Here is a 72,089-nt window from a genome sequence, read left to right as displayed (position 1 = left end):
GTGTGTCTCAGCGTCTTTCTCCTTGGGTTTGTCCTGTATGGGACTCTCTGTTCTTCCTGGACTTGGGTAGCTATTTCTTTTCCCATGTTAGGCAAGTTTTTGACTATAATCTCTTCAAATATTTTCTCTGGTCCTTTCTCTCTCTCTTCACCTTCTGGGACCCCTATAATGCGAATGTTGTTGCATTTAATGTTGTCCCAGAGGTCTCTTAGGCTGTCTTCATTTCTCTTCATTCTTTTTTCTTTATTCTGTTCCTCAGCAGTGAATTCCACCATTCTGTCTTCCAGGTCACTTGTCCGTTCTTTCTGCCTGAGTTATTCTGCTATTGATTCCTTCTAGTGTAGTTTTCATTTCAGTTATTGTATTGTTCATCTCTGTTTGTTTGTTCTTTAATTCTTCCAGGTCTTTGTTAAACGTTTCTTGCATCTTCTCGATATTTGCCTCCATTCTTTTTCCGAGGTCCTGGATCATCTTCACTATCATTATTCTGAATTCTTTTTCTGGTAGGTTGCCTATCTCCACTTCATTTAGTTGTTTTTCTGGCGTTTTATCTTGTTCCTTCATCTGGTTCATAGCCCTCTGCCTTTTCATCTTGTCTATGTTTCTGTGAATGTGGTTTTTGTTCCACAGGCTGCAGGATTGTAGTTCTTCTTGCTTTTGCTGTCTGTTCTCTGGTGGATGATGCTATCTAAGAGGCTTTTGCAGGTTTCCTATTGGGAGGGACTGGTGGTGGGTAGAGCTGGGTGTTCCTCTGGTGGGCAGAGCTCAGTAAAACTTTAATCCGCTTGACTGCTGATGGGTGGGGCTTTGTTCCCTCCCTGTTGGTTGTTTTGCCTGAGGCAACCCAACACTGGAGCCTACCTGGGCTTTTTGGTGGCGCTAATGGTGGACTCTGGGAGGGCTCACGCCAAGGAGTACTTCCCAGAACTTTTGCTGCCAGTGTCCTTGTCCCCATGGTGAGCCACAGCCACCCCCCACCTCTGCAGGAGACCCTCTAACGCTAGCAGGTAGGTCTGGTTCAGTCTCCCCTGGGTTCACTGCTCCTTCCCCTGGGTCCCAATGCGCACACTACTTTGTGTGTGCCCTCCAAGAGTGGAGTCTCTGTTTCCTCCAGTCCTGTCAAAGTCCTGCAATCAAATCCCACTAGCCTTCAAAGTCTGATTCTCTAGGAATTCCTCCTCCTGTCACCGGACCCCCAGGTTGGGAAGCCTGCCGTGGGGCTCAGAACCTTCACTCCAGTGGGTGGACTTCTGTGGTATGTGTTCTCCAGTCTGTGAGTCACCAACCCAGCAGTTATGGGATTTGATTTTACTCTGATTGCACCCCTCCTACCATCTCATTGTGGCTTCTCCTTTGTCTTTGGATGTGGGGTATCTTTTTTGGTGAGTTCCAGTGTTGTCCTATCGATGATTGTCCAGCAGCTATTTGTGATTCTGGTGTTCTCACAAGAGAGAGTGAGAGCACGTCCTTCTACTCTACCATCTTGGTTCAGGGCCCAAGCCATCCTTTTTCAATTTTAATTTCATTTTAGTAGTTAGAAAGGACTTGGAACAGGCATATTCACAGGAGATCACATAATTGTTTCATGTCTGCTTGCCACTAAAAGTGATAACTTTAGCAACTCAGAGTGTGACCCTGGAGGTAATATTGACCCACAGTTTCATATTTTAAAAGCCTATTTAAAAGGTAGTAAAAAATAATGGTTCATTAAACCAGTAGGAGTCTCAGAGATAACCTACTGTATTCCTCTGTTTTTACTGGTGAGGAAAATTAAGCTCAGAGAAGTTAAATGAAGTAGAATAAAGTAGTGGCCAAAGCAAAGGCTCTGAGATCATTACACACCTGGGTCTGTTTCTTGATTCCACAATCGACTACTTGTGAGTCCTAGTCAACTTATTTAACCTCTCAAGTCTTTAGCTTCCTCATTTGGGTTAGATGACAGCTAAATGGAGTAAGGCATGAAACGCATCTAATGCAGTCTTGAAATAGCTTAGACACCTATAACAACAAAATTCTTATTTAAAATGTATTTCACAGACTGAGTGTGCTGTGTCAGGCATGTGCTACATTGTAGAGATATAATTTTTGTGGGAGGCAGAATAATGGCCCCCCAAAGTTATGCACAGAAACCTGTGAATGTGTTACCTTGCATGGCAAAAGAGACTTTGCAGCTGTGATTGAGTTCTGGTTCTTGACATGGGGAATGTCTCCTGGATTATCCAGGTGGGCCTAGTGTAAGCACTGGTGTCCTTTAAAAGTGAAAGAAGGAGGAGGGAGAGCCAGAGTCAGAGAGGGACATGTGATGATGGAAGCAGAGGTTGGAGTGATGTGGCTGTGAGCAATGGAATGCAGACATTCTCTAGAAGCTGGAAAAGGCAAGGAACAAGTTCTCCCCTAGAACTTCCAGAGGGAAAACAGCTTTACTGACACTGTAGTTTTAGCCCTGTAAGACCCATTCCTGACTTCTGATTTCTACAACTGTAAGACACTAGATTTGTGTTGCTTTAAGCCACTAAGTCTGTGGTTATTTGGTACAGCAGCAATAGCAAACGAATATAATTTTAAAGAAGACACAGTCCCTAACTTCAAGGACACAATTATTACAGCTTAACCATTCTCATTTGGCCTATATTACCTGTTCTCAATTCAGTGCTCTTTGTGCTACAATAATATATCCCAGTTACCAGGCATTGACACATCACCATCATGACTTTTTACTATAACTTCATATCACCTGACACCATACTTGTAATTTTGGGGGTTAGCATCAGGTGAACCATGTTGCTACTGGCTTTAACCACTCCCTATGCAAATATGTTTATAAAAGTCACAAGTTTGATATATACTAACTATATTCTTTTTGAATATGCGTTAAGATATGCCCATACCCACTAAAATTATTGTTTCACATGGCCCCTCCCCTTAAATTACTTTACGACCCATCAGTGATGCCCATCAGTATTTTGGGACACCTAGCTGTACTCTTTGAGCATTTAGCAGGATTTTCCTATCTCGGAGCTTTATGTTGGGGAATGTAGTTTGCTTTGATGAAGCATGGTTTAACCAGCATGACTACTAACCAGCATAACAGCAGTGGTGGAAAGATGCCAGGAACTCGGTTCCTTGCTGATCTGTGTATGATGTTATTAGGCATCCGTCTCTAATCAGCTCTTCTGAGAGCTTGTAGATCTGTGTAACTTGGAAAAGGAGCGCAGTGCCTCATCGTGTTTTGCACGCTCCCTCACAGAGGCAGCCCCTCTCTTTCACTGCTTGCTATCACTTTTCTTCAGTGCAAAACAACTCTCCAAAACTTTTTTTTTTTTTTAAAGAGATTTTATGTCAACATTCAAACTCCCAGATTTTGGTGTTGATTTAGGTAAACTAGCCAAATTCTTGCATGTCCCAAATAAAATGGCGAGCTAGCAACTGGGGAAGACACGACACAACTGAACACATGATACAAATCCTCTCCAATTCTTCTGCAGTTACAGGAGTGAGTTGGAACAGCATACAGGAGGCTATAGATGGCAGCTTTGGCAATGACACAGCTGATCAGACCAGGCCTAACTGAATTTGGTGTGGCTTTGAGGACTGAGGTTTTCTTATTTCTTTCCCTTCCATCGGGGGTAAAACATTCTCGAATCATCTCTCCACTGCATATGCCATGCTTAATTTTTCATCTCAGGGACACAGGCCTCTCTTTCCCCTCAGCCCTAATGTCTTCCATCGAGACCACAGTGAGGAAGGCGTCATGTGTCCCCATCCTGTCCCTCTTGGTCTAGTTTAGCAGAAAGAAGACAAGAGTCATAAGACCTGGATTGCCTACCTCGCTTGGTCACATAGCCACTGTGCCACCTTCAGCCGGATTCCAAACTTTCGTGAGTCTCTTTTCCCTTATTTATAAAATGGCAATAATCATACCTTGAAATGTTGGTAGTTCAAATAAAATTATACTGTGAACAAAGGACAAATTCCCGTAAAAGCTTTTTCCCAAATGTAAAGTGACTCTCTTTGCCCCATCTTTGCCTTGACCCATGTTGTTGCCTAGCATCTCTTTAGACAAATATCCTGATTAGTCATTCGTTTACTCTCACAAATATAGAGAGACGTCACCAGATCCTGTGGGTCTTATCTTAAAACACTTACAGAGTTTAAGTAGTTTCACATTTTCACTTTGATGCAGTGTCATCTGGCCACTGCTTACCTCTGTAAATTTATGTCTCTTTGGCTTATACCTCTTTAGCCACACTGGCTTCTGATATGTCCCTAAACATACCAAGGTCATTTCCATCCCACAGGCTTTACAGTATACACTTGCTTTGACTAGAACTCTCTTCCTCCTGCACAACTGGATCCTTGCGCCTTCACAGGACTAAGCTTACATGTCACCTTCTCAGAGACCCTTTCCTCAACTGCTTTATCAAAAGGAATCTTTTTGTTTCATAATTCCTTATCACAGTAGCCTCTATATTTCCTTCATACAGCTGATCATAAACTATAATTAATCTTCTTGTCAATTGATAGCCAGTTTATTGTCTGCTGCCAGTAAAAAGTGAGCTCCATGAGGGTGGGGGCCATTTCCTCTCTAGATTTAAGAATAAAGCTCAGTAAAGTAGGCATTCATTCTGGCAAAACCATGTTGGTGCTTGGGCCCTAAGGCCGAGATGGGGGTCAGTTGAGCAAGAGATTTAAATCCTCTTGTGGGCTTCTATTTAGGAGGATACTGTCCTCTAGGAAATATTGTTAATATTTATTCTTCTTCAACACCCTCAGCATCTATCATAGAGCCTGACACACAGCTAGGCCTTGCTATGTTTTGGTTTGGATAGAATGAAATCTGCCTCTGTTTTCTGAAATGGACTGACAGATGGACACATAGCTGCTCCCTTGATCCCAGAGAGCTGGCATCTCATGACCTCTCCACCCACCTCAGCATCTCAACCTTTGATGATGTGACACTCCTGGAAAGGCCTTCCTCTCCCCCTCACCCACTGCCTTGCACTGAATCCCCCTGAGTCTGTTGAAACACCGTAAGGGCTTTCTAACTTGTATACTACTTGTCGAAGGGAGTACTTATGAGAACTTCTTAAAAATAAAAATAATTGATGGTAATACTCATAATGTGTTAAAACATATAGTATAACATGTGCCAGCCACTATTCCAAGAGTTTTGCACATTAGTTTTTGAATATTAACTCATTTCATCCTATCAATAACTCCATGAGGTAGGTTATAATTATTTCCTCCATTTTATAGCTAAGGAAACTGAGGCACTGAGGGGCTGAAGAACTTGTCAGTGACAAGGCTGGGACATGAGCCTGGTCAGCCTGGCTCGAGGGACCCTGTGCTTAGCAATTCAGCTGTAAATATTGCAGTTCCTAAATACAGATCTTTTGGACCTATCATTAGCCTTCCCTAAGCCAGATGGCATATTTATCCTCTAATTAAATGTTTAATTTTTTTACATAAGTAATGCATGACATAAATTCTTCTGTAAAGCAATTAACACCTTCAAATAAAGTAAAAGTCCCCCTTTGACCTCCTTTTATAGCCCTGAACTACTTCTTCCTCCTCCATGGGTAGCCATTATACCCAGTTTTTTGTCTGTCCTTCCTAGCCTTTCCCTATGCATTTGCATGCACCTGTGTGTTAATAGAAAATACAAACTATTGCTGTGGGGTTTTTTTTCCCAATTATACACAGAGAGCAACATGTATAAATAATTAAATCATTTAATTGTATGTATTAAGCCCTTTCTCTGACAATACACATTTAGGTGGTCTTTTGCTAGCTGCAGGGCTGTTGCTCAGCTGGGACACAGCAGTAGGGCTATACCTGTGGCTGACATTCTGAAATACTTCTGGATCATTTCGTAAAGAGTCTCTGCTGTTCTCCCAGGACTAGGACCAAAAGTACATTCATGGGTCCACAAAAAAGTTTTAATTTTAATTTCTTTGAAAATCAGAAGAAAGAAATGAATATAATAATAATGACTTAATTCTGGGTACTGAGATTGTCGGTGGTTTTTTTTTTTTTTTTAATTTTTATTTATTTATTTATTTATTTTGGGCTGTGTTGGGTCTTCGTTTCTGTGCGAGGGTTTTCTCTAGTTGCGGCAAGTGGGGACCACTCTTCATCGCGGTGCGCGGGCCTCTCACTGTCGTGACCTCTCTTGTTGCGGAGCACAGGCTCCAGACGCGCAGGCTCAGTAATTGTGGCTCACGGGCCCAGTTGCTCCGCGGCATATGGGATCTTCCCAGACCGGGGCACGAACCCGTGTCCCCTGCATCGGCAGGCAGATTCTCAACCACTGCGCCACCAGGGAAGCCCCTGTTGGTGGTTTTTATATTCTTCTTAGTGCTTACCTATTTTTTCCAAACATCTACAATAAACATATGTGTGTAACAAGGGAGATGTTTTCAATTATGTTTACAACAACATATTGATGAGAATGGAAAATGCACATCCTATAATGTTAAAGAGCAAAAAGCAGAAATTAAACAATATATAAACACAATTTGATCCACTTAGGTATAGATGCATTATATACAAGAAAAACAATGGAAGAAAATATACTATGCAAAGCCTTGAGTAGACATCTCTTAGTTGTGGGATTATAGGTGATTTTTATTTTCTTCTTTTATTTTTTCTGAATTTTCCGAGTTATTTTATAATGAAAACATATTATTGTTATAATCATAAAAAATAAGAGTTGAAAAAAAAAATAATGACTTAAAAAATGAATCTAGCCAATATTGATTTTTTTTCTCTTTATACCAACATAGCCATAAAAAATAATTTTGGTGTTTTATGTAGGACAGGGCCAACAAAGGCAAAAGTATCTTGAATAAATACCTAGGGCCCTGCCTCGTTCCTCCCCAGGATGCAGTAAGTACAGGGTCAATGCCTGGCAAAGCAGGGCCTTCCCAGGACCCATCCCATGTTTGGACTGGTGTCAGTTAGGACTGGTCAAGGCCATTCTCTATCTATGGGTGAACGTTTTTGAATATGACTAACATCCATATTATTCTGAAGTGAAAAATGTGCTGCCTCATGCAAAGATATTTCTGATGCAAGCAGCAGAAATCGACACAAATGAGCCTAAGCAAAACCAAGCACGTCAGGGGGGATCTAAAGCAGAGAGTGGTTAGGACACAAGGAGGCCTGGAGGAGTTTCAGAAAACTTGCCAGAGAGCCAAGTGGCCATCCTTCTCTTCTCCAAGCCACGAGCCTCTCTGCTGCTTCCCTCAGCTTATCTGCTTCCACCCTCTGTCTCTTTGAACCATTTTCTCACTTCTCCTTTAGAGCTCTGCTATTAATGAGACTCACCTCCCACCCAACAGTTTTGTTTCTCATTTCAAATTCCTATGTGAGACAGAATCGATTTCGCCTTGCTTAGGTCAGGTGCTTATCACTCATCCAGTAAGCTAGGGCCAGAGGCCAAGGAAATGGCAGCAGAGGGGGTGTGGGTGGTATTTGCACACACACTCCAAGATGTCAATGTCATCTCATCTCTTGATTATCCAGTCAACACACCCTTCTGCCCCCACATACAAAGCAATTGATGCCCCTGCTTAATGAGCCAACAGCCTTCTCGTACACAACTATAAATATAAACTCCCATTCCCAGGGGGAGCAATACATAATTCCTTCCAGCTAATGAATGCAGAGATCTTGTCACAGAGCCAAGGCTCTTGGAATCCACTATCTCCTGATGATATTTGTTTCTGGGTCCAAAATAACTATGCGACAAATGATTAGCTAAATGATAAATTTAACCACCATATATAAAATGAATGTGGTAGAAATATTAAGTGTCATCAATCTTTGTATACTTTAGCAGCAAACGTAGAAGTACAGGCAGAGGTTATACACTAAAAGAACACTTTTACACTGAATCATACAGAGGCAGTCTTTAGAAACGTTTCAGGTTTGTCTCAAAAATATTAAAGAATCAATTGCTCTCTCATAAAAGTTGACTTTTTTTTCAAAGTAACTTTCATACCTTCCTTGAAATGAACTTGCTTTAGCTTAGCCTCTTGGGAAATACTGTAATTTAGATTCTAAAGCCATCATTTTGTCTGTGATAATAGCTTGAAAAGTCACTGATTTCTTCACTATCTTATGACCAAATCAACAAAACCTCAATGATTGCTGTAGGCAATCTGTGCTTTATTCTAGACATCCACTCAGGAAAGAGGACTGACCTGACATTGGAGGCTTTACTTCCCCTGATGGGTGGGTGGATTAAGAACTTGAGCTTCATGTTTACAGGGCTAACAAAACAAAGGCAGGAATGGGATGAGCATTTAATAATGACAAAACGTATAAATTTGGAGAATTTTGTTTTTCACATCTTTATTGGAGTATAATTGCTTTACAATGTTGTGTTAGTTTCTGCTGTAAAACAAAGTGAATCAGCTATATGCATACATATATCCCTATATACCCTCCCTCTTGCGTCTCCCTCCCACCCTCCCTATCCCACCCCTCTAGGTGGTCACAAAGAGAACTTCGTTTTTGACTATAAATTAAAACCTAGGAGAATGACTCAAGTTGGCTGTAATATTCAGCAGAGTGGAATTGTTTTGTTAATTATCCATAGATATTTGAATATGATGCCCAATATTTCATAAGGAAGCAGTGTTTGATTTAAAACCTTGTACTTAAAAATGTTTATATCCCAATAGTATATGGAATCTGCAACCTTACCAAAAAGATGAAGGTAGTACTTGAATATAATTTTTAAATATTTACTCAGATCATTTTCCATCCTGATCACAAACTGTTTATATACACAAAATGTAACAATGACCAAAAAAAAAAAAAAATTCCAGAGTGTCCTCACAACAGAGATGGTGCCACATAACTTTGTAATGAAGGGTAATGTTGTAAGGTTAAGTCTTGGGGGAAGTATTCCTGTGTGCTTTCCCAGGAGGCTGGAATAAATATGGGGATGTATATAACATTACTGTTAGACCACATGCGCTACAGTGACTTGGCACAAGGCAGCTGGCTTACAGGTGCTCTGGCAAGTTGTGCCGGGAAGGCTTTTCTTTTTGTATTTCTAATATCGTGTGCATGCAATGATTGTAATGTGTTTTTTTTTTTGTGCTGGGGTACACACTGCAGGCATTCCCTTTGGGCTGTGCAGTTTGACTTTGAATGTGGTTTCTGGAAACAGGTGACAGTCCTATTGTTGTGGGTCGTGCCAGGGATTGTTAGCTGGAGCATCTCTCTTTACCTTTCCATCAAAATTGAGGAGAGGAAACTTAAAAATAAAATGGACCAAAAAATTACCTTAGCAAAGCTTCAGCAGTGCCACTCTGGTAAGATCATCCAGGCCAAGGCAAGTGGGTCACAAAGGATTAGCAAAACTTTTATAAACAAAGAGACAATTATGCATATTCTTAATAGCCTTTAATCCAGAAGTGTGCCAGTGTTTATTTCTGAATCTGATGCACACTGTTTTTGCTGGTGGAATGCAATAAGCCTGCAGTGGAAGGGACAGTCCTGTAACGATATAGCCCAACGTGAACCGCTGGGAATGTAGGAGAAGGCGTTTGCCTCACCTAGATGCCTGACTGCTCTGTTGGGAATGAATCTGCTTGGAACTTGGCCATCTAAGGGCTGCTCTTCTAACACATGAAATGAAGAGAGGAGGGAGAAAAAAATAGCCACCGGTGCAACTGTGCTGAAATAACACTGTTGTTCGTTAGATTCTGACCATTCCCCGTAGTGCATTCTCGTTCGATGATGTAAAGTCGATCGGGTGTGGGAAGTCATACCATGAAGCACAGGAAATAGTTTAAATCTTTGGAAATGTTTTTAAGGTTAAATAAATGGGGAAATAACTCTAGTTAAAGTTGCCAACCACTTCAGAGTAATTTTTACTGGCAGATATTTGTTAATTGTTAGTGTTCCTCTGAAAACAGACACAACCAAGGTATACTGGGGATAGCCTGCTCTCTGCGTGCAGAGTATGCTTTTTTAAAGAGGCTGTGGTCACTTCATTGATTTCTTTCAGACTCAGTTCAGACTTAGGCAGCCTTCTGTGAATGAATCAGTGAATTAGGTATGTCTGACAGATCAGATAGTGTTACTGGGATTTCTAGTTGGATGATGATAAGCAGGTGAGATTTTAGGGGTTTTTGCTAAACATCAACTGTTGCCTTCAATAAAACCAATAGACACGTGTCCAAACTGCTTTGATGGAAATGTTGCACCTATTTTGTCAATTGTTCTCATAAGATGAATGCAAGGAAATCATGGGATGTTGGTTTTGATGACAAAATAGGAATTCAAATCAAGATAGAAAGTGAAGCTTATTGGCTAAAAATGCTTGAAAAGCTGTACTATTCTGTAAGGCAGAAGTAGCCAACATGCTTATTTTACATAAAAACCGCAGTTTGTATGTGATCCTCATGATCAACTATTGATGGTATAGATCTAGGAAAACCAGGCTTCTTGGCTTCTTTTTTCTCTTCTGTCTCTTCAGTTTCTGGACGTTTGTCTCCTTGATCTCAAGAGTGTAAAGCAGGAAAGGCAAAGGAATTAATTTCAAGATACCCTTTTGATATAGGTCAGAATCTGAGCCGGTACTCTGTACATATCATTACTATGGTTTATGGCACATATCATATCTACTATAACTATATGTTAATGTTTCTATTAGCCCTACTAGTCTATTAGTTCCTTAATGGCACCAGATTATGTTCAACACTCTATTCCTTGTAGCTAGGAGATGGTCTATTAATAGCACACTCTTAATTAGTGATTATTGAATAATTAAATGAATAATGAAGGGTCAGTATAATGTTTAAAATATGGCTGAGTCAACCCATTACCCATTACTATGTCTAAGTATGCTTAAAAAACAGTTTTATTGAGATATAATTCACGTATCATAAAATTTACTTTTTCAAAATGTACAATTCAGTGGTTTTTAGTATATTCATAATGTTGTCCAACTATCACCACTCTTTAACTCTTTAATTTTAGAACATTTTCATCATCTCAAAAAGAAACCTGGTGCCCATTAGCATTTGTTTTCCATACCTTCCTCTTCCCAGGCCCTAGCAACCAATAGTTTACTTTCTGTCCCTATGGATGTGCCTATTCTGGATATTTCATACAATTAGAATCCTAAGATATGTGGTCTTTTGTGACTGGTTCTTTTCAGTTAGTATAATGTTTTCAAGGTTTATCCATTTTGTACCATGAATCAATACTTCATTTCTTTTTATGGCTGAATAATATACCATTGCATGTATTGATATATACCATGGTGTGTATCCATTCATCAGTTTATGGACATATCAGTGACCACTAAAAATAATGCTGCTATAAGCATTCATGTACAAGTGTTTGTGTGGTCATATGGTTTTCAGTTCTCTTGGGTATATACCAAGGAGTAAAATTACTGGGTCAAATTATAACTCTATTTTTAACTTTTTGAGGAACTGACAAACTGCTCTCCAAAGCAGCTGCATCATTTTACAGCCCACAGTGCATGAAGGTTCACATTTTTCCACATCTTCACCAATACTTGTTATTGTCTGTCGTTTTGATTTTAGCCACCCTAGTGTATGTGAAGTGGTATCTCATTGTGGTTTTGACTTGCATTGGTTTTAACTTCCTGTGACTAATAATGTTGTGCATCTTTCCATGTACTTATTGGCCATTTGATTATCTTCTTTGGAGAAATGTCTATTTGTATCTTTTGCCCATTTAAAAAATTGAGTTATTTGTTCTTTTATTGTTTAGTTGTAAGAGTTCTTTATATCTTCTGGATACAAGTTCCTTATCAGATATATGACTTTAAAATATTTTCTCCCAATCTGTGGGTTACCTTTTCACTTTCTTGATGGCATCCTTTGAAGCACAGAAGTTTTTCATTGATGAAGTCCAAATGCATCTAGTTTTTCCTTTGGTTTCTTATGCTTTAGTTGTCATATCTAAGAAACTATTCACTAAATCAACATCATAAAAGTTTACACCTAAGTTTTCTTGTAACACTTGTGTAGTTTTATCTCTTAGATTTAGGTCTTTAATTCGTTTTGAGTTAATTTTTGTATTTGGTGTGAGGTAGGGGTCTAAGTTCATTCTTTTTCATGCAGTTATCCAGTTGTCCAAGTATGCTTTTAACATATAGTGAATGTGTCAGCAGAAGTTGAGTGGTGTTTGAGAACATAATAAAACCTCAATACTTCATACTATACCACACTCAAAACTAATGATAATTTGGTAATTGGCTTTTTGTGTTAGTTATAAAGAAAGGCTTTACCTAGAAAATTATCAATAAACAGTATATCACAGAGGAATGCTAGTATACTTAGGAAATTCTTCTGAAAATCATTAATTGCATCCATTCACTCTCAAATGTTATTTATAATATTTATATTCTTTTATTTTAAAAATTGTTGAACGTTTTTAGATTAGTTGGGCTTTTTGAATTGTAAAGAACAAAGTTGTTCATCATTAACTTTAATAAAAAAGGAGTTTACTGAAATGAATCTGCAAAACTATCAGAATCCGAGTCTGGTGCCCACATCCTTAAGAGGGCTCTTTGTTTCTCAGTTCAGGTTTGAGAAGGAAGGAAGCCTTTTTGGTGCAATAAGATATAAAGCTATGTAGGAAGGAGATTAGCTCCCCATGGAGGAATGTCCTATTTTTCTTTAGATATCTCATCCTGAGACCAGAGTACGTTAATGGCTGTCCTCTTCTCCTGGATCCATCCTCAGGGATAAAAGCATTCCCATTCTAGCAATGGAAATGGAGCTCAGAGGGTAAGCAGGACTCATAACTTAGAAGGTGTGCTTCATGGGAAGGACAAGTCATGAAAAAGACCAAGAGCTGTGGAGAGACTACAAGGGGGGTGTTCTCTACCCTTAGGGAGTGGCCATGTGTGACACCCTGAAAGGCTGCAACTAGCGTCCCAGGATGTAGAAAGAATGGGAGCACTAGACCTGACTTATTCCCACTTTCCCAACTCTGTATGGGTTCAGTATTATTATTTGATGCTAGAGTAAGAAATCACTGGTCAGATTTGGGGGGTTTGTATGTGTCTGCCTGACTTGTTTTTTATGTATACAGAGACATGGGAGGGACCAATAGTGTGATAGGTGATGTACCTTCCCTTTCTGATCATCCTGGATGCTTAACCTCCATCAGTGAGCTGTGCAAAGAGAGTCATTAGCCCACCAATTAGTCAGGCTTCTCCCCTCCGCCACTGACTGTCCTTCCTGGCTTCCATACCCCTTGTCTCTGAGTTAAGGGGCACTATGCCCAGGTTACATCAAGACATCTGGGAAATTGACTACTTTCTTTGTGACTTGCATGTCTATTTCTTACTAAACTGCTTCATTTTCTTCTTCCTTCTGACTTTGCCTCCTCACCCTCTCCTTGATGTAACTTCTCAAATTCAGATTCTGCGTGCTTTGGTTTCCTCAAACTAGCTTGGCATACCACCTGTCACCCTTGACTCTGCTTCATAGTCCCTAGACCCTTTCTTTCAACTTCAGTTCTCATGGCTCATTTCCAATTCCTGCAAGAGAGAATCAGGTTGGTCTAGCTCAGCCTTTCCCCAGACAACCTCATGTATGTCTCATCAGCTGTTAGACTGTTGGTCTTTGGCTCTCTACCTTACACTGTTATGGCTGGGTCTTAGTCTCACGTGCCTTACAGTTGGCCATCTAAAGGCCAAAGAGGAGGATTAACCATCTAGAAGAACCTGTGAATATGGAAAGCGCTATGATTTTCAAATTTAGAAGTTGCCTACTATGGGATAGAAAACGAATATGTTTAACTTCTGAGGGAGTATATATAAACGAATGTAGACACATTCCGTTCTTTCATAAAAATAACACTCAGTAACTTGCTCATTCAAATTCACTAATTGAAACATTTCACACATTCTCCAGTGAGTACCAATTAGTGATATTTTTGTATCTTTAGGAGCTTAGCTGTTTTAACCACTCATATTCTTTAATATTATAGAATTGGGACTCTGTGTTTTTTGCTGTTTTTCTCTAATGTTCCTATGCAAAGGCTCACTTTTTTCTTTTCTTTCCTATGTTAAGAAGTTCTTTTAGTGGTCAAAGAATGTTATGGGCTGAATTGTGTACCCCCCACCAGACTCATTTGTTGATGCCCTAACCCCCAAAATGCCTGTATTTGGAGATGGGGCCTTTAGGGAGGTAATTAGATTAAATGAGGTCATAAATATGGAGCCCTAATGTGATAGATCGGTGTCCTTATTAGAATAGGAAGAAACACCAGTGCCCTCTTTCTTTCCTCGTGCACACACAGAGGAGAGACCAAGTGAGGACAGAGCAAGAAGATAGTCATCTACAAGCAAGAAAGAGAGGTCTCACCAGAAACTGACCCTGATGGCACCTTGATCATGGACTTCTAGTCTCCAGAACTGTGAGAAAACAAATATATATTGTTTAAGCCACCCCGTATGTGGTATTTTGTTGGGACAGCCCTAGCCGACTAATACACAGAGTGAAGCAAATGTTGATGAGTTCAATTCTACTTACCTCTAACGCTGAACTCAGTTTTATTTTTGTCCTAGCGCTATGAACTGAGCTTATTTAAGCATTTATTTACATGCTTATTGGCAACCCTCTTTCCCCCTTTACCATGTAAACTCCACGAGGAGAGGACTTACCTATCTTGGTCACTGCTCTACTCCTAGGCACACAGTAAACAAATATGCATTTACTAAGTGAATGCATTAATGATGAAATCGTTTTGGTACACCTTTATGAATGAGAACGTGGGAGATTTTTTTCCCCAAATATTAATATTTGGCCCAACTGATCTTTCTCTTTTTCTCATGATGCTGTCTACATTTGGCTTTTAGGAAGCCATGTGTTCCTAATTTTCTCTTTTGCCTGAAGGCCTGCTCCATCTCCTTTTCCTTTACTAGCTCCTCTTATTTCTGGATGTAAAGATTGGAGTTTCATGTCTCAGTCCTGTTCCCCATCTCTTCTGATGGAAGATGCCATATTGAATAGTGATTAAAGCACAGATTCTTGAACTGGATTGCCTGGGTTCAAATTCTGGCTCCACTCCTGAAACAGCATGAGTTTAGGCAAGTGAAGTCATTTCTCTGTGCCTCACCATCCTTGTTCGTGAAATGGGGATTGTAGGTATCTCAAAGTATTGTTGCGAGAGTTAAATGCGTAAAACACATGGTGCCTGGCATATAGAATGCATTTAACAAATATTAGATATAATTATTTTTTATATTAATATCATCTTTTGTCATCTACAGTCTCTAGATGATTTTATCTAATCCCATGGCTTTAATAGCCCTGAACTGTCTCTGAGCTCCAGGCTCATATAACCATCATATATCCAACTGTGGTAGGCGGAATTCTAAGGTAGCCCCAGGATTCCTGTCCCCTGGTGTACACACCCTGTATAATCTCCTCCTCTTGAGTGTGGGTGGATCTTGTGAATAAGATGTGGTATCACTCCTGTTATTAGGGTACTAATCAGTTGACCTTGAGATAATCAAAAGGGAGATTATTTTAAGTGGGCCTGACCTAATCAGGGGAGCCTTTAAAAGAAGGTGAAACATTAGTGGTGCACTCCTCCTGGCCTGGAAGAAAGCAGACAGCGATGGTGTGGACCGCCCATGGGAGCCACGTGGCGAGGACTGAGAGCAGCCGCAGGGAGCTAGGAGCCAGCAAGAAAACGGGGGCCTCGGTCCTACAGCTGCAAGGAAATGGATTCTGCCAACAACCAGTGAGCTTGGAAGAGGCTCCCAAGCCTCAGATGAGAATCACAGCCCTGGCCGCCACCTTGATTTCATCCTGGTGAGCCCCTGATCAAGTGACCCAGCTAACCCGGCTCTGGAATTCTGATGTACAGAAACTGAGAGATAATAAATGGGTGTCGTTCTAAGCTGCTAAATATGTGGTACTCTGTTACACAGCAACAGGAAATGCATATACCAATTGCCAAGTTTACTTCTCTACGTCAATGTGGAAGAAGAATCTCACACTTTACACATCCAAAAGGAACTCTGGATTTCTTTCCACCCTCCTACATTTTCCTCTTTGCAGTAAGTTGCTCAGGCCTAAAAACTAGGATGATCCTTGATGCTTCTCCTTCCCTCAGAACCCACCTACAATTCATTAGCAAATCCTATAGGATCTCTCATCAAAATGTATCCTGTATCCAACGGCTTCTCATCACCTCCCCTATAGCCATCTCGGCCCAAGCCACCTCCACCTTTTGCCTGGACCCCTGCAATAGCATCTGACTGTTTTCCCCGTTCATGCAGTAAGTCTATCAATCACTGCAGTCACAGCAAGTGTTTGAATGTACCTCAGGCCATGTCACTCTGTGCAGGATACACCAATGACTTTTCATGGCACTCAGAATAAAATCCAGACTCCTTACCATGACCTCAAGGCTGTGCATGATTTGGTCCCTGGCTACTTCTCTGATCTCACTTCCTACCACTATTTCCCTCGTTGTGCTTCAGCTACATTGGCCTTTCTGCTTTTCCTTTATGATGCCAAGTAAGGTTGTATTCCAGGACCTTTATAATTGTTTTTCCCTTTCCCTGGAACATTCTGCCCCATGTCTTGCATGACTCCTTCCCTTGCTTCATGAGGTTTCTGCCCAAATGGTACCTCCTCCAGTAGCCTTCCCTGATTGCCTTATCTAAAATAGCCGGCCCCTCCCACCTCCCATCACTGCCTATTTGTCTTTATCTCACTTCACACTCCTGGCATGGTTACATGTGCCGTATTCTCTATTTGTTAGCTTACTTGTTTATTGCCTGTCTCTACTCTTAGAGTATAAGTTCCACCAGGGCAAGGACTTTGACTTATCACTCAATCCTTAGGACTTACAACAGTGCCTGGCACTTAAATAACCTTTATTGAATTAAGAATATAGAAAAATATTTGATAAGTTTACATTAAAAGCAGAATTGAAACTTCTGTCTTTTCCAAGAAAATGCTGATCGTGACACCTGTTAAAAACAGGAATTGAGAAAACATACATTTTTGAACTAAGAAATATTTGTGCTATCAAATTTCATGGTATTTTAGAGAAGTTTAATGCTGTTAAAAAATGCTAATGATATTGCTGGTGCCATTTTTGCTGATGTAAGGTTATGGGGCTTGAACTTCAAGACAAAACGTTATTCTCATGATGTTCTCTTTGCCTTTTCTTTTCGTTCTTTCTCCCTCCCTCTCTGTTTTTTGGCAGGGAATAGGTGATTTCGGTAATCCAAATGCTGAAATCTAAATTCTAGCCCTGATCCAGACAGACATGAAAATGGGGCTGTGATGAGACCATGTCCTAGGTCAAATACAAACTGCCTTCGTAATCAATGGCAAACAGAGTTAGAAAATATCCAAAATATATGTGACATGGAAAATAGGGTTGTTTAGAGCTCATCTCATATTTTAGATATCTAGAGGGATCACAAGTTCAAAGTTTCAGCACAACAAATAGATGCCATTACAATGAAGTTTGAGATGTTGGAAAGTTTTTCCCAGTATAAAAAGAGCTTAAGTGATCCAAGATGTATCAGTGTTTAAGGCCAAATTTCCAGGTTTACAATTATCAGTTCACATGTAGGGGCTTATTCATCCCCTTTCTTCCTTCTCAAAATGAAGCTTATTTTAAAGACATTGGTAAATAATCTCCACCAGGCTAAGAATGAGTTAGCTTCCCTGCAGTGTAGAAAATGGCATATTGATTATGAAGAAAGCCAAGGCAATATGGGTGCTCTTTTCCATCTGACATCTTAGGTTTCTACTGTTTCAAAACACTCATATCTGCTCAAATAAGGCACTCGTTTCTTTTTCCCTAGCAGGTCATCTCCTCGTCAACTTGAGGCTTTTTAAACAACATAAATATCTTTTAATTTATAAAAGAAATGTTTACTGTAATTTAGCATGGTTTAATCAAGCAAGTCAAATTCAAATGCCTTCTAAATTATCTTCCAAAGAGAATAAAATACAATGTAAAATTTTTTTAAGCTTTAAGGTAGGTATGAAAATATATACTGTTTACTAAAAAGGGTCTTTTTGGAACTCTAGTCAAGTATGGAAGTATGCTGTGAATTAAAAATCTGATCTGATAAAATGACACATAAATATTTTAGCAGGAATTTTGGTCCTAATGCCCAGGAGATGGTTGTAAATCTGCCTGTAATACAAAGCTCTCTCTCTCTTTTGACAAGTTCAGAGAGCCAACTATTTGGGTATTAAAAACTCCTGCCCAGATTACTGTTAATGCTAATCCTGTTGGAATTACTGAATAAGTATGATTTTATCCCTTTTATAATATCATAGCTGTATGACTGTTATATTGCATGTCTTCACCCTGACTAGATTCTGGCTTCTTCCATTGTACACATGGATAGAAATTATGGTCTGTTTCTCATGAAGTTGGGTTTAGTTCAGTTGAATGAACATTATAAAAGAATTATTTCTTTTTAGTGAATGTCAGTGTCAAGCCCATGGCCTAAAACAAAACAAAACAAAACAAAAAACAAAAAAATGAAACAAATCTTTAATTTTAGTTAGACATGGAGGCAGGCTGATTTTTTTTTAATTAATTAATTTATTTTTGGCTGCGTTGGGTCTTTGTTGCTGCACGCGGGCATTCTCTAGTTGTGGTGAGCAGGGGCTACTCTCCGTTGCAGTGCGCGGGCTTCTCATTGTGGTGGCTTCTCTTCTTGCGGAGCACAGGCTCTAGGCGCATGGGCTTCAGTAGGTGTGGCACACAGGCTCAGTAGTTGTGGCTCGTGGGCTTAGTTGCTCCACTAAGCATAAAGGATCTTCCCAGACGAGGGCTCGAACCCATGTACCCTGCATTGGCAGGCGGATTCTTAACCACTGCGCAACCAAGGAAGTCCCTGATTTTTTTTTTTTAAGTGAATCAGTTATACATATACATATGTCCCCATATCTCTTCCCTCTTGCGTCTCCCTCCCTCCCACCCTGCCTATCCCAGCCCTCTAGGTGGCACAAAGCACCAAGCTGATCTCCCTGTGCTATGCGGCTGCTTCCCACTAGCTATCTATTTTACATTTGGTAGTGTATATATGTCCCTGCCACTCTCTCACTTTGTCCCAGCTAACCCTTCCCCCTCCCTGTATCCTCAAGTCCATTCTCTAGTAGGTCTGCGTCTTTATTCCCATCTTGCCCCTAGGTTCTTCAAGACCATTTTTTTTTTTTAGATTCCATATGTATGTGCTAGCATACAGTATTTGTTTTTCTCTTTCTGACTTACTTCATTCTGTATGACAGACTCTAGGTCCATCCACCTCACTACAAGTAACTCAATTTCGTTTCTTTTTATGGCTGAGTAATATTCCATTGTATATATGTGCCACATCTTCTTTATCCATTCATCTGTTGATAGACACTTAGTTTGCTTCCATGTCCTGGCTATTGTACATAGAGCTGCAATGAACATTTTGGTACATGACTCTTTTTGAATTATGTCTTCTCGGGGTATATGCCCAGTAGTGGGATTGCTGGGTCGAATGGTAGTTCTATTTTTTTTTTAAGGAGCCTCCATACTGTTCTCCATAGTGGCTGTATCAATTTACATTCCCACCAACAGTGCAAGAGGGTTCCCTTATCTCCACACCCTCTCCAGCATTTATTGTTTCTAGATTTTTTGATGATGGCCATTCTGATTGGTGTGAGGTGATATCTCATTGTAGTTTTGATTTACATTTCTCTAATGATTAACGATGTTGAGCATTCTTTCCTGTGTTTGTTGGCAATCTGTATATCTTCTTTGGAGAAATGTCTATTTAGGTCTTCTGCCCATTTTTGGATGGGGTTGTTTGTTTTTTTAATATTGAGCTGCATGAGCTGCTTATAAAGTTTGGAGATTAATCCTTTGTCAGTTGCTTCATTTGCAAATATTTTCTCCCATTCTGAGGGTTGTCTTTTGCTCTTGTTTGTGGTTTCCTTTGCTGTGCAAAAGCTTTTAAGTTTCATTAGGTCCCATTTGTTTATTTGTGTTTTTATTTTCATTTCTCTAGGAGGTGGGTCAAAAAGGATCTTGCTGTGATTTATGTCATAGAGTGTTCTGCCTATGTTTTCCTCTAAGAGTTTGATAGTGTCTGGCCATACATTTAGGTCTTTAATCCATTCTGAGTTTATTTTTGTGTATGGTGTTAGGGAGTGTTCTAATTTCATTCTTTTACATGTAGCTGCCCAGTTTTCCCAGCACCACTTATTGCAGAGGCTGTCTTTTCTCCACTGTATATTCTTGCCTCCTTTATCAAAAATAAGGTGACCATATGTGCGTGGGTTTATCTCTGGGCTTTCTATCCTGTTGCATTGATCTATGTTTCTGTTTTTGTGCCAGTACCATACTGTCTTGATTACTGTAGCTTTGTAGTATAGTCTGAAGTCAGGGAGCCTCATTCCTCCAGCTCCGTTTTTCTTTCTCAAAATTGCTTTGTCTATTCAGGGTCTTCTGTGTTTCCATACAAATTGCGAAATTTTTTGTTCTAGTTCTGTGAATAATGCCAGTGGTAGTTTGGTAGGGATTGCATTGAAAATGTAGATTGCTTTGGGTAGTAGAGTCATTTTCACAATGTTGATTCTTCCAATCCAAGAACATGCTTTATCTCTCCATCTGTTTCTTTCATCTTTAATTTCTTTCATCAGTGTCTTATAGTTTTCTGCATACAGGTCTTTTGTCTTCTTAGGTAGGTTTATTCCTAGATATTTTATTCTTTTTGTTGCAATGGTAAATGGGAGTGTTTTCTTAATTTCACTTTCAGATTTTTCATCATTAGTGTATAGGAATGCAAGAGATTTCTGTGCATTAATTTTGTATCCTGCTACTTTACCAAATTCATTGATTAGCTCTAGTAGTTTTCTGGTAGCATCTTTAGGATTCTCTATGTATAGTATCATGTCATCTGCAAACAGTGATAGCTTTACTTCTTTTCCGATTTGCATTCCTTTTATTTCTTTTTCTTCTCTGATTGCTGTGGCTAACACTTCCAAAACTATGTTGAATAATAGTGGTGAGGGTTGGCAACCTTGTCTTGTTCCTGATCTTAGTGGAAATGATTTCAGTTTTTCACCACTGAGGACAATGTTGGCTGTGGGTTTGTCATATATGGCCTTTATTATGTTAAGGAAAGTTCCCTCTATGCCTACTTCTGGAGGGTTTTTATCATAAATGGGTGTTGAATTTTGTCAAAAGCTTTCTCTGCATCTATTGAGATGATCATATGGTTTTTCTCCTTCAATTTGTTAATATGGTATGTCACGTTGATTGATTTGCGTATATTGAATAATCCTTGCATTCCTGGAATAAACCCCACTTGATCATGGTGTATAATCCTTTTAATGTGCTGTTGGATTCTGTTTGCTAGGATTTTGTTGAGGATTTTTGCATCTATGTTCATCAGTGATATTGGCCTTTTCTTTCTTTGTGACATCTTTGTCTGGTTTTGGTATCAGGGTGATGGTGGCCTCGTAGAATGAGTTTGGGAGTGTTCCTACCTCTGGTATAGTTTGGAAGAGTTTGAGAAGGATAGGTGTTAGCTTTTCTCTAAATGTTTGATAGAATTCCCCTGTGAAGCCATCTGGTCCTGGGCTTTTGTTTGTTGGAAGATTTTTAATCACAGTTTCAATTTCAGCACTTGTGATTGGTCTGTTCATATTTTCTATTTCTTCCTGGTTCAGTCTCGGAAGTTTGTGCATTTCTAAGAATTTGTCCTTTTCTTCCAGGTTGTCCATTTTATTGGCATATAGTTACTTGTCATATAATCTCTCATGATCCTTTGTATTTCTGCAGTGTCAGTTGTTACTTCTCCTTTTTCATTTCTAATTCTATTGATTTGAGTCTTCTCCCTTTTTTTCTTGATGAGTCTGGCTAATGGTTAATCAATTTTGTTTATCTTCTCAAGGAACCAGCTTTTAGTTTTATTGATCTTTGCTATCGTTTCCTTCATTTCTTTTTCATTTATTTCTCATGTGATCTTTGTGATTTCTTTCCTTCTGCTAACTTTGGGGTTTTCTTGTTCTTCTTTCTCTAATTGCTTTAGGTTTAAGGTTAGGTTGTTTATTTGAGATGTTTCTTGTTTCTTAAGGTAGGATTGTATTGCTATAAACTTCCCTCTTAGAACTGCTTTTGTTGCATCCCATAGGTTTTGGGTCGTCATGTTTTCATTGTCATTTGTTTCTAGGTATGTTTTGATTTAATCTTTGATTTCATCAGTGATCTCTTGGTTATTAAGTAGTGTATTGTTTAGCCTCCATGTGTTTGTATTTTTTACAGATTTTTTGCTGTAATTGATATCTAGTCTCAGAGCATTGTGGTTGAAAAGATACTTGATACGATTTCAATTTTCTTAAATTTACTAAGGTTTGATTTGTGACCCAAGATATGGTCTATCCTGGAGAATGTTCCACGAGCACTTGAGAAGAATGTGTATTCTGTCATTTTTGGATGGAATGTCCTATAAATATCAATTAAGTCCATCTTGTTTAATGTATCGTTTAAAGCTTGTGTTTCCTTATTTATTTTAATTTTGGATGATCTGTCCATTGGTGAAAGTGGGGTGTTAAAGTCCCCTACTATGATAGTGTTACTGTTGATTTCCCCTTTTATGGCTGTTAGTATTTGCCTTATGTATTGAGGTGCTCCTATGTTGGGTGCATAAATATTTACAATTGTTATATCTTCTTCTTGGATTGATCCCTTGATCATTTTGTAGTGTCCTTCTTTGTCTCTTGTAATAGTCTTTGTTTTAAAGTCTATTTTGTCTGATATGAGAATTGCTACTGCAGCTTTCTTTTGATTTCCATTTGCATGGAATATCTTTTTCCACCCCCTCACTTTCAGTCTGTATATGTCCTTAGGTCTGAAGTGGGTCTCTTGTAGACAGCATATATACGGGTCTTGTTTTTGTATCCATTCAGCCAATCTATGTCCTTTGGTTGGAGCGTTTAATCCATTTACATTTAAGGTAATTATTGATATGTATGTTCCTATGACCATTTTTTAAATTGTTTTGGGTTTGTTATTGTAGGTCTTTTCCTTCTCTTGTGTTTCCTGCCTATAGAAGTTCCTTCATCATTTGTTGTAAAGCTGGTTTGGTGGTGCTGAATTCTCTTAGCTTTTGCTTGTCTGTAAAGGTTTTAATTTCTCCGTCAAATCTGAATGAGATCCTTGCTGAGTAGAGTTATCTTGCTTGTAGGTTTTTCCCTTTCATCACTTTAAATATGTCCTGCCACTCCCTTCTGGCTTGCAGAGTTTCTACTGAAAGATCAGCTGTTAACCTTATGGGGATTCCCTTGTGTGTTACTTGTTGTTTTTCCCTTGCTGTTTTTAATATTTTTTCTTTGTATTTAATTTTTGATAGTTTGATTAATACGTGTCTTGGTGTGTTTCTCCTTGGATTTATCTTGTATGGGACTCTCTGCGCTTCCTGGACTTGACTGACTATTTCCTTTCCAATACTAGGGAAGTTTTCAACTACAATCTCTTCAAATATTTTCTCAGTCCCTTTCTTTTTCTCTTCTTCTTCTGGGACCCCTATAATTTGAATGTTGGTGTGTTTAATATTGTCCCAGAGGTCTCTCAGACTGTCCTCAATTCTTTTCATTCTTTTTTCTTTATTCTGCTCTATGGGAGTTATTTCCACTATTTTATCTTCCAGGTCACTTATCCGTTCTTCTGCCTCAGTTATTCTGCTCTTGATCCCTTCTAGAGAATTTTAAATTTCATTTATTGTGTTGTTCATCGTTGTTGGCTCTTTAGTTCTTCTAGGTCCTTGTTAAACATTTCTTGTATTTTCTCCATTCTATTTCTAAGATTTTGAATCATCTTTACTATCATTATTCTGAATTATTTTTCAGGTAGACTGCCTATTTCCTCTTCATCTATTAGGTCTGGTGGGTTTTTGCCTTGCTCTTTCATCTGCTGAGTGTTTCTCTTTCTTCTCATTTGGCTTAACTTACTGTGTTTGGAGTCTCCTTTTCACAGGCTGCAGGTTTCTAGTTCCCGTTGTTTTTGGTGTCTGTCCCCAGTGGCTAAGGTTGGTTCAGTGGGTTGTGTTGGCTTCCTGGTGGAGGGGACTAGTGCCTGTGTTCTGGTGGATGAGGCTGGATCTTGTCTTTCTGGTGGGCAGGTCCACATCTGGTGGTGTGTTTTGGGGTGTCTGTGGCCTTACTATGATTTTAGGCAGCTTCTGTGCTAATGGATGGGGTTGTGTTCCTGTCTTGCTAGTTGTTTGGCATATGGTGTCCTGCACTGTAGGTTGCTGGTCGTTGAGTGGAGCTGGGTCTTGGCCTTGAGATGGAGATCTCTAGGAGATTTTCGCCATTTGATATTATGTGGAGCTGAGAGGTCTCTTGTGGATCAGTGTCCTGAACTTGGCTCTCCCACCTCAGTGGCACAACCCTGACGCTTGGCTGGAGCACCAAGAGCCTGTCATCCACACAGCTCAGAATACAAGGGGGAAAAGAGAGTAAGAAAGAAAGAAAGAAGAAGATAAAATAAAATAAAATAAAGTTATTAAAATAAAAAAACAAAAAATAATTATTAAGAAAAAAATTTTTTAAAGAAAAAAAAAAAAAAAAACAGACAGACAGAGCCCTAGGACAAATGGTAAAAGCAAAGCTATACAGACAAAATCACACACTGAAGCATACACATACACACTCACAAAAAGAGAAGAAGGGAAAGAAATATATATATCGTTGCTCCCAAAGTCCACCTCCTCAATTTGGGATGATTCGTTGTCTATTCAGGTATTCCACAGATGCAGGGTATATCAAGTTGATTGTGGAGACTTAATCCGCTGCTCCTGAGGCTGCTGGGAGAGATTTCCCTTTCTCTTCTTTGTTCGCACAGCTCCTGGGGTTTAGCTTTGGATTTGGACCCGCCTCTGCCTGTAGGTCTGTTCTTTGCTCAGACTGGACGGGGTTAAAGGAACAGCTGATTCGGGGGCTCTGGCTCCCTCAGGCCGGGGGGGAGGGAGGGGTACAGAGGCAGGGCGAGCCTGCGGCGGCAGAGGCCGGCGTGACGTTGCACCAGCCTGAGGCGCGCCGTGCGTTCTCCCGGGGAAGTTGTCCCTGGATCACGGGACCCTGGCAGTGGCGGGCTGCACAGCCTCCCAGGAGGGGAGGTGTGGAGAGTGACCTGTGCTTGCTCACAGGCTTTTTGGTGGTGGCAGCAGCAGCCTTAGCGTCTCATGCCCATCTCTGGGGTCCGCGCTGATAGCCGCGGCTTGCGCCCCTCTCTGGAGCTCATTTAGGTGGCGCTTTGAATCCCCTCTCCCCGTGCACCAGGAAACAAAGAGGCAAGAAAAACTCTCTTGCCTCTTCAGCAGGTCCAGACTTTTTCCCAGACTCCCTCCCGGCTAGCTGTGGCGCACTAGCCCCCTTCAGGCTGTGTTCACGCCGCCAACCCCAGTCCTCTCCCTGGGATCTGACCTCCGAAGCCCAAGCCTCAGCTCCCAGCCCCCGCCCGCCCCGGCGGGTGAGCAGACAAGCCTCTCGGGCTGGTGAGTGCTGGTCGGCGCCGAGCCTCTGTGCGGGAATCTCTCCGCTTTGCCCTCCGCACCCCTGTGGCTGCGCTCTCCTCTGTGGCTCCAAAGCTTCCCCCCTCCGCCACCCACAGTCTCCGCCCGCGAAGGGGCTTCCTAGTGTGTGGAAACCTTTCCTCCTTCACAGCTCCCTCCCACTGGTGCAGGTCCCATCCCTATTCTTTTGTCTCTGTTTTTTTCTTTTTTCTTTTGCCCTACCCAGGTACGTGGGGAGTTTCTTGCCTTTTGGGAGGTCTGAGGTCTCCTGCCAGTGTTCAGTAGGTGTTCTGTAGGAGTTGTTCCACATGTAGATGTATTTCTGATGTATTTGTGGGGAGCAAGGTGATCTCCACATCTTACTCTTCCGCCATCTTGAAGCTCCTGTCCCATTGTTTTAACTTCCCCCTTTCCCCTGATACTTTTAAGATAAAAAAAATCCATATTGACCAGAAGCAGATCTGGTTCAAATAATCAAAGCTTCAGTCAACAGAGTAGTTAAAGGACTAGGGATGTCTAGGAACTTTCTAAATTGCACTCGTCTTGTACAGTAACAGTTGCTCTAGAGGAGGTGAAAGCGATATGGACCTCTAGGAACTAACAGGCTGGGATGAAATGTTCACAAATAGACCAACAGAAGATTACCAGCAATTTCCCCCTCATCACCTTCCCATCCCACACATTTCATGGATGAATAAAGAGATATTCTTTACTCTATCTTCCTATTTGTAACAAAATCTGCCCAAATTAGTTTACAGTTTACCCTGCAGGTTTATAACCACAATAAAATGTGTTCAGATATGATGAGATACAGCAATAGTAATCCATAGTGTTCAAATGGAATCATTGGCTTAAAATGCTTCAGAACTCAGTGCTTCCCTATTATTTTCTCATTCATCTTCATACCACTCCTGTGAGTGGGTGGAAGCTATGATATCTATTTGACAAATACAGACACTGATGCAAGGAGAGAACCAAAGATTTTCGAAATGTCACCAAAGAAATCCAAGTAGGGAAATGGCAGCAGAATTCAGATTTAAAGACTCCCTTAATATTGCTATGCCCACGATGGCACAATCCATTGAACTTCACCGTTAAAAGAAAATATCTTTTGGAGTACAAACTAGTGGTTAGCAGTGGGGAGAGGAAAAAGGGTAAGGGCAAGATAGGGGTAGGGGATTAAGAGGTACCCACTATTATGTATAAAATAAATAAGCAACAGGATATACTGGGCAGCACAAGGAATATAGCCAATATTGTATAATAACTATAAGTGGGGTATAACCTTAAAAAATTGTGAATCACTGTGTTGGATACCTGAAACTTAAGTAATACTGTACATCAATTTTACCTCAATTAAAAAAACTACCATAGATGACTCCTCAAGACCTACTTCTCTCAACTAAGCTTTCAATATGAGTTCAACATCAGGAGAAAAAAGAAAGAAAGAAAGAAAGAAAGTAAATATCTTTATTTACCGGAATAGAAACAGAACAGGCACCCTGAGCTTATGTTGGCCTGTTTTATGAGAAGGAACTTTTTTTTCTATTTTTTGCATGGGACCTTGAAAGTCTTCCTTACGGAATTTGCTTTTTAATGATGTAAAATGTTCTTTTTTAGAATTAAAATTTGCAGTTGGGTGATTTAGGAAATTTAGATCGTTAAAGTGTCACTATATGCACTTGTGGTTATCCAGGCCCTCACCCTCACATCTGGTGACCAATCCCACTGAACTCAGCACATAGCATACTCACAGCTTCCCCAATAATTCCTCTTAAATCATTTCTGAGTTCAAGACCTTTCATTGATGTTTTATTGCAAAATGCCACATCTTAACTAATAAAGTTGGTCATCAGGACTCTCCCTCCACTAACTCTCCTTCTCCACCCATATCTCTCATTCATTCATTCAATGACTATTCATTGGTTATCTGTGTATATGAGGCACTGTTTTAGCCCCCTGTTATCCAAAGTCATGTAAACCAAGTCTTTCATCCCTAGAGGAACTCACACTTTTGAAAAGGGAAACTAAACAATGATTTAACAGTGAAACAAGTGAAATAATGCATAGGGAGTATGAGAGGGTTGTGTCTATATTAAAAAAAGTAGATAATTATCTTGAACGAAATTTATAATATTGAAGGTAAAAAGGATTTGGTAAAAGGATTTAGGCTTGTTTGTCATAGAAAAGAATCAAAAAAGTATTGTAAGCAACTCTACTAGAATGAGAAATGGGTTAAATAATTACAGTACTTTCATAGATTAGAATATTTGGCAGTTTGAAGTATTCTGCTCCTAACCTCTTTACAGCCTCTCTAGGAGTGAGATGGAATCTTCTTCCACCCCTACCACCAGTTTCTCTACCAGGTGCAGCGCATGGAGTGTCTGATGACGGATTTCTGTAGGACCTCTTCCTGGCATGGTGACGCCTTTCACAATGCCCCTACTTTCTATTTCTTGCCCATGAGCTTTCTGGGAGTTGTAGTCTTTGGTGTGCTTAAGGGGAATCAGACATGCACTATTCTCCCTCCCACAAAAAATAACAATCACTTGGCATAAAGATGGTTCCTCAATTTTGTGTTTGGATTGACTGAAAAACAGAAAAAGTGTTCTCTTATGGACTCCTAGGTAAGCATGATCATTCTTCCATCCAGCTCCATCAGTTTTCTTTGAAGTGGAAATTCGTCTCAAATTCTGACAATAACTTGACGGATAGTACTGTTTTTCACCACAGTTGTTGGTTTTCATCTTTCTTTTCCCTTTCTTCTGAATCACCATAGGTATTTTAGAGGGAAGTTTAGAAAGGCTTTTTCAGGGACTCATGCCAGCAGTATTTAAAACCTGTTGTTTGATTTGGCTTGCACAATTTTAAAAAATTCCTTCAGGCCAGACATCAATTCTCCACTTTTCCATAGTTTTGACCACTTCCTACTATCTAAAAGTGACTTATTCACTTATTTAAATTACCTTCCTGGCCATTGAAGCTGTCAGTGTTTGCCATCCCTACTTTATAGGCATAACAACAATGGGGAAAAAAATCACCTGGACAGGTATTATACTGGTAGAGAGGATTGCTAACATTTCCAGCTTAGAAATCAGTAGGAACCAACAATAAATTCATACAGGGGAACTCTTAATGGATCCTAGCATTTTCCATTCATTCCTCGGTACAGGGAGAGAACTTCTTTAGTACCTGTAAAGACTGTCTTTAGTTCTTCAATGGGAGAAAGGAATGTGAGGCCTAACAAAATCGATGTATGAAAGGACTAGGAAATACAAGCTATAAGGAATGACATGTAGTGGGAATCTTGCCAAGTAATAAAACATTTGCCTTTCAAGCCAGGCACTGCGCCCAAATCAACTAGCTGAATCCTTCATGGTTCAGATCCTCTTCATTTTCTCTCTAACTCTCCATCTTGCTAGTCAACTCTGATGTTTTCCAAACATTTAGATACTGGAATGTAATCCCAGAAAGTAAAGGATTTCCTTTGGGCAGCCACCCTAATCTTGGAAAGAAACAAGATTTCAGATTCCACACCCTCTTCCTGGAAAGCCCATTTCAGATTCCTTTCTGATAGCCTAGGGGAATGCAGATGACATTAGGGAAGAGCTCAACCTTCCCATCATTCAGTGAAATCCCAAACAGTGAACCCTGATGGTCTCCTTTGGGAGAACTCATATTAGATTGAAATATTTGGGGGGATAGCGAAAAATCTGTGATCTATGTTGATCAGATAATCCATTTTTATCCAAATCATGAATCCCCTTTGTTTCACAAATATTAAAAAAGAGAAGGGAGATTCTGAGACATTGCTAAAAAAACACAAAGATTGGGACTTGTAGTTGTTAGGTAGGACCTGGGAATATGCACTTTTAACAAGCACCTCAGGTGATTCGGATGCAGAAGGTACACAGACCACACCTTGAGAAGCACTAAGACTTTATTCACACCTGAAATGTATCTGCAAATTTCCACTGTGAACTATATATGTGTGTGTGTGTGTGTGTGTGTGTGTGTGTATATATATATATATATATATATATATATATATATATATACATACATTAACATATATATTCTTTTTCAGATACTTTTCCCTTATAGTTTATTGCAAAATACCGAGTATAGTTCGCTGTGCTATACAGTAGGTCCTTGTTGGTTATCTATTTTATATATAGTAGTGTGTATATATGTTAATCCCAAACTCCTAATTTATCCCTCCCCCCTCTTTCCCCTTTGGTAACCATAAGTTTGTTTTCTATTGTCTGTAAATCTATTTCTGTTTTGTAAATAAATTCATTTGTATCATTTTTTTAGATTCCACATGTAAGTGACATCATTTGATATTTGTCTTTCTCTGTCTGACTTCACTTAGTATGATGATCTCTAGGTCCATCCATGTTGCTGCAAATGGCATTATTTCATTCTTTTTTTAATGGCTGAGTAGTATTCCATTGTATAAATATACCACATCTTCTTTACCCATTCATCTGTCGATGGACATTTACGACTGTGAACGTTCAATTATTCTTGATTATGATGACACTGGGTAACATAAATCTTCTAATAATTCAGAACTCTCATTTTAGCCATTGCTTCCAACATGTTTCCAAATCTCCACACCCTGACAGAATTCTTCACTTGAACAAAGAAGAGAAGCAAATGTCATCGATCATCCGTTCACCAACTGGCTAATCAATCCAAGTTCACTATCAAGATCAAGTTAGAGTTCTTTAGGTGTTAAAGTTCAAGGGCACACAAAATCACAGAGGGGGAAAAATCAGTTTATTGAAATGTGACTTAGTTTAGGATTTCATCAATGGAAAAAGAACACAAAGTAATTGTGAGCTTATTTGTTACAAAATTAGAAAAATAACAGCAAGAAATATATTACCTCTAATGAAATTTAAGGGATACAGTGGATTATGTAAAATCACATACAGAAATGTAAACATACTGTTGCCAAATTGGCCAGAGTACTTCAGGATCATGTATTTACACTTTCGCGAAACTTGTGTACTAGTTCCATGCTAAATAAAACTGCACCCTAAATGTATTATTAAAATAATATAAACATTACCCTTATCAAGGTCAATAAGGGCTGGAGTTTTGAATATATATGATGTTAATATGGTATGGGTTATAATTAATAGGAATTTCTTTGGAGGTTTTGCTCAGTTTGTGTACTAATTTTGCTTTAGGTCTTAAGGACTGAGTTCAAGAAGAAAATGGACTCCTGTTAAAATATAGGTGGACATATTTAGGAAAGTGCAAATGTTACATAAATGAACAAATTCCTGAAATAATTCACAACTTTTACCCTTTTGTAAGTATCCCTATAAGCCTCATTTTCTCAAATAAATCTAGAATTCACTTAAGATGACTTGTTAGTAAGGAGCTTTATAATCTCTGATAAGACTGTTAGGGACTTTGAAAAGATTCCAAATATGGCTCCATCAATGACTAAAGTAAAGTGTCCTTGTTTGCACAGCCAACACCATAATTTGCACATGTAGCTTGATGAATACTTTCAGGTACTCTAAGGAGTAGTATCCAAGTCACAAGAATTTCAGAAGGTGCTGTTTGCTCTGTATATTTGCCCACAAATTTCTTTTTTTACACTTTTGAAAGGATGGAATCAGGTACAAATAGCACTTACTCCCAAAGTAAAGTTTTTACGTATTATAGTTAAATAAATTAAGATTGGCAATTTAATTCTAATGTGTTCCTTCCCTAGATTTTGAAGTTATTTTCACCTAATGGCACATAATAGAAAAGCTTAAAAGCAAAAATGAAATCGTCTATCCTTCCACCCCCTCCCCCCAGCCATAAAGGCACTTAAAAAAATTTAGGTTCATCACATTTCTGTGATTTACTTTCTAATTAATTTACTTTCTTATACGACTAAAGGATTTACACCTGGTCTTTATCTTCTAAGGTTTAGAAACTTTCTGAGTTCATGTGCTTCTCCTCTCTCCACTTCTCTTTCTCTCCTTCCGTCCATCCCTTCCTTCAGTGAATACGAATTAGCACCTACTGCGTGCCAGGCACTCTTCTGAGTCCTGGCTGAGGTTGTGAGATGAGAAGATACAGTTCTTGCTCTCTTGGGGGCTAACAGCCTAGTTAGGGGGCAAAGAAGTAAACAGCCAATTACAATACTGTGTGTGATGTGCACGTGACAGGGGCAGCAGAGGAGGAGGATCGTGCGTTGAGTGGGAGCACCTGGCGAGATGCCTAACCTAGTCTTGGGGGAAGGAAGGTCAAATAAGGTTTCCTGGAGAATCTCTCCTAGGCTGTTGTCAATTTAGGTCCACTTCAGACTTTTAACTCCAAATGGGCTCAGTATTCCTTACTCTTTATAACAATATATATATTTTTGAAAGTTCCCTTGACCTTCTGAAGGGATTTTTCACATATTCCAGCCACCATTCTATTGGCCAAATTTAACCTATTCATCTTAAACAGCTGTAGTGTTGTACCACTGAGATTTGAGGCTTTATCTGTTAGAGCAATTACTATCACCCATCCCTTGATCCTGATTCAGGCCAGCTGTAGGATCCCCGTGTACACCTTTGATGCTGAACTCTGTGGAAACCCCAGGTGAAGCCTGGGAACAGGCCTCTACCTTCCTTTCATTACCTGCCCCCTGATCAAGGTAACAATTTGCATTTCTTATTTAACTTACCTTCTCCAAACTTCAATTCTAAATTTCCTCCTGTGTCCCTTCTTTATGTCTTATCTTTGAAAAGTTTAAATGTACAATTTAAAGAGGAAAATACATGGTCAAGAAATTTTGCTACAAGAAGTAGACACTATGAATCCCAATGATAGTTTCCTCTATCAATTATATTACTGTGTCATGTTCTGCTAATAACTATGTGCTAAAAAACCCGAGGGCATATATGATAAAATTAGATGAGGCGGGATAAAAAAGAACTTTGAAACTTTTCTGAATTTTGTCAAGGCCTGTAGTACTTTGTCTATGTAACTAGTCTGATTTCCCTTTTTGTTTTCCCCATACGGGCACTGTAATTTATCAGGTTTCATGACTGCTTCAAAGTTGAGAGCCAAATCTGTGGCTGTAGCTCTTTATGGAATGTGCATTTATATTAACTTCATCCTTGGTTCCATTTTAAGGCCATATCCTTGTTTTTCTTTCTCATCTAATTTTTTTCCAAGTGGAAATATCTTTATTATTTTATTTAACTATGAAGTTAATTCATGCTCCAAGTAACAATACTCAAACAATATTGAAAAGCAGAGTAGAACCTGAAATATGCCAGTAATCCCACCCTGACCCTCATCCCCTGAGAATGTGAATGTTCTCACCTACCTTTAATTAGGTATCTTGACATATTTTTTAAACATGGATCTTTACAAGCTAGCTTAAATTCTTCTAGAACATAGCAGTGTACCACTAAATGATGATTTAAAGTGTTTTTAATAGTGCTTCGCAATTTACAGAGTGCTTTCACAAGCTTTAACTCATTTAATCTTACAAGCAAAGATCAGTATCTTCTAAAACATGTTCATTTTACTGTGGCCAAAAATCTCGTTGATTTGGCGAAATTTCATTTTCCTGCCAGCTTTTTTTTTTTTTCTGCCAGTGTATCCAGTTAAGAAAAAAACTGTAAGTCGTGCACCAAATTTTATGATCACATTCTTCCCAGTGGATAGTGAGGTCCTTGTTAGTTGCATCTTAGAAATAGGAAGGACAACAGATAAGAATACATGGAGCAGTTAGAACAGGTAAAAATATGTCTGTCAGTAATTGAGGGTCAAAAGGAACGGTTGCTTTCAAATTATGCTTCATATCAACATTTGTTTTACTCTATTCTAAGAGAAATTATTTTACTAAGTTGTTAGTGAGAAGCAAACGAAATTCTGTGTTCCTGTGTGTTTATTCTCATTGTGTGATTTTGTTTTTCAGACCTATCCAGAGACTAGGTGTTGATTTTTCTGATTTTTCTAGCAAAACTCAAGGGGATTGTGTCCACATATACACTGGTACTTCTTTCAGAGTGAAGCAAACAGAGGTATAGCTTAACATTGCCTTCTACAGACGCCTCTAGTTAAACTGAGGATAACTTAGTTCAAAAGAAAGAGGCCCATTTTCCTTTAGTTTAGACACTGATTTCAAATAAAAAAGAAAAGGTGATGATAATAAGCAGAAACTCTTGATATCCAGTCACAGGCAACAACGGAAAAGTGGAATGTTGCTTAGTACATCGATGATATTACTTTGCTTTTGTTGTGTTTGCCAAGGTGCTTTTGTAAGACATGGAAACCCAGCTCCAGGGACCTTTTTTGGAGATCTTGTGACACCATCAAGGAACTTCAGAGGCTGAGTTTGGAATAAGTACTGTATTTCATCCACCAGCTTTCTAGTATGCCCAGTGTGTGTGGGAACAGAGAGAATGCGGAAGGATACTGGGCTGGACAGTGTTGCGATGAAGCAAAACATACCAGAACACACAAACTGCTTGGATTTTTAAAATGGCATTCTTTTATATGGGAACAAGCCCCAATAATACAGTGTTGAGTTAGTTGATTGAGAACTACCTACTAAACCACTGGTACTTTCTGTGTAGTACTGGAAGTTGTATCTCAAAGCCTGTTGTATCAGCACCTCAGAGAAATAAGGATTCTGCTCACTGACATATTCTGACAGGGACTTTGGGAAGCTAGTTATAAACACAGAATCGGTGTTTGTCCTCACCATTCCCACTGATGGGGTTTGCATTAGAATAAATGTTCAGTGCAGTTCATCAAACATTTATTGAGTGCCTACTGTGTGGTAGGGGTTGAGGATACAAAAATGCCTGTGACAGGATACAGTGCTTTCAAAAGGCTTAAGAAACAATGGAGATCAGATATTTGGGGGATGGAAAATTCTTTCATAAATGTATTTTGCAAAACTTAAGTGTGCATTTTGACAGAACAAGGATCTCATATTTTACTTCTTTTACATATTTTCATAATGGCTAGTACAAAATAGAAACTGAATATTATTGTTGACAGACTAGCTGACTTATGGAAAAATTGTTGCCAAGTTCAGGTAAACAGTTTCTGAGGTCTCCAGAGAAGATGAATGGAATGAAAATGTCTGTTTCTAAATGTAATTTCTTGATTTCTTTATAATCTCTGTTGTCCTTTGCTGTATTATTTGGACAAATCCTTCAACACGTGGAGAAAGAATGACAATTTTTTTGAAAAGGCTATTATTATATAAGATTTTCTGTGTGATAAAACCACACCCAATGGGTCTCACCCAGAGGAGCTTATATATGTTATTAGACTCAGGAATGTTAAGTGTGTTAGATTCGGTCTCTGTTGGGCAGTCATATGACGCAAACAGTGACTCTGAAATGAAGCCATAATGTATGGTTTAACCTCTTAACAGTTTGTGATGTCATTTTTTTTTATGTGGTAAGAAAAACAAATGCTGTCACATTTTATATTTGAGACTCCTGCAAGCCAATATCAAGAGATTAAATATGAGCATTACCAACACACTATCGTGAATGCAGTTAGATGAATGCCAGGAAATCACTGGGACCTCAAACACTCCTCAGTAACTCAGTGTTATAGGATGGAAAGATAAGTCTGCTGATAAGTTATAACCCTCATGAGACACTGTGTTTTCCCCTTAGAAGGAAGCAGAGGTAATCTTAAATATTTTGATTTGATTGTTAATTCCTATATTTATCTAGTTCCAGCTAATCTTTATGCCTATAACTTAAAAATCCAGAAATACAGTCGCTAAAATTAAAGAAAACTCTGTATAGTCAGATAAAAGACAAAATTAGAACAGGGATGAAATTGGGGCAGAGAGTAAGTAAAACCGCTGGTTTCCAGTGTTTACTTTCTTGAAATATGGTTTTGAGTCATTTCTGGGAGATATAAACATACTACTTTATGTTTCCTATCATTTTTTTATTATGCACATAATTTAACAGTTTGTAATAGTTGAAGCCACATGTCTCTATGGACTGGAATATTGTTGAAACAGCTTCACTCAAGTGAGGAGACTTTTAACTGTATAATTCAGGTATGTATATTTTCCTTGAACCAAGTGTGTGACATTCAACTTGTCAAAAATGAACATTTTGCTTGACTGAACAGCTTTGCTCTGTGTTTTGCTTGTCTACTGAGGCAAATAAAGCCTGACAAGAAGGGCATTTCCAGCTAGTTAAAGACCAAGAGGGGAATGAAGCAGGATTTGAGCCAGTTATCAGAAAATTCCTTTCTTGCTGAACATTTTATAATGTACATGATATACTAACTAGAAATAATTTAGATAAATCTTAACTCTGGGTAACAAAATGTGTGCCTCCTGCTTCCTCCTGCTTCTATGTATTTAGTGAATTACTTTTTATTATATACTTTGAAAAGTATAAAAGTATTATATACTCTTTATTATAGGAATGTATAATTTGTATTGTGGTGGACATTCTGTATACATTATTTATTTTTTTGTTTCCTTCTTATTGGGGAAACTTCAAGGTGATGATGAGGAACATAATTGGCTCTGTACCAAACTTCATTTTATTTTTTAAAAGCAGGAAGTGTTGTTGGAATGTTTTATTATCTCTTCAAGAATTATATGGCCTGTGGATTTTTATTTGGAGTTTGCCTACGAATTTACATGATGAGGCAGTCCATTCTATTAGTGGATTCTGTCCATTCACTTAGTCAGTCAGCCAGTCTTTTTTTTTCTGAGTACCTACTATGTTCTTAGGACTTACACTGGTACTGGGATAAAGGTGAATAGATATAATGGCTGTCCTCAAGGACTCTCGGTTTGTGTCTTACTTGATGGCTAAGTTTCCAGGTCAGCTCACTGAAAGAGCTTATTAATTTATTAATTATTTATTAAGTCAACAAATTTCAAGTTTTGTCAGACATGATGTGCTAGGCATTTGGACTGGGTAGGCATTGGAATCACAGTGATGAACTGCTTCTGCAGAATTTACCACCTAGTGGGAGAGGGGAAGACACATTTTGGTCATTTGATCACATTAGTAAAAGTATAATTACAAATTAGAATAAATTCTCTGAGGAAAAATAATGCAGATACATGAGTGCATATAGATAAGGAAGGAATCTAACCCAGATATGGGAGGGGCTCATAATGAGTTATACTAGAGAAGGGGATTGGGTGGGAAGGGGAGAGCACAGACAAAAGATGTGTTCCTAGGAGTAGCATGCCAGTGTCTGAGGAACAGCCAAGAAGGAAGGAATGATCAACTATGCCCTTTGGTTTTACAAGGACAAGTACGATAGAGGACCAAGCAGTGTTCATTGGATATGACAGTATGGAGGTAACTGGTGACTAGCGCAGGTTCTATTTCTCTAGAGTGATGGTGGCTGAATTCTGACTTGAATGCATTGAGGATTAAATAGGGAGGAAAGCAATAAAGAGTATGAATAAAACCTTCAAGAAGTATGGTTATGAAGGAAAGACGTGGGGGTAGTTGAAGGAGAGTTATTAGTTTCTTTGTTTACTTATATACCTGGTAGAGGCTGGACCATGTTTGAATATTGGAAGGTAGGATAGAGTTTACACGGGGTTGCTGAATACACAGTAAAAAGAAGGGGAAATGTGTACCTTCCTAGTTGAAGGTAAGGGGGGATTAGACCCAGGGCCCTCTGTATGGACTGCCCTAAGAGAGAAAACAGAAGAGGAGGGTTGTGAATATATGTAGAAAAAGGTGGAAAAAGGTAAAAGTAGATGTTGCTCCCATTCTACTGATTTGGTTTTCTCTGTAAAGTTGGAGCTCTGCATTATCTGTGGAAAGGGAGGAGGTGAAGGAGGAGCTGGAGGTTTGGAGAAAGGTTGAAATAGTCATTGTAGGGGGTGAAATGGAACGAGAGTGAATGGACCAGGAGGACTGATGGGCAGTGTTGAGAGCCCATTTGAGATGGGTGAAGATGGTGCTATAGGAACACTTCTCTGTTCTATTCTGTGGCTTTCCCCTGCAGTGTTTGGCTCCTGGAAGGCACACACTGAGAAAGCAGATAACTGAGTTTGTTTTGAGTTGAGGTGTGAAGAAAAGACCAAGAAGCAAGGGTGTGTAGGGTATTGAAAGAGTGTTATTGAAATGATGGGCCCGGTGGAAAACAGTATGCTGGATAAAAAGGGACAGAAGAAAAGAGAAGGCTGAAGAAAGGATTGGGACATAGTGAGGAGTCAGTGCAGTAGAAGTGCCCTGAGATCAACAGGTAGACTCAGAGTCAGCCTCAGAATCAAGTATTCTAATGTTCCAGTGGAACAATTCTTTAAGAGGTCTGACTTGTGATGCCAAAACACATCTGATGCAAGCCTCCGATAAAAGGGCTTGTGGTCCAGAGCAGAGGCTTTGGAAAGAGTGGGACTGGGGTGAGATAAAGAACTACTGGGGGTGGCTGGGGTCTTCTAATACTCCACGTGTATTCTAGTACCTGAAGAATGTGACATTTTTAGTCCTTGTGTTACAGTGAGGTCATTAAGTTGTTAAGGAAAAACATCTGTTTTAAAGCATCCTCCCTATATTTTATGCAGTATCAAGGAAACTTGATCTTCGGTGGATAGTGAGAATACTTTCTTCCATGTCATTCAGTTATTTCTTAAACTATCAGTGATGTATATTGATTGGAAAGTAATTTAAGAACCTATAGATTTTTAAGCAGACAGTGAACAATCAACAAAATCAGACTATCTGTTAACGTTTGAATCTGGTGTCAAGGATCTGGACTTGGACCTCTGGTATGGAGATGCCCTCAGGGGGTGCCATCTTCTCATATTTATATAGAACAAATAATGCTTTCCTTCTCCTGTCTGGCTTTCTGAACACACTTTGTTCTCCAGGACCTGGAATGCATCTCCAGTAATGGAAGCCCTCATCACCTCATGGCTGGTTTATGGCAGCATCTTCTTAGCTGGTCTCCCTCCTTTTGGACTTTCTACTGCCTTTTTACCCTATACTTTACTGACCCATTATTTAACTTTAAATCCCTGTTCCTCTGTTACCTCCTTGTTCAAGGATTAGAAACTCACTCCTCCCTCACCACACTGAGGTAGGAATAATTCATCTGCCTCTTAAGTGACTTGTCCAAAGCCTCATTGTCTCTAACAGTGGAGAAAGGCAATAAACAAGTAAGCTAACAAATAGAGAACATGCCACGTGTAACTTCTTTAGTTTCTTCACCCATTTAAAAATAAAACTGTGGCTATTGAGCTAGATGGCCAAGCTCTTTGGGGTTTGGGGTATGTACTTGGGCTAGAATTCCCTTCTAATGCTGAAGTTCTGTTGCTGTATTTCCCTCCAGGGCCTGCTTCCAATCTTGGTAGTATAGCCATTGAGCTTCAGACTCACATATGGCAAGATGGGTTAATCTGCACCTATCTTGATGGCTGTTTGAAAATTTAATTCAGTTACTGTTGCCTAGCGCTGCCACCTGGCACACCAGTGTGGGTTCCCTTCTTCTTCCAGCCTGGTACCTTAGGTCCCCTACCCCTACATTTTAGGACCACCACCCTACCAAGCAAAGCCTTGCCTTTTGCTGCTCAACCTTGTGACTCAAACATCCTGGCAAGGCCAGCCGTTTGCAATCCCCCATGGGAACACTTTCCTATTTCCAGCCTCTGTGGTCTTTTGTTCTTATATTTGTTTTTGGTTTTGTGTTTGTTTTTCTACTATCTTACCCTTCCCTCTATTACCAATTCAAGTTGAAAACCTGGCCCCCAACCCCTTTTAGAAAAGATCTCTCCAGATTTTGGCCTTCCAGCTTTGACTTTCTGGGATTCAAAACTCAAAGGGAGATATTTTTTTCTACTTCTGATTTTTTTTCTTTTGCACCTTGGGAACTCAAATACACACATAATGAGTAAGTAGATGAATTCTGAGAAGCAGCTCGTTTACCATATACAAGAACAAAATTCCCCTATTCTGGGCACAAACGCTCATGCTGTTACATATGACAATCATTTCCTATAGGCATTTCTGCCTGGGCTGTGCCTCTCATTAGCTGCAGTTCGTGTCTGGTCTGTTTACGCAATTAAAATGGGCGAGATCTGAATCTGTCTAGATCACTGATGAGCTACAACGTTTAAGCACAGCGCTTGGCTTTTGGAATATGTGGACTGAATGAACAGTTGCTAGGGAGTATGGCCGCGTCGTCGTTTTATGCTGCGTTCATCCCAATGGGCGCACGTGGGAACTTCACAAAAGTTATTTCACCAGCACTTGGCTGAATCCTCTTATCGGATGGAGTTTACTGAAGTGGGGCCAGCTCCCCGCCTCTGCTAGCTTCACTGCCAAGGTTCTAGAGGGGTGGAGTGGCCTGGAAGATGGTTGGAATAAGGGTGGGGGACTTGCTTTCTTATAAAGATGCTTAGGGAGACTGGCCCTGGAGAGTCAGGTTTGCAGGAAGAGAAGAGCCTGGGTCCCACGAGCAAAGAACTTCAAAACGGCACGAGGTTTGTTTTCTGTTACAAGAAAGTCTGCAGCCTCAAGTCTAATTAAGAGCGCTGCCCACACTGGAGAAGGGGACGCCCTGGCTTGCCCCCAGAAATCCATTGACACAATAAGATAAGCGAAGTCATTCTCACTCCACCCAGTTCTTGGGCTCCCTATGCGTAATGCCGGCTCCTGGTTCTCTGCGTCCGTACCTAGCTGTCATGGATCCCCAGACCCAGGTTGCAAAACAAACTCCATGGGAGAATCTCTCTGCGCGCCCAGAGTTTGGTTCCCCACGGACAGACACACCAAACCATTGTGTGGGGTCTTGAGATTAAGAAACTCAAGAAACTCGCCCCTCTGCACACGCACAAACTCTTCCCCACTCCCTGGAGGGTCTCGGGTGGTTCCCAGGGCGGTTGCAGCGCCGCGAGCTCCAGGGAAAGCGCGCAGGGAATGGCCCTGGGGACTCGTCCCGGGGAAAGCGCTAGCATCCGGGGAGAGCCTTCCCTTCTCATCCCGCACTGTCCTAGGGCAGGCAGGGTGGCATTCCAAACGCCAGCAGCAAGGTGTGCCACGCAAGACATCCCCCCCCCCCCCCTTTAAAAAGAATAAATAAATAGAAGCCAGCGCCTAGCCCCGCTCGGGTTTCTCGAAACGCGCACCGCGGTCGCTGCCCGGGCGGCTGGGTGTCTGCGCTCCCCGCCTTCGCTGGGCTGACACAGGAGGGGAGGAGCAGGAGCCGGAGGGGGTGCTGGAGCGGGGGGGGGGGGGGGGGGAAGCGCGAACCATCCCGAGCCAAGACAAGCAGCACATTCACAAATAACGCCCCCACCCCCAGCGCACGCGCTCCCATTCAAAGCCGCCGGCTCCGCTGCCGCAGGGCGGCTCAGAGCACGCGCGGCGGCCCCAGCGCAGCCTTGCCCCGCAGGCGCACGTCCCGGGTCTGCCCACCGCCGCAGAGCCCCGCAGCCTGCGCGGGACGCGCCTACCACTTGCAGGGTGGGGCCTCGTCCGGGACTCCCCTTCCTCCCCGCTGCGGGGCCATGGCCCGGCGGGCTGCGCCCTGGAGCTCGGGGCTCCTGGCCCGCATCCTCGGGGGCACCTGGTGCCTGCTCTGTGTCGCCGGACAGGTAGGGCAGCTTGCTCGTCTTGCGTCCCTCCCCCTCCTGGGACCCTTCTTCTAGGCTGTGCTACAGCGGGGAGTGCTGTAGCTTGGGGCGCGCTCTCTCCGGCCAGGGACTGTCCTAGGGTTGCGCTGCCACCCGAGCTGGGACAGGTGGCGTGGGGTTGGGACTAAGGCGGCCCCTCGCGGCGAGCCCCGACCTGGCGGGATCAGACCCTGCGCTGAGCCTCTGCCCAGCCTCCTGGGGCCGCGTCCCGGCTTCCCGCCCACGCCCTCGTCCTGCCTCCCAGGCGAGGAGGTGGCGCCTGAGCTGGGGTGCGGCCTTCTCCCAGGGAGCCCGCGACCCCGCACCTCTTCCGGACAGTCCTTCGGGGAACCTCTTCTCTCCTTCCCGGAGGAGGCAGGGGCGTCTCCGGGAAGGCTTGGGCGCTGGTACACTTCTCCTCACTCCTGTCCTTCCCCGGTCCCAGTGAGCTTCTGACACCGTCACCTCAGGGCCACCGCGTCCGGGAGAGTCGGGCGGCGGAGCGTTGTAAGGTGCGCAGATGCCAGACTAGGTGGGCTCCCTGATGCTCTGCAATGGAGAAAAGGTGGTTCTGGCCGGTGCACGAGGACTCGCCCTCACCACGCCCCCTTCGGATGCGCCTAGGGTTTTCTCCCGAGCCACATGGGGTGTAGGAACTGGGGAGTCCTCCTGAGTCGGTGGGCCCAGGCCCCGAGGCAGAGCAGAAGGGTCCCGGAAGGGTGTAGTCGGCTTGGCTACGGTTTATTACAGAAAGACCCTGGAGGGAGCTGCTTAGGGAAGGAGGCGGGGGTCAGTCAAACCCGTGATGCATGTGGTGTCTTTGGCTTTCACGATTTCCAGAGTCAGGTAACTTTTGATTAAAACTCATGATTTAGGCGGTTTGTACATAATTTAGCCTACATAGATTTGCTTTTCACAGGATTACTTGGGTAATTCTGGGAAAATGCCCAAATACTCTTGGCCGGAATTATCGCCAGATAGCCTCCCTTTCCTCTGTTTTGCTTATGGAGACTTGTCCAAATCGGGGGATTTCCTTCCCTCGCTTTTACTTGACGTTTTTGAAACTTATTTTCAGTTCTCTATTTTAATGGTCATTTTGATTGTAGTGGTGCACTTGTAGAGGCTGAGGGAGGACCAAGAATGAGGGCTAAGAAGGACCCAGAGCCGGCTGGAAGCTGACAGGCACAGACTAGCCTAAGAAGTGATAGAAATTTTCAACAGGGAACACCTGCTTAGATTGGAGCATGAAAAACCCCTGCAAAAGCTTGTCTTAATTATGAGCCACTTTTATTCCCAGCATGCCTTGTTCCATCGGCAGGGCTTCTCACAGGTGGCTGCCTGTTAGGATTGCCTGTAGGAGGCTCTTGACATTCCCTGGGCTAGGCACCCACCTCAGCTGGATTGCATCAGCGTCCTTGGGGGTAGGACGATGAGGCCGGGGCGCTGGGACTTATAAAGCTCCCAGGTGATTACATCGTGCAGCTGGGTTGAAAACCACTGTGTCAAAATGACCTGCCTTACAGTGACCTGTTCTAATAGAATCCTGAGCCCAAAAGAAAACTCAAGGGAGAAGAGTAAAGAGGGCCTAAGAGACAGGCTAGGGAGAGAGTCTTAACATGCAGCTTCCATTCCTGGCTCTGTCCCTAACTAGCTATGTCATTTTGGTCAAGGCCCTTAACCTTCCATTTCCTCATCTGTAAAGTGAGGGTGTTGGCCCATGTTCTTGAAGGTACTGCCAGCTCTAACAACACCAGGCAGGTCGGCTTCTAACCAAAATCAAGACAGAACACCTTGTGTCTGATTTTTAAAAAATCATAGGGGTAGAAATTCTACCTTATCCTTGAGGCTTTGGTAAACTATCAGGTAATATTTGAATCCAGCAAAGATGCTAAAGAAGATGCAAAGATGCGTAATGTAGTTTCTTACACTTGTGTGGGTTTTTTTTTTTTTTAATATACTTTAACACGCTGCTTGTTTTTTAATATTTTAAACACTCTGCTTGTTTAGACCTATTTCAAGTCATTCGGTGCCCGCTTGACATTCAGGACAAACCGATTTTCCCAGTGTTACACACCTGTTCTTCCTTGCTTCTCTTCTCAACCAACTTACTTCTGGGTGAAGATGATGAAAGCAGATTTGAGCCTTGTGTGTGTGTTGGAAGTGGTTTATTGTTTAGTTCCAAATGACTTTTTCTTGTTCCACTTGGCAGGGCTGCTCTCCACATGTGAGAAGCCTGACTAAACTTGTCGGGGAAAGGATATCAGAGAGTTTAAAGTGGTAGATGGGTTCTGTATTCTGGTTGAATGCAATGCCCTTAAGAGATAGCTTAGTCAGGTGTTGGTCAGAAGCAGCTGATCTTGCAACACAATTTAACACTTTTTAAAAAACCACATGGGTGTTATACCTGTGAATTAAACGGACCAGAAACTTGAGGATACTTAATATCAAATCAAGAAGAAATAAAACCAATAGCCAGTGCCAAAGGACTGGAACACTGGAATTTATACATTCGTTAAACTGTTTTTTCATCAGAGCTCTCTGTATATGAAGGCATGACTACCAGAGTTATCAGACCTCTTGTATATATTGTACCCATAGTTAAAAGAGGATCTCTGTTTAAGAGCTTCTGGCTCCCCAAGTTGAATTACACCTGAGCTATATTCTCCAAAAGTCCAAACAACAATTTTAATGCAAATTAAAATTATTTGGAAATCTCAGCATTTCTCCTGTCTTGTCACTGAATTTCTGCTTTCAGGGGTTATTTCCCTTCCCTTTTGTCCTGGCTGAATTACCCTCCTAACTTGAGAGATTCTTTTCTTTCCCTGTGCAACTTGAAGGTAGCTCACTCTTTAGGTTCTTATGAAACACTATTTTACTGACACCAGTTTCATTTCATCAGCTGAACTCAAATTCATCCCATTGCCCAAATTGCTCCCAGGTAAGGAAGTACATAATTAACTGTTTTAACCACTAGAGGTTACCAACTACTTAATGATTTCTACAACCCATCTGTAGCAATCCACTGTAAAAATAAACAACGTTCCTGGAGAGGATTGTGGCTAGATCAGCACAAATCCATTACTACTGCTTAAAAATATCACTTCGTGGCAATTCATGTTCTTATGGTGGCATACCAGTGATAGCTTATTCAAATACTAAGATTGAATATTTTCATTTACTATGGTATTCTAAATCCTACCCTTGTTAGGAATTTGGTAATGAGGTAAAAAACAGGATGGCTTGAAAGAATTTGTGACTTCGTGGGCACCTGATTTTCAACTAAAGACCTTGAAGGAAAGATTTTTCTTGTCTCTTTTGTTGTTCTCTTGTATGTTCTTGCTTTTGTCTTATTTTTTATTTTTATTTTTACTGTGATAATAATTCTGCATGGTTAAAAAAATACTCCTAAGGGCTTATAAAGAAATATAGCAACTTCTTGCCCAAGTCTTTCTCCTAACCTTTGTCAGATCCCATGGCCCAAAGGCAACCATTTTTCTTGTTTGTTTGATATTATTTTGGGGTATATTTGACATACAGTAAATTGCACATATTTGAACTATACTGTTTGATAAGTTTTGACATATGTATACACCTGTGACACCATCACCCCAAAGTTTCCTCATTACCCTTGGTAATCCCTTCTTGCCACCCTTCCTCACACCCTAAATCACGGTGCAAATAGTGATCTGCTTTCTGTCACTGTAGAGTAGTTTGAGTTTTCTCAAATTTTATGTAAATGGAATCATAGAGTATGTACCCCCCTTTTTTTTGAATTTTATTTTTTTTTAAACAGCAGGTTCTTATTAGTTATCTATTTTTTTTTAAATTTTTTTTTTTTAATTTATTTATTTACTTATGGCTGTGTTGGGTCTTCGTTTCTGTGCGAGGGCTTTCTCTAGTTGTGGCAAGTGGGGGCCACTCTTCTTCGCGGTGCGCGGGCCTCTCACTGTAGTGGCCTCTCCTGTTGCAGAGCACAGGCTCCAGACGCGCAGGCTCAGTAATTATGGCTCACGGGCCCAGCTGCTCCGCGGCATGTGGGATCTTCCCAGACCAGGGCTCGAACCCGTGTCCCCTGCATTGGCAGGCAGATTCTCAACCACTGCGCCACCAGGGAAGCCCAGTTATCTATTTTATACATATTGGTGTATATACGTCGATCCCAATCTCCCAGTTCACCCCCCCCCCCACTTTTTTCTTTGATCTGGCTTTTTTCCCCCCTCAGCATAATTATTTTGAGATTATCCATGCTGTAGCATGTTCCCAGTAATTTCTTTTTGTTCCCAAGTAGTGTTACATTGTACGGATATATTACACTTTGTTGTCCATCAACATTCACCTATTGATGGACAGCGTGTTTCTCGTTTTTGGCTATTACAAAGAAAGTTGCTATAACGATTTGTTTATAAGTCTTTGTATGGACATGTAGTCTTATTTGTTTCAGGAGTGGGATGGCTGAATCATTGGTAGATGTATGTTTAACTTTTTAAGAAACTGCCAGTTTTCCAGAAGGTTGTACCATTTTACCTTCTTACTAGCAGTATACAAGAGTTCCAGTTCCTCTGCATCCTTGCCAACACCTGCTGAGGTCAGTCTTTTATTTTAGCCATGCAAATCGGTATACTAGTAGCTTGTTCTGGGTTCTGATGTGCAGTTCCCTAATGATTGATAATGTAGAACATCTTTTTCATGGATTTATTTAGAATGTATATACCTTTTTTTGGCAAAATATTCAAATATTTTGCCCATTTCTCATTGGGTTGTTTTCCTATTGTGTGAATTATTTATGTATTCTGGCTGTAAGTCCTTTATCAGATGTATCATTTACAAATACTTTCTCCCAGTCTGCGGCTTGTCTTTTCATTTTCTTTACATTGTATATTGATGGGCAGAAGTTTTTAATTTTGATGAAGTTGAATTTACTATTTGTTGGTAAGTTGTGGTTTCGCTCTTGTTCTTAAGAAATATTTGCCCAACTCAAGATCACACGGGTTTTTCCCCTAGAAATTTTATACCTTACATTTAGTCTATGTGCCGTTTTGAGTTAATTTTGTATGTGGTGCAAGATATGGGTCAAAGTTCATTTTTCGCCCATGGATTTTCAATTGTTTTAAGCAAGATTTTTTTGAAAAGACTATCCTTTCTCCACTGAATTGCCTTTGCACCTTTGTCAAAATTCAGTTGTCCATACGTGTGGGTCTATTTTGGATTCTCTAGTCTATTTTGCTGAACTGTATGTCCGTTGCTGTGCCAGTACTACACACTCTTGATTATTGTAGCTTCACAATAAATTCTGAACTCAGGAAGTGTGATTCCTCCAGGTTTGTCATTCATTTTCAAGGATGTTGATTTGGCTACCTTATATACATTTTAGAATGAGTGTGCCAACCTTTTTAAAAAAAAGGTATGCGAGAATGTGACTAGGGTTGTTTTAATCTATAGATCTATTTTGAGAGAAGTAACCTCTTAACAATATTGAGTTTCATGATCCCTGAACATGATATATACCTATCTACTTAGGTCTTCTTTAATTTCTCTAAGCAATATTTGGTCATTTTTAGTGTACAGGTTTTACATATTTCTGTCAGATTTATATTAAGTATTTCATAGTTTTAATGCTGTTTTAAATGGCACTGTTTTTTAAAAAATTTGTTTCTGATTTTCCTTGTTAGTATGTAAAAACACAATTGATTTTTGTATATTGTTCTTATTTTCTGCAACGTCACTTAGTAGTTGTAGTAGCTTTTTGGTATATTCAGTCAGATTTTCTACACATATGATCATGTCATATACAAATAAAGACAGTTCTTCTCTCCCTATTTGGATGCCTTTTATTTCTTATTTAATAACATTGACTAGAACCTCTAGGACACAGTTGAAAAGAAGTGGAATGAACAGATATCCTTGCTTGTTCCCAATCTTAGGGAACAATAATTCAGTATTTCACCATTAAGTATGATGTTAGGTGTAGGGTTTTTGTAAATGCGCTTTATCAGCTTAAGGAAGTTCTTTTTATTCTTTGTTTATTGAGAGTTTTTATCGGAAATGGATGTTGGATTTTTGTCAAATGCTTTTCTGCATCTAATTATTATATGACTTTTCCTTTTTAGTTTGTTAATATAGTGAATTACACTGACTGATTTTTGAATGTTAAACCAATCTTGCACTCCTGGGATAAACTTGATTTGGTGATAATTTATTATCCTTTTTCTATATTGCTGGATTTGATTTACTAAATTTTGATTAGAATTTTTGCATTTATGTCCATGAAGAATATTGGTCTGTAGTTTTATTTTCTTGCAGTGTCATTGTCTGGTTTCGGTATCAGGGTAAAGCTGGCTTCATAGAATAAGTTGGGAAATACTCCTTTCTTTTCAATTGCCTGGAAATAGTGGTGTATGATTTCTTCCTTAACTGGTAGAATTCACCAGAGAAACCATCTGGACCCGAAGTTGGCTTAGTGGGAAGGATTTTAACTACAAATTTAAATTCTTGAATAGATGTAGGGCTATTCAGGTTATCTATTTCATCTTGAGTTAGCTTTGGTAGTTTGTGTCTTTCATGAATTTGTCTGTTTCATTTTAGTTGTTGAGTTTATTGGCATAAAGTAGTTCATGATGCTCCCTTATTATCTTTTTAATATTAGAACATGTGGTTATGTCACCTTTTTTATTCCAGATATTGGTTATTTACTTATTCTTTTTCTTTATCAGGCTGCTTTAGTGGCTTAATTTTATAGGTCTTCTCAAAGAACCAGTTTTTGATTTCATGGATTTTCTCTATTGTTTTGTTTTCTATTTCAATTATTTCTTCTCTCATCTTTATTATTTTCCTTCTTCTACTATTTTGTGTTTCATTAGTTCCTATTTTTCTAGTTTCTTAAGGTGGATGCTGAGGTCATTGATATGAGACCCTTTTATATTTTCAGACATAGGTGTTTAGTGATAAAAAATTTTTCTTCAGTGCTGTTTTACTGGCATATCATAAATGTGTTTTCATTTTATTTTTCATTTCAAAATACTTTATTTCCCTTTGATTTCCTCTTTGACGCATGGGTATTTTGAAATGAGTTGTTCAGTTTCTAAATATTTGGAGATTTTCCAGATATATTTGGGTTATTTACTTTTAATTCCAGTGTGTTCAGAGAACACACTTTATATAACTTGAATCTTTTTAAGTTGACATTTGTTTTATGGCCCAGAATATGGTCTGTCTTGGCAAATGTTCTATGAGCATTTGAAAAAAATTAAACTTCCTACAAATCTCTGTCTTTTAAGTTTTCCTGATTAATCTAGCTGTTGTTGGGTGGAATACTCTATAAACATCAATTAGGTCAAGTTTGTTGAGAGTATTAAAATATTCTATGTCTTTACTGATATACTTACTGTATCAATTATTGACAGATGTATATTACAGTCTCCATCTACCATTGTGGAATTGTCTGTTTCTCCTTGAAGTTCTATCAGTTTTTTCTTTATTTTGAAGCTCTGTTATTGGGTGTATAAGCATTTAGAATTGTTATGTCTGTGGTGAACTGACTCCTTTGTCATTATTAAATGACCTTATCTATCCTTGGTAATAGTCTGTGCTCTAAAATCAACTTTGCTTTTGACTATATTAATATTAGATAACCATTTTTAATCCTTTGTGATTTCTATATGATAGTACTTCCATAGTTATTACAGTATACCTTTAATATGATTTATTGTATTCTATTAAATTGTCATTATGGTATGATTTCCTAATTCTCTTTCTCATCCTCCTTTCATCATTCTTTCATGATGTTTTATCACATTTTAGAGACCCAATGGTCAGTATTAATCTATTGTAATGGGTACACTGTGCCAAGCAGTATGTTATTATTCTATTTTTTTCTAGTGTATTTCCCTTTTAAAAGAGCTTTATTGGGATATAATGCACGCATCATACAATTCACCAAGTTAAAGTGTATAATTCAGTAGTTTTTATTATATTCACAGATATGTGTACCATCACCACAGTCAATTTTAGTAATTTTTGTCACCTCAAAAAGGAACTTTGTACCCTTTAGCTTACCCTTACTCTTCACTACCCCCCAGCCCCAGGCAATCATAATTTACTTTCTTTCTCTATAGATTTCCCTACTCTGGATTTTCATGTGAGTGACGTTATATAGCGGGGTCATATAATATGTGAATTTGTGGGACTGGCTTCTTTCACTTAGCGTATTTTCAAGGTTCATCCAAGTTGCAGCATGTATCAGTACTTCATTCCTTTTATGACTGAATAATATTTAATTGTATGGATATACAACATTTAGTTTATCAATTTGTGTGTGGATGGACATGTAGGTTGTTTTCACCTTTTGGCTGTTATGAGTAATGCTGCTGTAAGCATTCATGTGCAAGTTTTTGTGTGGACATAGGTTTCATTTCTCTTGGGAAATATTTTAGGCTTTGTAGACTATACTGTCTCTGCCACTAAATTCTGCTGCTATAGCAGGAAAGCAGTGCTAGACAATATAGAAATGAATGAACATGGTTGTGTTCCAATAAACTATTAAAAAAAATGGGCGGTGGTCCAGATTTGGACCACAAGCCATAATTTGCCAACCTCTGAACCACAGTTTCATGATGCTGTGCCTCGATGTGGATTATTTAAATTCACAGTGCTAGGTTTTTCATGGACCTTCAATAGATCTATAGCCTTCAGTTTGGGGAATATTTATTTTCATGTCTTTGATAATTTCCTTGCCAGCATTGTATGTGTTTGCTTTTTGTGAAACTCCTTTTAGTCAGTTATTAAGCCTCCTGGATCTACCAATATAGCTCTTAAAATCTTTTGTCTTGTTCTTTTAGTTATGCTTTCTGAAAGATTGTCTCAATTTTACTTTTCAACAGAGTCTTCTTTCCATAACTTTTCAACCACTGTTCCAGTTGTAGCCAAGCCTTCACTCCCATCTTTTGCAGCACCAGGTGCCTCTGTGTCTGAAGCCTTTCTGAGCTTTCACAGGCCAAATTGTCTTGCTTCCCATCATTATATCCTGTTGCAGGCGCAATCCTGTTAAATCAGTTACAATTCCTCCACCAGCTTTCCATATTCCAAAAATTTATTGGCATCTTTTGTCTGCTGTTGTCTCCTTTCCAGTTCTCTTGTCATTTTAATTTATTTACTGTTATTTTAGCAGACATTTGGGAGAGAATGGAAAAAAGTGGTGTTCAACCTGCCATGTTTAACTGGAAGTTAGCACTATTTATTCTCTTTCATTATTTCTATTTTCCTGTCTTGATCCATTTCCAAATCCCATTAAAGCTCATTCTGGTTATTATGCACACTTTTCAGAGATTCATGTGTTTTGTTTCCCAGTGTAAGCAAAACTTTGGTCAGTATTAGAAAAAAGACACTAGATTTGAGGTCCTAAGACCTAAGTTCTAGGTCTGGATTTACTGACTGTCTCTGCAACTAGAGAGTTGGACTTTTTTTCAGGGAAGGGAATCCATGCTGACTGACTGCCTGCTAGTTGCCAAACACAATAGTCGGTACCCTGTCCATCCTCATTTTCGTATTTTAGCTTTCAGTCTTTCAATAACTGTGTATTTCCCATTCCTTGCTTAAATAGAGTCTAACCTATTTGCTCAGAGATACAGTAAAGAAATATTTTATTGTTTTACAAATTTTGATGTTCATATTTGGAAACGGTTTTAGGAGAGAACATGGAGTTAACATGATGTAAATATCTGGTTTTAAAATATCATATGTGGTATTAAAATTTATTCTCTAAGGTGTGATTGAGGTTCAGGCTTTTTTGTGGTGAAGAAGGGAGATGAGGTGAAATGAATGGGGAGGTTGTTTTGAGTTGTTAGTACATAATACCATATCAGCTTTCATATTTTATTTTGTACCAGGATGATCTCTATGTAAAGAATTAAGCATTTTTTTGGAGGGGATGGAGTGAGTGGTGTAGGAGCTACATATTTCTTTTCAGCTGTGCTCATGTCTGTAGAATTATAAAGCTGGAAGGGGCCTTAGAGATTCTTCAGTCTTTTGGTTCAGAAACTTCGCTGTGTATAAGTAGTTTGGTCTTCTGCATAGTTCCAAAGGTCACCAAAGACTAAAGCTGTGCAACTAGAAGCTGAGAAACTTTTTTTAAAAAATTGAAGTATAATTGATTTACAATGTTTTAGCTTCAGGTGTACAGCAAAGTGCTTCAGCTATACACACACACACGCACACATATATATATATGTGTGTGTGTGTATATATATATATATATATATATATATATATATATACTCCTAATCTTTTTCAGATTCTTTTCCATTAAAAGTTATTACAAGATATTGAATTAGGAGTTTGGGATTAGAAGCTGAGAAACTTTGAAATGCCAATTCCTGGGCCTCACTCTTGGAGATTCTGATTCAGTAGGGAAAGGATGCGTCCTAGGAATGTGCCTTTGGTACGTTCCCCTCACCACATACCCATAGAGGATTCAGACACAGTTGGATCAAAGACCACATTTCGGGAAACACTGGTCTGACCTGTCTTATTTAAGGAGGAGAGAAGTTAAGGTCTTAGGAAGTTGAGCGACACGTCCCAGTTTGTTAGTGGGAGAGATGGGAGTGGACCACACGTCTCAGAACTCTGTTCAGTGACTTTTTCCACCAGAGCATACACTATTATTTTAGTGTCTAGTTACATCATGAACTAAAGATATGAACCACCAGCTTAAAGTGTCTTTATTTGTAGTAACCTCCGTTTTTTATAAATGGTTTTCAGATGTTTGGGAATAGCTTCAGCTCCCAGACACTCTGCCTTCAGCGGAGGAATGATCTGGGGGAAGAAGGGAAGGGAAAACCCTCTGCCCTTCCCCCTCTCACGTAACCTGCTGGAAACTGGCTTCTGTGTGTTTTTTCCTCCAGTCATCATGCCCCTGGAAGATTAACAGATACTTATTTAGAAAACTGTCCAAAACATCCAGGAACTTGACACTTGTTGAAAGGGAGAGGACGTGCCTCTGAACACCTTCTCTACCCAAGTGTGATGTAGCAACTGTTGCTACGTTCTTGGATGGGAGGAAGAAACTGTTTCATGTGCTTATTATTTAGGATGTTCTCCCCACACGTTCTTGGATGGGAGGAAGAAACTGTTTCATGTGCTTATTATTTAGGATGTTCTCTGCGCCCCTCACAAACCAGCCAAACAACACAGGCACACGCTCTCCGCTGAGTCATACACGATCTATGATGTAGTCCTACACATGGAGGAAAAACGTTTTCTTTACTATTAATATCTTATACATTTTATGAAGAGTGATCATTGTGAATTTCCTTTCAGAAATCAGTTGCAATGAAATAAAGGATTTTTACCATTAAAGAGTATCTGTCTATTGATTAAGCTGAAATTCAAATTCCCATATTCCATTTTTTTTTTAAAACTCTATATTAGTCAGGTTGGGCTAGATGATGCTGTGGTAACAAACAACCCCCAAATCATAGTGGCTTCACACGACCAAGGTGTATTTCTCCATCAGGCCACGTATCTGGTGTGGGTGGCTAGCGGGGCGTGACCCACTGTGTGTGTTGAGGAATACATGCTGATGGTAGCTCCATCTCAGCCCTCATGCTTCCATAGCCGCCAGGGTAGGGAAAGGAGAATGCTGGTCTGTCTTGCACTGGCAATTAAATGCTTCCACTCAGTGACAAATATTGCTTCTGCTCACATTTTATTGGCTGAATCAAATTCAAGAGAGTTGAAACTGTAAGCTAACGTTATCCCGAATCCAGAATATTCTTCTTCTTGCTTTTGTTTCAACCTCATTAGCTTTTCTAAACTTGCGGACTTCCGAGATGTGACCTAGATCTTTAAGTTTTCTGATTGTGTGTATATATGTGAACAGAGGTTCTTTGACATTACTGTAAAGCCACTTAGAATTAACTTTGACCTCTCAAATTAAAAAAATGATAATTGTAAAATATACATAATAAAATTTACCATCTTAATTTTTTTAAGTATACAGTCTAGTTGTGTTAAATACGTTTACATCGTTATGTAACCACTCTCCAAAACTCTTTCATCTTGTAAAACTGTAACTCTATACCTAGTCAGTAATAACTCTCCCTTCCCCGCATCCCAGCAATAACCATTCTACTTTCTGTCTCTATGAATTTAACCACTTTAGTTATCTCATATAAGTGGGATCATATGGTATTTGTCTTTTTGTGATTGTTTTATTTCTCTTAGCATAATGTTCACAAGGTTCATCCATGTTGTACCTTGTGTCAGACTTGCCTTCCTTTAAAAGGCTGAATAATATTCCATTGTATGTATGTACCATATTTTGTTTATCTATACAACTGTCGATGGACACTTGGGTTGCTTCCACCTTTTGGCCACTGTGAATAACGCTACTGTGAACACTGGTATTCCATTTTGTTTTATGTGTGTTGCTTTTTCCGTACAAAAGAGAGGCAACACCTTCCTCTTCAGACCTCTAGTTTACTATTTGGGAGGGACTGGAAACAATTATTTAAACGTTGGACTAATAGGCTTACCTTGGGAATCTTCTGCCATTGGTCACAACAAAAACTGAGCAATGCTCCACCTGCCTCCTGCACATTCAACTGAATGAGTAGAGCCAATGGATTGCTGTATTTTGTCTTGCGTGTAACCTGCAAATCTTGACATTTTCTGAGATAGATGATGATATACGGCTAGCACATTATTTTTCCTCTAAAGATCTAGGAGCCTGGCAAGAAGATCTGTTTACATGTGCTGTGGCTCTTTGAAGAGCCTCAAACCATTGTATAACCTAAGTCCTTTCCTCTCCCACTCCCAAGAACCATTTTTTCATCCCCTCAGGGCCATTATTGCTCCCTTGAGAATGTATGCTTTAGACTAAGATTGCAAATTCTTACTGGTCTTCAAGGCCTGGCATGATTCATCTTTCCTTAAGCTCCCCTTCTTTCCTCTCCCCTCCCCCACCCCGCTCCATCTCCCCTTGTTCACTCCTGTCCAGCTCCACTGGCTTCCTTTCAGTTCCTCAAGGGCATCAAGCTTGTTCCTACTTTAGGGTCTTTGCACAAGTTGTTCTCTTTGTTGGAGAGCTATTTCTTTATTTATTTTATTTTTTATTTTTTTTTAAGAATTTCACTTTTTAATTAATTAATTTATTTATTTATTTTTGGCCGTGTTGGGTCTTCGTTTCTGTGCGAGGGCTTTCTCTAGTTGCGGCAAGCAGGAGCCACTCTTCATCGCGGTGCGCGGGCCTCTCACTATCGCGGCCTCTCTTGTTGCGGAGCACAGGCTCCAGACGCGCAGGCTCAGTAGTTGTGGCACACGGGCTTAGTTGCTCCACGGCATGTGGGATCTTCCCAGACCAGGGCTCGAACCTGTGTCCCCTGCATTGGCAGGCAAATTCTCAACCACTGTGCCACCGGGGAAGCCCTATTTCTTTATTTTTAACTAATTAGTTTCTGCTCACACATCTCTTCTCCAGCTTAGATATCACTGCCCTAGAAAAACCTGTCCTGCAACTCCCCCTTCCTCAGTCTATATTAGATCTCTGCTGTTATTCTCTCACAATTCCCATTTTCCTTCAGGCACTTGTAATTTGTAATAATACACTTATTTATATTTTTATTATATGTCTGCCATCCCCAATATATTGTAAGCTTGAGGCCAGAGACTGCCTTGCTTTCCTCTGTATATATCACATTTAGCTTGCTGCTAGAATTGTTGAAAAAAGGGTTAATTAAGCGTTTGTAAAAATACACAGTGAAAAAAACTGCTCTGAACTTGGTATTGCTTTTTAAATGTATGTATACACTCATGTTAAGTGTTCTTATCGAAATGAAAAATACAATGAAATAAAATGAATGTATACATTGTTCATCACAACAGTAGTATACATGTATACATGTAGTAGGTATAGGAAACTTTAGCTGCTATAACATGTATTAGGTAAGGAAGTCCTAGCTGCTATAACAATGAAATCCTGAAATATCGATGTTTTGATAAAATAGTTTGTTTCTTGTTCACATAAAAGTCCAGTTGGCAGGGCTGAAGTGGGGTCAGAGGATCTGCTCCAAGCAGCCATTCAGGGACTGGGTTGACGGAGCCTTGCTGTCCTTAATGCATGGCTTCCAAGGTCACCCTGGTGGCTGTGTCTGGGTGGCAAGGGAGGGGTGGGGGAGAATGTTGAGAACTGCATGGGAGGTTTTCTTGGGGTAATCTTGGGAATGGAATGCATCACTTCTGCCCACATCCATTTTTTGCATTCCTGACCAGACTCAAATCTCCAGTAGGGTTCCAATACCTATTATTCCACCGTAAGAAGTCACGTGGCTACACCTCCTAGCCAGGGAGGCTGGGAAGACAGCTGTGAACTCAGGAAGTATGCTGGTCTCTTCCATAATACACTTGGAAAGTTGCACATATATGTGCAAGTGTATAGTTGATATCTGGGTGCATGTGGATTTACAAATCTCTTTCGGGAACTTAGGGGCCCTTGCCAAGTCCAAGATGCAGAGAATGGGAATCACTAAAAATAGGAGTATGTGAGTTTTATTTTAGGAGAGGGTTTTGTCTGCTTCATCATTTTCAAAATTATAAGCAGAGACAAGAAGGTGGACTGAAGTTAGGGGGAAATGGGCTCAGGGTTAAAGAGGCGCTATATACACCTAACTGAACAAACAGTTTATCGCCACTCAAGCACTAATCTTCCCAGGCTCTTGCAGTGTAGCTGTGTTCATGAAAGCGCAGACTGGCATCTTGTCAGCTGAATGTAAGACCAGTGAGGTTCTGGTTAGGCTGCTGGCAGCACTGTCATTAATAAAATGGAGCCTTTTTAAACCAAAGAACTGTTTTCAGTTTCCAGATCACCTGATAAGTCCTATTCTTTTGATGCACTACAAATAAAAACTAGTTCTCCATCCCATGGGGCTATTAATCAAATAGAGTCTGTTTGTTAAAAGGAAAAAAAAAAAAGACCTATAGCATGTCTGGTTCATAATACCACAAGGCAATTGTAATTGATCTACGAAATCATGATACTGTGCTTTTATCTGGGCCAGGACTTACCTGGCCATCCTTCTGGTTTGCTATTCTTCCCTGTGCCAGGGGATGGGAGCAGAAATCTGAGCCTGGGTGTTTCTTTTATGCCGTTTGCGAGCATCTCTCAACTCCTGTCCTTAGCAGAAAGAAAGAGAGAATTCAGAACTTGGTGGGTTAGGTGGTGGCTGTGTTACTTCTGTTTCATTGTTATTGACCAGCTTTTGAGACTTGCCCTTTTCTTTCCCTGCTACCATCCATCTAACTCTGTAACCTAGTGGTCCTTTTAGAAAGCTAGGAAAAAAACAGCATTTGGAGACCACCTCTAACCTCCAAACAGAAAAAGGTTGTACATTTTAAATTCTAAAATTTCAAACAAGTTGATTGGCCAATTGAAAGTTTTTCAACAAATGTCAGCATTTTCCACCTCCTGCCTCTTTCAGCTCTTTGGTTTTTCCTTTTGCATAAGATGCAGTTTCAGGTCAGCATTGTCCTGCTTTCTATGCTTCTGATGAAGCTGAAAACGGTTTGATTGACGTTATCAGCAAGTTGTGACAGCTGTGAACTTAACCCCCAAAGCAGGTTGTTGAGGTCACGCTGGCATCCTTCTCAGTGCTTTGGTAGGATTAGGAAAGAGGTTTATGCTTAAGTTCCAGCCATGGCCAGCGCTGGACAGGGGACCTCCCAAACGCCAGGATCTGCAGCTTGGCAGAACTGCACAGCGGTGCTGATTTGCACAAGTTGGGGGGTAATCATCATCTCCTGCTATCACGGAAAAACATATTACCAAAAAAAAAAGGTCTTATTTGGAGCAAGGCAGCCATGTAGGAGCTGGGTGGAAATGGTTCTGCAGGACCCCTGCAGCAGCAGGAATACTTGACTTACATTTAATTGGAATCCGCCTATCAAGAGCTTTCGGTGTCCCTCTATTTGGCAACATACCATGTTTGGCTGGATTTTGTTCTAGGTCTTTCCCAAGTAGGAAAGGGCTGTTCAGAGGGATGCTTACTGAGTAGGAATTCAGGAGCCAGTCAGCCAACCATGAGCTCAAGCCGTTCTTCCTGGCAGCTGTGCTTGATTATGTGTTTAGCTGCCACTGGTAATGAGTCAAAGAAGCAGCATCTGCTGAGAGCCGGGGTTGGCACTTCCAGGGCGGTCTGCCACCTCTCCATCAATTGCTCTAAAGACGGTCCAAGGGTGTGGAACAGATAAAGCTGAATGTTGGATGTGTGGTTCTTTGAGGCTGTTTTTGAAGGAACATGGGAAATGATAGAATTTGACATTGAGCGACTTGCCAATTAGTTTCAACCTCTTACACTTTTTGTGTCCTGGTTGCTTTTGTTTCAAATAGAAGGCTGCTGGAGGGGTGAACACAGTTTGGGTTGAAGGTACCGTAGAGAGTTCTCTGAATTGTACAGCTCCTCCTATAGAGTCATTAGTTTCTTGGGTGATTTCTGAAGCTGAGACATTGGAACAGATGACGGGAAGCCCTTCCACTAAATTTATTTCATTCATTTTGTAAGTTTTTTCTCTGTGTTGGGTGGGGATAAATATATTCCCTTTTGTATGGGCTATCCCAGAAAATGTTTTCATTTTGAATACAGTGATCTAAGGAATCAGGTTATTACAACAGCTTATTCTCCATGTTACATTTTTTTTTTTGAAACAAATATGAGTAAAGGGCAAACTCTTTGGAATTTATTCAGGAATCCACTATCTGGATAACCCCTCCTGTAGTGTGATATGATCTTTTCCCCACGTTTCTTCAAGTGGTTTGATTTCTTGTTTTCTGGATTTGATTGATCCCTTCTTTCAGAGCAATTAAATTAGATAGTTAAAACTTTTAAGGAAAAGGACTAAGCCCTGTACATCTTGGGTCCTCCCAAAGTGCCCTGCCTAGCACCATGCCTAGTAGACACTCCTTAGATTAAATTGTGTGCATTTCCTTTGACTGCTGTAATAAACTGCCGCAAACTAGGGGGCTTAAAGCGAGAGAAATGTGTTCTGTTGTAGTTATAGAGATAGAGACCAGAAATCCAAAATGAAGGTGTCAGCAGGGCCATGCTCCCTCCAGAGATGCCGGGGGAGAATCTGTTCCTTGTCTCTTCTAGCCGCTGGGGGCTGCCAGCAATCCCTTTGTCTTCCTTAGCTGTAGCTTTCATCCATCCAGTCTCGGCTTCTGTCTTCCTGTCACCTTCTCTGTGTATGTCAAACCTCTCTCTGCCTCTCTTTTGTGATGGCTTTCAAGACTCAGCTGGATAGTCCGGGATAATCTCCTCATCTCAAAGTCCTTAATTTAATCACATCTGCAAAGGCCCTTTCTCCAGTCACTGGGCATGACAGTGACTTATCTTTGGGAGCCACTATCAAGCCTACCACACCTGTGTACGGTTTCCACATATTCTTGTGCCCATTCATTGGATCTTCACGAGAAACACTTAGCTTCAAGGATATTTGCTTCTGTTTCATTTTCGAGGGGCTGTTTGTTTCGAGTCACTTCTGTTTTAATATCCTCTTGTTCTTTATTCTTTCGTTGTTAGGATATCAAATTATTTGCAATGAAAATGGCTTTCCAGTGCAGTGGGATTGGCTTTGGTCTTGGCAGTCTGTGCCATTGATAGCGAGTTTTACATTCTATTTGTGGCTGTGGACAAGGAATTATTGCTATCACCACTGAAACTAATGACAAGGTAGGTGTGGTGTTCAGGGCAGGTTTATTGAGCCTGTATAGGTGAGAGGGCATCAAAGTCTTGTGTTTACAATAAATGTAATTCCCCCATAATCTCAGTTTTGAGCATTTTTCTCTCTAAACTTCATTCCTGTTTTTCACAATTTACTTCCCCTGGAATCCCCAACTCCATATTTCTTCAAGTCTACTGGGACCTACAAGCCCTAATTTCCACCTCCTTTTTCCTGTATCTCACTCACCTTACTTCCCTACTTGGCCAGCTGAAATGCCTTGGCCAGTCACTATAACCACTCCCTCAATTTCTTTCTTCCTCTCTCTTTGGTGCACTCACTTGGCTAAACCTTCACCAAGTTACACCCACCTGTGCAGCTGAATGTGATTGCTTTAAAGTCAAGCTCACTGTCCTCTGATGGGCCCTTGGGCCGCTCAGCAATCATGCTGCATTTCCTGAGTCCATCTACTCTCTCACTCCCTCAGATGAATATTTTCTTTCTTTTCTCTGATGAAACCCCCACAAGTTTTTCCACGTTTCCACTCACAGATTCCTATTAAATTAAGACAATAGAAGCTATCAGAATAAAATCTCCACATTTTCCCACCTACCCGCATCTGGTTTACGTACTCTGACTTCCGTCCAGTTATGATGGGTAAAGCATCCTTCCATTCCCCTAACAAAGGCCAGTCTTTCCACTTGGGGTCCCAGATCCCATCCCCATTTGCCTATTCAAAGATATTGCTCTCATAATTCTTCCCCTCTTTTCTGCATCCTCTTCTTTCCTCCCTTCCTCCCTCCCTCCCTTCGTTCCTTCCTTCCTTCCATACTGGACTTTCCCCATCAGCTCACAAACATGCTGTTATTTCTGCCATCATAAAAGCTTTCTCTTGATTCTGTTTGCCCCTTCATTCACCACTCCATTTTCCTGCTCTCTTGTACATTCAAACTCTTTAAAAGAGTTGCCTGTATTTGCTCTAATTATCTCTTGAGACCATTTTTTGTCAAGCTTTCATACCATTACTCCTCTCAAACATTTTTTTTTAAAGGCTATATCTTTTTAAAAATTCTTTAAATTAATTAATTAATTAATTTATTTTTATGGCTGTGTTGGGTCTTCGTTTCTGTGCGAGGGCTTTCTCTAGTTGCGGCAAGCGGGGGCCACTCTTCATCGCGGTGCGCGGGCCTCTCACTACCGCGGCCTCTCTCGTTGCGGAGCACAGGCTCCAGACGCGCAGGCTCAGTAATTGTGGCTCACGGGCCCAGCTGCTCCGCGGCATGCGGGATCTTCCCAGAGCAGGGCTCGAACCCGTGTCCCCTGCATTGGCAGGCAGATCCTCAACCACTGCGCCACCAGGGAAGCCCTCAAACATTTTTTATCAAGGCAATCAATAACCTTCATGATACCAAACGCAATGGACCGTTCTCAGTCCTCATTTTTCTTGACTTATCACCTTAACACTTAACACAAATGATCATTCCCTCTTCCTGTAACATCTCTCATCACTTGGCCTCTAGAACACCACACTCTCCTTTCCTCCTGCCTCTGCTCCAGCCTCATTGGCCTTCATGCTATTCTTCAAACCTGCCATGCATGCCCCTACCTCTAGGCTTTCTATTTAGTATTTAGTGCTTTATTGAAACAAAACAAAGTAAAAACACTATATTTATGCTCATTTATCCTCCCCCAGTCTGGGGACAATCGTGTGTGTGTGTGTTTTTCTAAGCATAGTTTACTTGCTATTTGCTAAATAAAAACTATTTCTACATGAAATGAATTTATACCTAAGACCCTTGAGCCTTAGGTCATTTTACAGACTTGTTATCTCTCCTTTTTGCAGCTTCACAAAATAGTTGACATCCTCATTGTCTCATGCATTTTTTTAACCACTGCGGCTCATTTTAAAATTATGGTTCTTTTATCTCTAACTCTTGGGGTATACTCAGAACTCATTGGCACCATAGAAATAGAAGAAGATTGAAGGTACCTCTAACGTAAGTAGAAGTTCACAGATGACAGAGGCCAGGGTCATGACCACATCTTCTCTCCTCTAGGGCCTGTGAGGGAAAGAACCCAGGCTGGGTGCTGGCTCAGCCACATAATTGGCAGTGTGACCTCAGGCGAGCCCCATAACCTCCGTGAGCCTTCCTTTCCCATCTGTAAAGGGAAAGGGCTTGAACCAGTTAATCTCTGAGGCCCTTTTTAGCCCTAACAATCTGTGAGTGTGGGCAGGGACACTGCTCAGGCCATAAATACCTGCTAGATTATATTGAGGTCTCTCCCTTTTCTTACCTGCTCCTTGCCAGCTTTCATGTTAAAATTTTCCACCAAACAGGAACAGCAGAGGCAAAGGGCGTACAGCAGGTACCACCCCTGCTGGCTGCCAAGTCTCTCTCCAACCTAGCCACTGCCTGCACGGATGGGCTTTTGCGTGAAATTGGCCAGCTTTAGTCCCCTTCCACAAATAAACTTTCAAGTACTCCCTTGAAGAGAGAGAAGCTGCCAGTGGTACTGGCAGTGAGTTTTATAATGATTTTTTGATGATTTCCATGTGACTTTGGGTCTGAGGGCGGTATGTTTGGTTTGGTTGTATTGACAGGTTTCCCACGGACATGGTTTACACCTGCCGGCCATGCAGGAGACAGCGTGGTGAAGAGCTTCTTGGTCCTCTGGCCCTCTGCTGGTGTCTGTGCACGGTGATGGCTACCTCTGCAGCTGGGACCTTTGCCAGCCTGTCTGCCATTGCGCCTCATGCGTGGCTGCCAGTGACGAGAGCCTTGGACCACTCAGCTTAGACATGCCGAGTCAGCTCTCAGAAAGCATTTTCCCTAAAATGATGTTGCAGGCAGTGATGAGGGATAACCATAAAAGCATGTTGCTGTGGGCCAGGCTGTGGATTAGCCTTATCTTTAATCCTCACGATAGCTCTTACAGGGGAGGCTTTGTCTCCATGGTAGGAATGATGGAATGATGAAAGTGATCTAGATGTTAATTAACAGCCAGTAAAGAGCTGAGCTGAATTGGAACCCAGAATTTTCTGATTCCACGGTGCATGTTCTCTGCACGTCTCTATGCTCCTGTGCGGGAGATAGAGCCAGCACTACACTTAGATCCCTTATGGCTAATTAGGTTTTCATTGGTTGATGCCAAACTCAGCTCCTAATTCTGTAACATTGTTATACGGAAAAAAAAAAAAATTCTGATTTTGAAAAAAAAAAAAAACTTTGGTAATATTAACCCTTTGTAGGTTGTAGGGGGGGGTGCTTGATTTACTTATTGATTTCAGTTCCATTTTTGATTATTACTCAGGCACCTCTTCTCAAAAATGTAGACAATTGAGGTTAGTTGAGGCTTGGCCTATGGTTGGCCATATTATGTTTCTTCATGTCTCTCTTGCTTAAAAAAAAAATCACCTCCACGAACAAAATCACACACCTAGAAATCAGGAAAAGGGGACGACTCTAAGGCTTTCTTTTAAAACACATAGATCTTGAGGTTTGAATCAAAATGATAGTGTTTTACCATTCATATCTGTTTAATTGTGACACAGTACACCTGCTTACTTTAAAGAAGAGAAGTAATAGAATTTTAAGGAGGGGGCGAGAGTGACGTGGACACCCCATAACTCTTCTCCAGTGATAGCCTGATGAGTTAAGCATAAATGAATCAGAAACAGATGGATTTTCTTTTCCCCTTGAAATACACATGGGTTTAAAAACGAAGGGAAAATATGCTTGGGAAAAAAAAACGTTCTTTGTTAAAGTCCAAATGTTTGAATTAGGATTTAAGATTTTCTTAGGTTCCAGCAAGTAGTTGTGTGCACTCATCTCTAATTTAGGTGGGGTGTGTGCTTAAGTAGAGCATTTAAACTATTCTGCGGGGCTGCTGTCAGGGAGGCGTAACAGTTCTGTAAAATGACATAAGGCACAAGGGCCTTATGTGCAAACTCGTTTCACATGGGTTCTTGGGTATTGAGTAACATGAATTTCATGTAATTTGATTCTTGAAAATTTCATAAGGTTTACCTCAATCTGTGTGTGTGAAAGTGGAAACAGTTTCAAAGGGATCCCTCCAGGTGCTGTGCTGGGTATCCTAACTCTCCCTCCTTCTGCCAAGGGTGGAGTGTCATCTCCATGACCTTGTGCTTAACTGATTCTTCTTCAGTTTCTTTGGTCATTGTTTCAGGTTCGATTGACGCCAGTATTCCCCATAATTTGTTCCACTAGCTGCAGGTGTTCCTATGAACTTTGACTTAACTTTGACTTGACTGTAAACTGGAAAACTGCAGAAAGGTGTCGGTTAGATAGCAGGAAATCCTCCTGACCAAACAGAAGCTGAGTGCTAGAAGAAAGAGATCACCCACTGTCCTCTGATAAGGTCCTTCGTTACTGACTGGCTTACCTTGTTGTGGGATCTTTGAGGAACTGTGGAAATGATGACATTTTAAGAGCACTTTTTTTTTCCCCAAAAAATTATGAAGCTAGTAACTCCAAGCAGGTCCACTGCTTTCCCCTGATGTTTCTGGCTGGATATCTTGCTACCATCTTAACCTAGACATGGAGAAGACCCTTTTTTCTTTTTTTTGGCAAATCATGAGACACTTCTCTGCCTAATGCCTCCATGCCTGTTAGGAGGGAAAATATTCCTCCTTATGCTTATGGTGTCTCCACACTGAACTCCTATCAAGTCTGTCTTTTTCTTTCTCACAAATATCCATCAGTTCCCACCTTCACTCTCCATTTGTAGAGCCTGGTAACTTTTGTATATAGTCTGGTCATCTGGTTTCACTAGGACTGCCCTACTTTCATTCAATTTCTAGAAAATTCTATATCTTCAAACCATTTTTCTTTTGTTTATTACTTGGTCACTTTGGCTAGTGAACTCTTTCTTTTAGCATAAATGTGATATTACTTAACCTTGCAAAGCCTTCCTTCATTAGACTTTTTATTCCTATAGTTTCCAGCTGGTTTCAAGTTGGTTTTTTTGGTTTTAATCAAACTCATCTCCTCTTGGGTCCCCTTTATTTCTTTTCTTACTTGTGAATTATGTTATGTGCCATCTCCAATGTCTAAAATATTGACTTTTTCGCCTCATCAGTATCTTTTTATCTCATTCAAAAATCTTCAAGATTCTCTTAAAATAATGTATACTTGGTTGGTAAGAATGATGTATGACTGTTGATATATAAAATTCTGCCTCAAGGGAAGCTTTAGCTCATTTAATGAAAGAATGATTATAATGATCATAATGACTCTTTCTGGGATTTCTATTTTTTCAGCTGGTGTTTGATGTTCTGCATCATTCATTCATTTACTTACATATATTGAACTTGTACCATATTCTTATACTGTAGTGAGCACTGAGGATAAAAATATGAACAATAAGTTACCCCACCCTAGAAAAGTAATAATCAGAGGTAGACAGACATGTATAAGTTATATTAGAGTAGACTGTATCTACTATGATGAATATTTTAACAGAGTCCTGTGGGCACATGGAGGAGAGAGTAATAAAATCAGATCAAGAAAGGGAGGGTGTCACCAAGAAAGTGATACTGGACTTGAATCTTCTCCGCTGAGTGGAGGCATGGGAGAACAAGGGAATTGGTAGAGGGTAGCATTGCAGAGGTATGGAAGCATGAAGAAGAAGGGTGTGTTGGGGATGGGAGGAAGAATAAAACAGTAAGTGTAGTTAAAATGTACAGTGTGATAGGACATGAGACAGGGTGGTAGTTTAGACCAGATTTGTGAAAACTCTGCAAACCTTGTTAAAAAGTTTGATGTTAGCCCAGAATTATTAAAGTTGTTTCATGCTTGTCTGTGTGTGTTTAGCATAATGAAATGATCTCATTTGTTTTTGGTTTTTTTTAACATCTTTATTGGAGTGTAATTGCTTTACAATGGTGTGTTAGTTTCTGCTCTATAACGAAGTGAATCAGCTATACATATACATATATCCCCATATGTCCTCCCTCTAGCGTCTCCCTCGCACGCTCCCTATCCCAGCCCTCTAGGTGGTCACAAAGCACCGAGCTGATCTCCCTGTGCTATGCGGCTGCTTCCCACTAGCTATCTATTTTACATTTGGTAGTGTATATATGTCCATGCCACTCTCTCACTTCGTCTTAGCTTACCCTTCCCCCTCCCTGTGTCCTCAAGTCCATTCTCTACTTCTGCGTCTTTATTCCTGTCCTGCCCCTAGGTTCTTCATAACCTTTTTTTTTTCTTTAGATTCCATATATATGTGTTAGCATACGGTATTTGTTTTTCTCTTTCTGACTTACTTCACTCTGTATGACAGACTCTAGGTCCATCCCCCTCACTACAAATAACTCAATTTCATTTCTTTTTATGGCTGAGTAATATTTCATTGTATATATGTGCCACATCTTCTTTATCCATTCATCTGTTGATGGACACTTAGGTTGCTTTCATGTCCTGGCTATTGTAAATAGAGCTGCATCTCATTTATTTTTAAGGTTGTAACCCTTACATCATTGTGTAGAATGGATTTAAGGAGAGAAAAGGCTCCAAATGGGGAGATGAGTATTGGTGCTAAGTATTCCAAGGATCTGGATGAGAGATAATGAGGGCTTGAACAGTAAGCTGTAAAGAGGACAGACTTCGTGCAGTACAACTTGGTCGCAGATGAATTTGGGGGCCAAGTAGAGGGGGAGAAGCAACTGATGACTCTAAGAAATACATAGCTTGTGTAGATGGCAATGCAGTTTACTGAGATAGGGATACAGGAAGAAAAGTTAATTTGGGCTGAGTAGATAAAGAATTTAGTTGTTTACTTGTTGAGTTGGAATTGGCTGGCAGGCATCCAAGTAAAGCTGCCTTACTTGCATTTGGAAGTGCAAGATGGATATATAAAAGAGGGAGTTTGCATTAGAAATAGCAACCTGTCATGTCCTTAGATGTCCATGGCCTGAACAGTGCTACTTTTGATATACAATTAAAGTTCTTAAGGACAGTCCTGTTTATGCCTATATTACTTTTTTGTCCTCTTAGTTCTTTTCACATTTTCTTGACAAATTGTTCCATTAACATCTCTTCCATGGCTCCAGATTTTGATGTTGACTCTTTTTTTGTTTTTTAGTAAGAGTTGTTATTTTTGGCTTCAACTTCAGACCTTTTGGAGAGATAACAATTTCATTTCTTTATGCCATTTTGAAGTTGCAGTTTTTGGCCAACCTTGTTTTTGTCTGTATCATAAAAGGGAGAAGCCAACAACGTTTTTCCTGGTCTAGACATTTCGGACAGGTGATTTCCCAGCTGTTGTCTCTTGGAAATCTTCCCATTCTTCTCTTTATCTCATTGGGCAAAGTGGAAACTCTGAAGGTCTATAATTTTCAATTTGTAGTTATAGAAATTCATGGTTTGGTTGCCAACCAAAGCAGCTGATGTCGTTGTTAGCATTGTTAAAAAGCCTTCAAGTATTAATCTAGTTTTTGAATACTTGTGACTTATTCCCAATTTGAAGACACCACTTTTTATATGATTTCAGTATAGAATCTATAAATTTTCTTAGTTGATACAATCTCGAAAATGTGTCCCTTCAATGGGGAGAATATTTTGTATGCTACAATCCAACATATGTCAGACCACATTTTTCAAAGATCCTGAGCTTTAAGTATAGTGTCAGGGGTGTGATATTAAATACTTAGTAACTAGCATATTAATATGTATATGTTTATTTTAAAATATTGTATGGTTCCACCCGTTTATATGAGGTATATAATAGGCAAATTCATAGAGACAGAAAGTAGAACAGAGGTCAGTAAGGGGCCAGGGGAAGGGAGAGTTAGAGTTTAATGGGTACTGAGTTTCTGTTTGGAATGATGAAAAAGTTCTGGAAATGAGTAGTGATGATGGTTGCACAAAATGGTGAATGTACTTAATGGCACTCAATTATACACTTAAGAATGTTGCCTGTATTCTCTAGATAAAGTATAAATATACATCATAAAACTGCCTACCAATTAGTGTGGCTCAAATTACTCATCAAGTTATTGTAGTTGTTTCTGAGTTATTGGTTGATGCTTAGAAATTGTTGGTGTGATCTTTTTGGTAAATGATATCTTAGTCTGAGTTCTGATATGATGCAGGGAACTGGGTCAGACTCTTCCAAGTTCTCCATTAAATCGATGGGCAGTTAGGCTTTTGGCACTGGTGCTTTGTTACAAGTGGGTGATGCTCACCTGGAAGCCAGTCCTTCCCACGTGGCCTGGGAAGAGTCCATACTTGGACCTTTACTGAAAAATCACTAGCGACCTGCCCATTGTAGCCCCTCACATGCACTGAACCACACATGCCCTTGTGCTGCCACCACCTAGGTCGTTTCAGCAGCCACTGGAAGCGACTCACATCTGTGCTGGCACCACTCAGAGGTCCACTCCCTGCTCCCAGGCTGCCATTAGGTGACATAATTAGGTAGCTTGTAGTCTCAATAAGTAGAGGTTTTCTTTTTATCAACTGCTATGGAAGTATTTCAGTATTTTTACCACCAGAACCTACAATCTGAATGTCAACCCTGGTTACTTACTACAATGTGCTTTACTTACATGAGAGTCTACAAGAACGATGTTAACAGTAGATTATAATGGGTTATTCCTTAGAGTTTAACATTATTATCTTGGACTTGACCTAGATTGCCATGTTGTAGTCTTGGATTTTGTGTCGTTCAGAGATATTGCCATTGATTTTGAGTGGGGTAAAAAACCATTCTTACCTCATCACAGTTAATGCATATATATATATATATGCATTATATTTTTAAGTATGGTATTATATATATAAATAGTTGTCTGCAAACTTCTTTTAATTTATATTTTATGATTAATACATTTGAAACTACTTTCTCCTTCAAATGTCTCTTCTCTATAGATTGTAATATTTTTGGTAGAAAAATATATCTTGTCAGTTGGTACTCAGATACCTGGTAAGTCAGAGAACATTTTGACAAATAGAAAATATCCTTATATCCATATTTTCCCATAATTAAATATATAATTATTTTTAGCCTCAAGGAGTTTACCATCTTTGGGTCTCCACTTAGAAGATATTTTTTGACAAATATTTTTACAAGATAAAATTCATCAAGTAACTTGCCTCTATTTATGATCCTATTTAATATTTTGCTAAATTTTGATGCTGTGAAAGTTGAGGCCTTTGGAACATTTTCCGTTCTATTAAATATAAGTTTTCTAATTTGCAAAGATAGGAATTCTGGAATTCCATCAAAAGATTCTTCCTACCAGTGGATCTAATGCAAAGTGCAGTTAGAGAATTTCAGGTTAAATTTTGCATGCTATTTGAGGTGCTCTAATTATTTAACTATTTCAGTAGCTCCCTTTTGTAGGGGTTAATTTTAATGTCTTCCTGTTTGAGAGGTTTGATTTTATAATTGAAATATGCTAAAAGCTTCAAAACCTTAAGTGTTGTGGCATTTCATTGATTGGCACTTTGATTACTTCATGTTAAAGATTTCTAATGGATTTTGAATAGAATCCAATAAAATCTAAAGGATTTGTTTACAAAAATAGATCAACACCAATGGAGGATACTGGGGTTATTTATGAAATATTTCTACAAGCTTTCTAAAATCCTACTGATGATTGAGAGCAAAGAGAGAAAACACATACTACATGTGTGAGTAGCATCAGCTTTGCTACCAAAACTTTGTTTCTGTTTGCTGTTCTGTGTGTGTATAAAATATAATGATATATATTTATAGTTACTTACTATTTAACTATGCATATATAGCTATATATATAATTTATATTCAGTTACATAAAATAACTATAAGCTGAAATCTATAAAACTATATACATATGTATATGTGATTATATATATGTATCCATACACACACACACACACACACACAGACACAGTTAAAGTAAGTAAAATAACTAAAAATTATAAGGCATTGATCATAATACACATGCACACACACACGGTCATTTTGTAAACTATAGTTATTGTGATTGGCTGACTATCATGGTATAGGTGCATTTTCAAATTATTTCAAGTATATTTCTGCCTTATGCAGTTCTTAATTTTGTAAGAACATTGTTTTTACCAGGATGCTGTATTCTACAAAATTTGTGTTTGTACTTACATCACAAAAACAAATACTTTTATCTTCAATGATGAACTTTTTAACTGAATTTGCAGTAGCAATCTCTATTGTCAGCTGTTTCACTTAAGACAGAATAAACTTCCCAAAGCTTTACTTTTATCCAGGAAGTGTGTGAGGAATCAGATGATAATTGACATTCACTCAACTAACTTCTCTTTGAAGCATCTGATGACCTTGACCATTTAACTGTTTGCAAATCTATGCTAATTAGCCAAGATTTCACTTAATGGTATTGACTCATTCTTCTTGCACAAGAAAACTAGGAATTGAAATAAGTGGAATTAGTTTAGAGGAACAACCAGTTTACTTAAATGAAAAGTCATGCATCACAGAGTAATCCATAAACACACCTTCTGCAGCTGCACATACTACACCGTCATCCTCGGGCACCATCTTCTGAAAACATCAATTTTTGAAATAGATGTTGATGCTCCTTAGGCAGATTGATGTCTTCTGATGTTCATGTGGTCAGTGAGTCAACATGGCTCCCTTGATGGGTGGTAAATGTTGACAAACATTCTGTTCAAGTTACATGTTCATCCTCAATTTTCTTTTGAAATGGATACTTTGTACTTAGTTTTTCACTAAATATGTATTTTCATTTTTTGAGCTTGTTGCTATCACAAGGGTTCATTGCAATATTACAAAGTATTACCAAAAAATAAAAACAAATAGTTGCAGCCTTCCACCACAATAAATGATGAAACCACTGTAACAAGAGTGTTCAGACTACACTCTGAATGCTCTCCAGCAGGACTCCTCTGCCTTTATTTCCTACACACATTTCACAAATACCTGATTTCCCCCCATTTTCCATCTCCCCAGCTGACTTGTTAATTAGCAGCTTTGTGCCTCTCACAAGCAAAGGCATGGGCCCCAGTCATTGACTGGTGTATCAAGTGGTTGTCTGGAATAGAAGCTTAGAATACTCCCACCGCCATTTGACACCAGGAGTATCTATCTCAAGCCACTGGTATTAGAATGCCCTTTAGTTTTTTATGGAGTGCAGTGTATATTGTCCTTGTAAGTGAAGTGCCAGTTGTTTCAAGACAGGAAGGTATCTGGAAAACAGAATCAGTTGAATTCTGTTTGTTTCTAGATTTGACTCCACGTTACAGTGAGAACTCTTGACCGCACAAGTGTCTCACATGCTAATAGAGAAGACCATAGTAGAAACTCAAAGTACAAAGTGGTTTATTACAATATTAGAAGAAACTAGAAACTAATTAAACCATCCTGATTTAGTTGAATGCAGATGTTAATATAAGTATTTTAAAAACTAAAACAATGGAAGGGGCTCTCCAGGAAGTCACAGAGGTGGGAGTCTGCATGGGCATAACCCAGGGCATGCAGATCCAATAGTGCCTGGCTCAGGTTCTCGTCCCTAAGAATGGCGGCTTCCACAGCATCCTGGGTTTTACCCCGCTCATCTTGAGAAGGCTTCCACGCATCCTGGAAGAGGGCACGGCCGCAGCACTGGTTTTGCATTTTCAAGAGACACTGGGCGCCCTCACACTTCTCCTCAGCCAATTGGTGAAAAAAGGGGCCCACACTGTCCAGAGTCACATTGTTGCTGTAGAAATAGAAGCCAAGAGAGAGCTACAGGGTGAAAGTGAAAGGGAGATCAATCAATAAAAAATGGACAAAGAAGACAGGAGATAAATAGAAAACAGGAGGAAGAAACTCTTGAGAAAAAAGCAGAAAAAAGAGAGGAATAACAGATGGAGCTAAGACATTGATATCATTCAAACATGAAGCCGTGTGGCTGACAGGGTCTTGGTGCTCCAGCTGGGTGTCAGGCCTGTGCCTCTGAGGTGGGAGAGCCAAGTTCAGGACATTGGTCCACCAGAGACCTTCCAGCTCCACATAATATCAAAAGGCGAAAGCTCTCCCAAGATCTCCATCTCAACACTAAGACCTGGCTCCACTCAACGGCCAGCAAGCTCCACTGCTGGACACCCTGTGCCAAACAACTAACAAGACAGGAACACAACCCCACCCATTAGCAGAGAGCTGCCTAAAATCATAATAAGGTCACAGACACCCCAAAACACACCACCGGATGCGGTCCTGCCCACAAGAAAGACAAGATCCAGCCTCATCCACCAGAACACAAGCACTAGTCCCCTCCACCAGGAAGCCACACAACCCACTGAAACAACCTTAGCCACTGGGGACAGACACCAAAAACAACGGGAACTACGAACCTGCAGCCTGCGAAAAGGAGACCCCAAACACAGTACGTTAAGCAAAATGAGAAGACAAACACACAGCAGATGAAGGAGGAAGGTAAAAACCCACCAGACCAAACAAATGAAGAGGAAATAGGGAGTCTACCTGAAAAAGAATTCAGAGTAATGATAGTAAAGATGATCCAAAATCTTGGAAATAGAATGGAGAAAATACAAGAAACATTTAACAAGGAACTAGAAGAACTAAAGAGGAAACAAACAATGATGAACAACAAAATAAATGAAATTAAAAATTCTCTAGAAGGAATCAACAGCAGAATAACTGGGGCAGAAGAACGGGTAAGTGACCTGGAAGATAAAATAGTGGAAATAACTACCACAGAACAGAATAAAGAAAAAAGAACGAAAAGAATAGAGGACAGTCTCAGAGACCTCTGGGACAACATTAAATGCATCAACATTCAAATTATAGGGGTCCCAGAAGAAGAAGAGAAAAAGAAAGGGACTGAGAAAATATACGAAGAGATTATAGTTGAAAACTTCCCTAATATGGGAAAGGAAATAGTCAGTCAAGTCCAGGAAGCACAGAGAGTCCCATACAGGAGAAATCCAAGGAGAAACATGCCAAGACACGTATTAATCAAACTATCAAAAATTAAATACAAAGAAAAAATATTAGAAGCAGCAAGGCAAAAACAACAAATAACATACAAGGGATTCCCCATAAAGTTAACAGCTGATCTTTCAGCAGAAACTCTGCAAGCCAGAAGGGAGTGGCAGGACATATTAAAGCGATGAAAGGGAAAAAACTACAACCAAGATTACTCTACCCAGCAAGGATCTCATTCAGATTTGACGGAGAAATTAAAACCTTTACAGACAAGCAAAAGCTAAGAGAATTCAG

The sequence above is a fragment of the Balaenoptera ricei genome, chromosome 6, assembly GCF_028023285.1.
Source record: "Balaenoptera ricei isolate mBalRic1 chromosome 6, mBalRic1.hap2, whole genome shotgun sequence".
Classification (NCBI taxonomy): Eukaryota; Metazoa; Chordata; class Mammalia; order Artiodactyla; family Balaenopteridae; genus Balaenoptera; species Balaenoptera ricei.
The sequence above is the reverse complement of the archived record's forward strand: the minus strand, read 5'-3'. Positions refer to the sequence as shown.